This window comes from Microcaecilia unicolor, chromosome 3, assembly GCF_901765095.1.
Source record: "Microcaecilia unicolor chromosome 3, aMicUni1.1, whole genome shotgun sequence".
Taxonomy (NCBI): Eukaryota; Metazoa; Chordata; class Amphibia; order Gymnophiona; family Siphonopidae; genus Microcaecilia; species Microcaecilia unicolor.
This window is the reverse complement of record NC_044033.1, coordinates 396,731,435-396,803,523: the sequence shown is the minus strand read 5'-3', so window position 1 is coordinate 396,803,523 and position 72,089 is coordinate 396,731,435.

Sequence of the window (72,089 nt, the reverse complement as noted above, 5' to 3'; positions counted from 1 at the left end):
TCATGGAGGAAACAAAGGCTCACTGCCTAGTTTAATAGATGTTACGTCCTCATGGCCATGATACGTCTGTTCATGCAGTTCCATATTACGCCCCAGACATCAGAAAGCCAAGAAGGTAATCAAGTTTCTGTAGTGTAGCGCCTATAAAGTTTGCCTTACAGGCAATAGGTCCCTGGCCCGATCAACGGATGATGCCAGAGCGCTGGCAATTGGTTGTGCTCTGTGGCTGTCAGCGGGCTAGACAGAATGGGCTGGAAAGTATCCTTTTGTCATCATTTAGGCAAAGAACACAGATCTTACAAAGAGTCAGGGGGCAAATGGAGGCTCAGTGCTTAGTTGAATGACCTATTCACAGAGGAAATAAAAGCTACTCTTGCCATACTCTGGACAGATGACATAGAAGACATGGTGGGGAGGAGGAGGGTGGGGGAGTGGAAGGGAAGGGAAGGGAAGGGAGGGGAGGGGAGGGGAGGGGGAGACAGAGGGGGTTTTGACGTCGAGGGCGGTGGACCTATAAGAGGCGCGAGGGCGTGGCCGAGAGAGATGGTGACAGACTGACAAATCTGACAAACCTTACGAACCCTTCACTTCAATGAAGCCACGGAGTCAGCTTCACAACGTTGCAGGTGCGTTTTATTACACTACGCAGCTCCCTAATTTTTCACTTAAACATCGCAGGGTGGCTGGAGGGGGGGGGGGAAGATGGGGGCAACTACCCTGGAACTGGGAGGGAGGGAGAGAGGGGGGCAACAACCCTGGAACTGGGTATGAGGGAGAGAGGGCAGACCCTGGAACTTGGAGGGGGGGCCAAGCAGACCCTGAAACTGGGAGGGAGGGAGGGAAGGGGTGACCCTGAAACTGGGAGGGAGGGGGAGATGGGGGCAATGACTCTGGAACTTGGAGGGGGGCGGGCAGACCCTGAAACTGGGAGGGGGCCCCTAGCACACACTCTCATTCTCACACACACACACACACACACTCTCGCACACAGTCTCACTCTCTCTGTCACACACACTCACACATTCACTCTCTCTCTGTCACACACACTCACACATTCATTCTCTCTCTATCACACACTCACTTTCACACACACTCTGTAAAACACACACACTCCGAGCAAAACCTTGCTAGTGCCCGTTTCATTTGTGTAAGAAACGGGCCTTTTTTCCTAGTTATTATATAAGATGTGCTATCTTTGTTCCATGTCTGGTACACTCAGTTTAGTTGTTTGGGCTATGTAGCAAATACATTAAATTGTAGAAATGTAATCAATGACATTAGGGAACTGATTGATTTCTTACTGTAACTCTCAGTTTGTGTGATCACCTAGGCAATTGCCTACTATGTGCCCCAAGTGGTGGGAACTAGGTACATAAATAAATGCAATGACTGCTGGGAGCAGTGCTGGGATTGGAATAATCTAGGACAGAAGTGTACAGTCCTCAAGGGGTACAACTCTGTCTGTTTTTCAAAATTTCCACAATGAAAATGCATGGGATCTATTTGCCTGTACTGGTGTCATTATATGCGAACAGATTGCATGCATATTGTTTTAATTTCCCCCTCTTGGACCTCTTTCTGACTCCAGATCACACGGGGGACTAAAGATACCTATTTCACATAACAGGTTCTGTATGATTTCTCCCACCTTCATTGTCACCCAATCACAAGGAGGTCTGTTCTGGGTTTGCATTAGGGGCTGTAATCGAATTCTAATTCCCATAACTACTGCTTTCTGTCTTCCTGGATCTAGGTATACTCTGGGCCATTTATGTTCCCAGATAATGCCTAATAAAAATCTGTCTAAGTTTCTCCAGAGACTGAGTGTATGTGATGTGCCTTGTAAGCTAAATGTAAGGTAAAGAGAAGATAGAATAAAGACAGAGATAGGTTTAAATAGATAGATACATTTTATTTCTTACCCAAGGACAAGTCTTCAAGTTGGTACGAATACAGACATCAGACTTTAATCAGGTACAATCAGCAGACAGATTCTTGGTACAACCGGACAGAGCTTCGCCGTCTGACGGAAGCGTTGGGGAGGATTCCAAAGCTATGGCAATTTGTCCCCTCTTTTATACACAAACCTCTCCATAGAAGTCTATGGTGAGGTACCTAGCTCTCAATTTCTGAGATGATACTTTCCCACACAGTCTTATCAGCATGTTTTGGGAAGCGTTGAGATAACAGTTCCACATCTGTCTGTGTCGCAATACTTTTAAGAACTCTGTATAACCTCTGTAGCCTTCTATACAAAACTAATAGACTCCATTTTGTTCATCTGATTTAAAGTGACAGTTGTACCAGTTTGTGTCAGGACTCATTGTTCAGACCTGTTTTTTACAGATTCTGAAATATTAAATCATGTACTTGTTATTTGGCCTAGTCAGTACTTCTTCAGTTATTTTAGCTGTTAAAGGTATGTAAATTGACCCATCACTATTCCAGTGGATGGATCCCAAGCGGGGACACATATTAACTTACAGGAAAAGCAAGTCCTTGCTCAGCCAGTCATAGATTTTTAAACCTAGCTGGTATTTTTACAGCCTGAGTCCTAAAATCTGGCCTTCCACCCTTCCGGTGGGCATCTTGCTGTAGTATAATTATACATTCCCCACTTGTCACCCCCTCTGAGGAGGGGTGACACAAAACTCGTCAAGCGTGTCATCATCTATTCCAGAAAGTGGCAAGCTATTAAACGAGAGGGGGAGTTTTGCTCTTATGGGTTGCTAGCAGATATTATGCCAGACAGAAAACTTCATTTTTAGGTGGTATATTTCTGGGCATATGGAATTCCCTTTATATTACCCAACCCCTTGGGCCTTAATCTTGATGTTACCCCTCTTGAGGTGTACTCAAACCTGTAGTGAGAGAGGTTTTATGAATGGGACAAAACCATGAGTTCATCTATACGGGTAATAGCAATTTCAGGTGGATCATACTAATAAATACTTTCAGGTTTTGCTATGACTTCTATTGTATCTGTTGCATAGTACATGGGGAGATAATCTAATGTATCTTTCTCAGTGGTCTTGAGAAGGAATAGTGGTTTTGATTAAGCATTGTTATGGTGGCTCAACAAATATATGGTTAGTATTCAGATTGCAGGCTGTTTAAGGTTGTAGATATTCAGAATCCTCAAACAGGTCGGGATTCTTGGACCTTACTAGTACTTATCATTGGCATTCAATCATGAGCACTAATAAGTGGATAGCAAGTATGAGGTTGCCTCATACAGCAAAGAGGGTCAATCCCAGCACCAAAGGTCATGCATGGATCTTGACATATGCATAATGACCTGGAAGTATGGGAAGCAATTTATATATCCATTACCCCACTTGGAGCTTAGTCAAACCTACAGAAAGACATGCAACGTAAGTAAGCCTACACCAGAGTTAAACAATTGCATAGCTGGTTGATACTAACAGAGTTTACATCTACATTATGATATCTTAGCCCGTACTAGGGTTTGATGTTACCCTTGTATCTGAGCAAGATCAACTTCAATTTTAAATTACCTAAATAGAAATAATAGGGAAACTCTTAGAAAAACAATTAGAACAATAAAGAACAATAAAGAAAATAATAGGAAAATAAAATAAAACCTTTTCAATATCTAGACAGGATTACTGCTAAACTGAAAATAAAATAAAATATGAATCTATAATGTCCATAAACAGCAACAGTAATTCTCAAATGAAGTATCAGTTCTAAATTCTCTTTCATCGATCATGGTTGAGGCGGTGGAAGCGCTGAAGAATCTGGACGGAAGATCTGGAAGATCTAACAGGGCTGGGTTTTCAGGCTGGCTTGCTGAAGGAAGTTGTCGGTCTTGAGATGGTTAGGCTGGTAACATCTGGTTCTGCGGCTGAGTAAACACGTATATCTTTCACATGGACCCAAGACTTGTGGTCCAGTAGTTTGCAAGGTGTAAAGGTCATTGCCACAACCTTGGGGGATCTAACATCATTTGGGCCAGGATAGATTTTGAAGACGTACTTGTGGTGTACAAAGTGGGATCTTTTCATGTCTTTATTCTAGGCATACACTATCATAATCAGTCCATCAAGAATCAGGCTGGCAAAGGAATAAGCAAAATAACTGTATGCTTGAATGATACATTGCTATATCTTAGTGGGCATAATCAGTGTGAATTGAATAGACATGAAAGACAATGTAAACATGGAGAAAACAGTGCTAATTAAGTGCAAAAGCAAAGGGAAACCAGAAGGGTTCAATAATGAAAAGCCAATTTACATAAATAGCAATAGTATATATGAAATTATATCTACAAAAAAACAATTAGAATTTAGAGATGATGGTAAATGTTCAATTATTGATGTATGGAGGGCAAGGAATATGGTGAACAGAAATAGGCAAAAAGGCACGGATAATGCGTTGCAATGTATAGCCAGTAGGTATGGATTCTTCACCTGTAATGACTACCATTCACCAAGGGTTGAGCCCTCAGCTGCAGGAGGCCAGCAGGACTTACGAGTTAGATGATTCAGAAAGAAAGGTAGAGGCCAAATTTTCTTGCAACTCCAGTAAGTGGAGAGCCTGTCTCTTTTGTTCATGGACCAATTGATGCATCTGTTGAAACTCACGCTCAATAATGTCTCGTTTCTGAAACCAGGTAATGTTGGGGTCTGTGCATCTGTCTTTTAATTTAGCGATTCTTTGCTGCAACATAGCCTTCAGATCAGATACATTATCGGGTAGTTCTTCTTTGCTAGCAGTCATGTCCTCGGTGAGGAATGTCAGCGGAATTCGTGTATCCATCTGGAGAAAGGCAAAACTAAAACAGACCAGTAAATTTATTGAAGGAAGTCATAATGCTAGGAGGTGGGTTGTGGGTATAAATGGGGGCCAGGAAAGAGGCTTGGTAAGAAACAAAGCATCGAAAATGAAAAATTAAAAAAAATTAAAAAAGATTAAAATATTAAAAAAAAAGCACCCTGAAGGGTGTAAGATAAAAATAGGCTTAAAAAAAAATAAAAATAAAACAAAATATGATATATCTGAATTGTAACAAGGCATATTCAGATGGCAATGCAAGAAAAAGGTTTCTTGAAAAAGACAAATGAAAAAACATTCAAAAGTGCAGACACCAGTGATTGACCTCACATAGAGTTTAAGTAACCTTTTTCAATCAGTCAAAGAAGTAGGGAGAAGCATATCGTTTTAAGACAAAGCCACCACGTGGTAAGAGTTAGTTGAAGCAAGGTGTTAGTTAAATACACAAAGCATAAATTCCAGGATCGCTGCACACAAATAATGTACACCAGTTCTTCTCATAATCACTCACAGTGAAAGACAGAGAGATAAAAAGAGTAATAGTTGCTGTTTTGAATAGAAAGGAATCAGAAAGTGGAGTGTACTATAAAATCTATGATCAGCGCAAAATGCTCCCTCAAATGGCCAGTTCAAGGGAATATTTCTCGCATTCATTACATAGAATGGATAATGGCTATTAAATATTTCTTCTTTCTTAGACAAGGAAATAATGAAAAGCTTTCAGATGTCATACATATCATAGAGAGATTTCAAAAATGAAGGCTTTATATTCATGAAAAAACTAAAGAAGTGAATGTCACATCAATTTAAACAGCGCAACAGTTAAAGCAGAAAACATTTTAACCATGAGCAATACACAGCCTTTATTTATAAAGTAAAATGGCATAAATAAGTCAGGTAAGGTTATATAAAAATAGACATAAAATGAACATCCTCTGGGGGTCGCTCATCCCTGCAGTTGATAAGAACTCCCCAGGGAAGGTATGCATAAAAGCAAATAAATAAATAAATAACTTGCTGACTTAGTTAGGTCATTTGTATGGTACCATAAATATACACTTGCAATTAAACCTTCACCCGATACCACACACTGTGTGAGCCTTTGTTTGACAGTTGGACATTAGGTCCTAGCCGTACGGTTATACACACTCAGGTACTGTTTGGAGGCACCTTAGGCTTACAACTTGAACAAACAGACGACCTCCTAATAAGACCACAGACTGGTGACGTTGTAGATTTTTGGGTAATTACATACACCGTATTGGGCACTGCTGAGATTCCCATCCTGTTCATCAGAGAGGTTGGATTGGAACCCTTGGAAATATATGGTCTTTTCGAAATCCCAGATCCTACTGAAATAGGGGCTATTAGAATTTACCCCCCATACCCATACATCTCTCGCTAAAACACCAGGGATGTCACCTACCAACATGAAGTGCGTAGCCCTCCTGTTATGTGTGCTCACCACACCCATGCTACCTGGAACACAGTACCTAGCAAATTCTCTACCCCAATTTACAACCACCTATGAAATAACAATATTCATTACAGAAATCTTGAAAACCTGACTGGGTTGTGGCCCTTAAGGACCATGGTTGTCCACCTCTAATGTAGGAAGTCAAATAAGCAGTTCAGACATTTAGCAAACTCCACTCAATAATTCAGAGGGAGATTCTCAAAACCTAACACTGGGCATTAGAGGCAATTAGCACCAGACTAGCACCAGCATTAGGATGTGCAGTATCAGAGGAGCTCTAGCGCAGGAGAAACGCCAGTGGGGGAACATTATTGCAAATTGCATGCAAATTAGGATATTATCTATTCCCTCCCAATGCTGAGAGAAAAGCAAAAAATCAAAGCCACCTTACCGCCAAAAACCTAATGCTGGCTCTGATAAGGCCTTAGGATGTTTCAAAGGAGATTTCTCATCAGGGACTTGGCTCTGGGGAGGGAGCGGGGCTCAGAATCGCCAGAACACTGTTCAGTATTAATATGGAGACAGAAAGGAGAGCTTGTTGTACATGGCACACAGCTCTATATGGGAATTATATTTTCTCCTATTGCTTTTCAATAGCTACCTTTCATTGTAATGCAGGATCTGTTTTATAGCTGGCTAAATTCTTCCAATATTTCCCGCGCAATACCTGTACACACTTTCCTGCTGTCTGATGCTGCCTCCACTCCTCAGCGCAGGCTCCTGCTCTCTAGTTTGACTGGGCAAGCGCACAAGAGCTGTGCTTAACACACAACTGTTGTGCGCAAGTTCCAGGCAGGTTCCTCCCCCTTAACTTCCCAATGTCAACGCTGACAGCGGCCTATGTTTGCATACTATTAGCGTTGAGCATTGGGAAGGTATTTTTTGGCACTGTTCTGGCGGTATTTTTTGGCGCTGTTCCATTACAGTGCCGGAGTTTTGAGCATAAGGACCTCAGGTGGCGCCACATGTGTTGTTCTGAAGGGTTTACGAAGGTATTTTACAGTCACTTGTAAAGGCAGCAACAATTTACAATGTGTCAGAGACAACGAACAATAACTGTAGCAAAATTGTTTACAAGTCTCATTAGTACTTCACTCCTGTTAACAATAACACTTTACTCTCAGGGGGGGATGCACTAAAGTCCTCGTTAGAGCCTTTCCCTACCAAATTCCATAGCGAATTGGTAGGGAACGGCTATGCATGAAGGAAAGGGAATGCAAATGAGCTGCTCGTTGCAGCTCACTTGCATTCTCTAACCCTTCGTAAAACTGTCGGATAATCGGCCAGTAGAGCATGTGCAGGGCAGCCAAGCGTTATGCTGGCTGCTCTGCACATGCCAAAGACGTAAAAAAAACCCAAACACGTCCTTTATGGACGTCCTTTATTGACAGCCTTGCCCCCCCTGCCCGAGCTCACCGCCACTCCCTGCTCCCCCCTTCATTGAAATCAGAACTTTTACGCAGCCCCGCCCCCTCCCTCCCTCCCTTCCTTCCTCCTCCCTTCCTTGAAATGACAGCTTCCCCGCCATCCTCCGCCCCCGTGGCCCCGCTTCCGCTGCCCCCCTGAGGTCGCCGCCGCTCCCCCTCCCCCCGCCCCCCTCCGTCTGCCACTGGGTCCTCGCAGCACCTCTCACCTCCGTGTGAAGGCGCTGCACCAGCAACAACAGCTGATCGCCTCTTCGGACTTCCCTCCTTTGCTCCTGGCCCGCCCTCGTCTGACGTAAGTAACTTCTTTTAAAACTTATACCGAAACACAGATTAAAATAATAGTAATGCAATTACAGAAAACAGTAATCATGTTGTTTACAACCATTACCTCACTAATACGCTACAGAAAACGGAAGAGAAGAGAGAGAAAGAAAGAAAGAGAATGAGCAAAACAACTCAGATTTACTGATTTCAAAATTAAACGCACAAGACAAAATTAAATCCAGAGGAAAAGACTGAGAATCTCTGCAGTGGCCACGAGAGGTCAGTGTTCCTCCACAAATGAAAGAAATTGCAACTAGGATAGCCTTGAATTTGACTTCTGTTGGATTACAGTAGCATGGGCCTTGGGATTTGGGAGGGAGGGGGGGGTTTTCCTGATTTATATTTCCTCTCTTTCCTGTCAGCTCAGTGAAAGTCCTTGAATAACAGGGTGAAAAAAACATAGCTTCTTCCAAAACCTAAGACGGACAGGTGCTAACATGCATTAAGGCAATAATGCACAATTTTGGCTAAATAATGCATATTAAATAGCAATGTGGTGCATTATTTTCCCTTAATGCATGTTGTTTTATGCATATCCGATGGAGTCTCAAAAATTGACTTATAGGCAGACTTCTTTTTAATTTATATGGATGGAAACTTGAGAAATGCAAAAAAACTATTGCTTTCCACTGGTTTACAATATAACGTGGTATACAATCTGCCCTGTTTTTTCTGAACCCATAAATCCAAACATTCCATATGGGTACTGCTGTTCTTCAAAGTAAATTGGAGATGCGGAGCCAATGAATTAATCCAAGAACCAGATGGCTGTAACTCCTCTTCTGTACCCTGCCATAGAAAAAATATGTTATCCAAAAATCATTTCCAATAGGTCACTACCCGAAATTCAGTTGCTTGATATAATTTCACAGTCTCAAACCAGGAAACAAATACTGATGAAGCTACAGTAGCTCCCATGGCAACCCTCTGTAATTGTAGAAAAAAACCTTTGTACCAAAAACAATTTTTCTTGATGACAAACTCGGCTACTGAGAATAAAACTTCATTAGAAGTTCTAAATGAAGCAGCTCGGATACTTAAAGTCTCTGAAATGACTTCCAAGGCCCCATCTTGTGGTATTCTTGTGTATAACGAAGCCACGTCCAATATAGCAAAAAAAAAAAAAAAAAAAGGACTCTGGAATTTCTCCCAACTCATCCAGTAATCTCAAAATGTGTCGTCAAATAAGAGGGAACTTTAATAACTTCCTCACATAAAAACATCCAAAAATTGCAATAAAGGTTCCAGTATTGAACTTCTGGTAAATACAATCAGGTGACCTGGCGGAGATTTTAAATTCTTATGGACCTCAGGGACAAAGCAAAGCTTAGGTACTTTGGGATGTAATTCCATAAGATATTGAGCTGCTTTCATAGTCCACCTACCCCGTCTTTGTGCTGGAACAACTAATGATTTTATCAGGGCTGAATCCGCTTCTAACCGTTGATAAGTATTAGCATTAGACAATTGATCATGAGCCTCACAATTATAAAATTAACTTTAGCTTGCACAACTGTGGTGCCTCCCTTGCCAGTCTGCATCACAATTAAAGTAGAAGAATCCCTCAATTTTTGTAATCCTTCGTTTGGTTAAATTAGAGCAGGCCTTAGATGGATCTCTCGCCTCTACTACTCCAAAATCTCTGAGAACTAACGGATCCTTTTACAAAGGTGCGCTGAAAATTGGCTTGCTGTAGTGTAGGCACAGGTTTTGGGCACGCGCCGATCCATTTTTCAGCACGCCTATAAAAAAAGGGCTTTAAAAATATTTTGCTGAAAATGGACGTGCGGCAAAATCAAAATTGCTGTGCATCCATTTTGGGTCTGAGACCTCACCACCAGTTATTGACCTAGCGGTAAAGACTCATGCAGTAGCCGGGTGGTAATGGCCTAAACGCATCAAGTGCCACTTGGCGTGCATCTGATACGCATTTCCGAACAAAAATTATTTTTCAGACGCGCGTATCGGACGTGCACCAAAAATGAAATTACCGCAAGAGCCATGCAGCAGCCGTGCGGTAACTCCATTTTAGTGCACATTGGGCCCGTGTAGATGCTTACATGGCTTAGTAAAAGGGCCCCTAAATCTCTAAAAGTCAATATCATTGGGTCCATAGCCCCTGGTGGACACCATTTAGATGGTGGTTTCACAGCAGAAATGTCAATTGTAGAAGGTTTTTCCTGAAAGCATACTTTAAATTATAATTTTCTCATAAAGTGAAAAAACACTATCCTAAATTGAAACAGATCGTATTTCTCGTCTTCAGGATAAAGTCCAATCCAAGAGCAAGCACCGCTAGTTCTTCCTCTGAAAGAAACTCAGAGGAAATATTCACTAGTGCTATCACTGCTGGGTCGCTCTGGTTCTGACATTTGGTTTCATGGTCTGATCCATCCTCTTGCTCCTCCTTTGAGTTGACCTCGTCCTGAACCTCCCTCCATTGGGTCCTTGTCCCCTGAACTAGAATTTTATGTTTCAACTTTTTTATTGATGGAACAATCTGGTACTTACAACCAATTAACTTCAAAATCAATTATAAAATACAAGTACTATACATCGATACAAGGTGATTAACGTTTACCATCAAGATTTTGTTCCATTTTCTCCCCCCCATCTCCCCCCTCCCCTTCCCCTCCCTCATGTCCCAAATACAAGTTGGACTAGGCAATTTTTTATTTTTATTTTGAAAAGAGTCATCATGATATGCTTGCAATAATTCTCAGATCTCCTGACTCTTATTTTGGTCATATCCCTTGGTCCGTCTCTACATAGGACCACTTTTTGCTGGTAGGCATCCACTATCCCGAGAAGGAGCCCTTGTTCTTGTGGCCCCCTCACGGCAGATCCATCAATGCTGTTAAGCATTGCCTACATCAGTGGCGTAGCCAGACTGCCAATTTTGGGTGGGCCTGAACCCAAAGTGGGTGGGCACAAAATTTTCTCTCTACCCCCCCCCCCAGCAAAATGTAGTCACACTCAGATACATTTGTCACACAGGGTAAAGTGCTGCTTTTCAGTGCATCCGATTTCAGACAATTTATTTAATAACCTAATCCTTTTCAGTGAGCTTTCAGAGGCCAAAACCTCCTGCCTCAGGTCAGTATAATGCTGTTACGGTATCCTCTCCTGACCTAAGGAAGGAAGTATTGGTCTCTGAAACTTTATTAACACCATATTACTTTATCCTAAATTAAAAATAAAATTATTTTCTTTACCTTTGTTGTATGGCCATTTACTTTTTCTCATTGTGTTGCTCCCAGTCTCTAGATTCTGCTTTCCTTCGTTTTCGCTTGACTCTTCTGCCAGGCTTTCCTGGCCATTTGTTATTTTCTCTCCTTTTTCTTTGCTTTCTTCAATATTTTTCTGCCTCTCTCTGTGTCCAGATTTAATTCATTCTTACTATCCATTCTTTAATTTCCTTCATCTACTTATGGCTTTTCATCTTTTTCTCACCCTTGTTCTCCCCATGCCCCTTCCTCTTATTCTCCAATCTTTCACTACTCCCCCTTTCCATGCAGCAGCTCTCCTCTTTCTCTCCCCATCCTTCCAGTGTCTCCCCTCTCTCTCCCCATCCTTCCAATAGTCTCCCCTCTTTCTTTCTGCATCCTTCCATCCAGTGTCACCTCTTTCTCCCTACCCTTCCATCCAGCGTCTTCCCTCTTTCTCTCCCCATCCTTCCATTTTCCCTCTTTCTCCCCATCCTGCCATCTGTTTTCCCTCTTTCTCTCCCCATCCTTCCATTTTCCCTCTTTCTCCCCATCCTGCCATCTGTTTTCCCTCTTTCTCTCCCCATCCTTCCGTTTTCCCTCTTTTTCTGCCATCCTCCCATCTGTTTTCCCTCTTTCTCTCCCCATCCTTCTGTTTTCCCTCTTTCTCTCCCCATCCTGCCATCTGTTTTCCCTCTTTCTCTCCCCATCCTTCCGTTTTCCCTCTTTCTCTGCCATCCTCCCATCTGTTTTCCCTCTTTCTCTCCCCATCCTTCTGTTTTCCCTCTTTCTCTCCCCATCCTGCCATCTGTTTTCCCTCTTTCTCTCCCCATCCTTCTGTTTTCCCTCTTTCTCTCCCCATCCTTCTGTTTTCCCTCTTTCTCTCCCCATCCTGCCATGTTTTCCCTCTTTCTCTCCCCATCCTTCTGTTTTCCCTCTTTCTCCCCATCCTGCCATCTGTTTTCCCTCTTTCTCTCCCCATCCTTCCATTTTTCCCTCTTTCTCCCCATCCTGCCATCCATTTTCCCTCTCCCATTCAGGCCCACCAGCCCCAGCTCCCATTGCCGGCCACTGCTGCTTTTCCTGATGAACAGCAGGGCCGGCGCTACAAAAAGAAGAAGCGCTCAGCTGACTGAGCTGAGCGCCAACGCGTCGCTAACCCGACGAAGAAAAAATGTTTAAAAAAAAACGCGGCACTGCAGCAGCCTCGAAGCATTGGCTGCTGGCTCTGCAGGCTCCTTCCGTCTCTTACGTCACTGCCCCTGCTTCGCTACAGGGGCAGTGATGTAAGAGATGGGAGGAGCCTGCACAGAGCCAGCAGCCAATGCTTCGAGGCTGCGTGCAGTGCCGCGTTTTTTTTAAAACATTTTTTCTTGACCTTAGCGACGCGTTGGCGCTCAGCTCAGTCAGCTGAGCGCTTCTTCTTTTTGTAGCGCCGGGCGCCGGCCCTGCTGCTCATCAGGAAAAGCAGCAGTGGCCGGCAATGGGCGGGCCTGGGCTGGAATTGGGTGGGCCTGGGCCCACCCAGGCCCACCCGTAGCTACGCCCCTGGCCTACATGTCCACCAGATCTTAAATCTCAATGATACAATACATTTGGCATCGTGTGTATTAATTAGTCCCCTTTCTATAATGGTACAAGATCTCACCAATCCCTCCTCCCTCCCCCTTGCCAACCTTTGTTCAAGAGAAGATTTACTCGCTATTTAAATAACCGTAACTATGTCACAACATGTTGAGCAATAGACTTCTGCCCCTTGGGCTAAGCCCTTGTAGATAAAGTCCCCATATTTGCATGAAAAATTTTTTCCGTTTTGGGTTACCTTTTGCCTCTCTAGCTTCCCATATGGCCATCTCGTGTATTTGGTTTCGCCAGTGCCAATAGGCGGGTGGATCGGGAGATACCCATTTTTGCAATATAGTCTTACGTGCTATCAGGCAGACCTTATGGCACCAAAGCCTAGGCCCTTTCAACAATGCATTAAATGCTAGTTGCGTGTCTAGCACGTAGTGTTCCCATGCCTCCCTTACCGGTGTCTGTGTCATGGCAGTCAGAAAACATTGAATTCGTCTCCAAAAAGTACGGACTCCAAGGCAATCCCAAAAGGCATGAAATAATGTGGGAGCTTCGTGGTCACATTTGACACATTTCACATTCCTCATGGTGTTCATATGTCCCCATTGCTTTCCCGACACATATGCCCTCATTACCACTCTATAACCACTCTCCCTAAGCCTTTCGTCTATGGTATCGGAATGCGCCTCAGCGTGGCCCCTACATCCCACCTCTCTAATGACCCTCCTGATTCATGTTCCCATTTATGTTTAATATAATCCAAGATTTTTATAGGGGCGTTTTTCTCCAGTGCTCGGCTTATAGAAGATACTGTCATTCCTATTGCTTCCAGTGCCAGGAAGAAGGCTTGTATCTGACCTCCAATTTTCGATCGGAGTGCCAGCTGGTTAAGGCTAGAAATATAGTGTTTAGCTTGTACAAACGCAAAATAGTCACCCCATGTATTCCCTATCTTATTTTGCAGGTCCTCAAATTTCATGATATCTCCTTCCCTTCCTAACAGATGTTCCACTTTTGTGATTCCCTGTGCCTCCCATCGAAGGAAGCTGAGTTAGTTTGTCCGGGCTCAAAACTCGGATTCCCTCTAAATGTTAAGAGTTCTGATGTTCCTGGTATTCCCCCCAAGGTCCTAACCAGCTCCTTCCAAGCCTTACGCATGGATTGCAGCAGATGGCAACATTTGAACTGGGCCGGGATTTGTCCCTGTTCTAAGTGCAATAATGTGATAACATCATATGGAGCAAAATATTCCTGTTCCATTTTCAATGGTGTAAAGACATTTGACTGGCCTACCCAGTCTCCTATATGTCTGAGGAGACAAGCTTGGTTGTATAAGGCGAGATCTGGCATTCCTAATCCCCCTCTATTCCATCTGCCTTTCATCACTGTGGCCTTTATTTGGGGTTTCTTCCTCGCCCAACAGAACCTGCTAAAGGCCCTGTTGATGTTCATTAATTCTTTACGTGTCAGTTGAAGGGGGAGCGTCTGCAGGAGGTACAACCACTTTGGGAATATCACCATGCGTATTAAATTTATCCTGCCAGTTAATGATAACGGGAGGCCCTCCCAGCTATCCAGTCGACGTCTTGTCCCTTCTAACAGGGTATGCACGTTTAAGTCATGCAGTTTTTCTAACTCCATGGTCAATTGAATCCCCAAGTATTTAAAAGATCCTTCTGCCCAACTTAAAGGGAAACCCTGACCCCATAGGGCCTTCACTTCCTCTGAGGAGGCCAGTGCTTCTGACTTGGTCAAATTCAGGTTTAGGCCTGCATAGTCTCCATATTCTTTCAAGATCTCCATCAGAGCCGGGAACGATGACTAAGGTTTTGTTAGCATTACTAGGAGATCATCTGCAAAGGCTGCTATTTTGAATTCGGCCTGGCCTATACGCATACCCTGTATCGTCGGACTAGCCTCGATGTCTCTGATCAACGGGTCAAGCGATAAGACAAATAGCAATGGGGATAACGGGCATCCTTGTCGGGTTCCTCTATATATCTGAAACTCCTCCGATTCCAGCCCGTTGGCCCGCATCTTCACTTTAGGTCTATGATAGAGGGCCCGAATCCCTGACATAAAGCGGCCATCAAACCCATATTTATTTAATGTGGCGAACAGGAATGCCCAGTGCACTTTGTCGAACGCCTTTTCGGCGTCAAAACGTATTAGGAGTGATGGTGTATCTGTATGCTTCCTCCTTGCTAGAGCCCTTATGATTTTCCGTAGGTTCTTAGCTATTACCCTGCCTTCCACAAATCCAGTTTGGGCTTCATGTATTAATTTTGGCAGGACCTGTTTCATGCGATTGGCCAGGAATTTTGCTAGCAATTTAACTTCCACATTCAATAGGGAAATTGGACGGTATGACTCCACACATTGTGGGTCCCTACCAGGTTTGGGCAGCACCACTATATGTGCTAAAGATAGGCCTTCCGGGGGTTGTTCCTTGTCAACTATGTTGTTGAAATATTTAGTTAATGTCAGAGCAATGTGTTCCCCTAGAATCTTATAAAATTCTATACGGAGCCCATCAGGACCAGGTGCTTTAAGCAATTGTCCTTGTTTTATACCCAATATTACTTTGGCCTCCGTGATTGGTTCATTCAATTTATCTTTGTCCCGTTGGCTGAGAGCCGGTAGGTCTAAATTGTCTAAGTATAGTGACTCTGATAGCCCCCTGTCCTCCGGCGTCGTATATAGGTTACCATAGAATTTGGCAAAAGCCTCACATATCTTTTCCGCTGTACGTTCCATTTTCCCTTGTTCCCCTCTCACTTGTAGGACCTATCTCTTGCTCCCTCTCGGGTTGGCTAATCTTGCTAATAGGCGTCCTGTTTTATTCCCGAATCTGTGTAAGTGAAATTTATAATATGCTTGAGACTTCAAAGCCCGCTGGTGTAACAATGTGTTTAATGTGACTTGGGTTTCCAAAAGAGTAGCTCGATGTGATTCTGCATGTGTCCGGCCATAGGCCTGCCGAGCCTTACATATCAATTTACTTAGTCTTAAGATTTCCCTATTTCTAGCAGACCTAAGGTGGTGATGGTAACTAATTATTTCACCTCGCAGCACGGCTTTCGCTGCATCCCAAAATAAAATTGGGGTCTCTATGTGTTGCCGGTTCATTTCTGCATAATCTTCCCAACACTCCTTTAACTTGGCCTTAAATTTCTCGTCACTGGTCAGTTCTAGTGGAAACTGCCAGGAGCCCCCTTTATGTCTCCGTTCCTCCCAATCCCAGTCCATACTCACCCACGCATGATCTGAGATCGTATAAGGCCCTATATGCATATCCTTTACCTTTCCTAGCATGTTTTCAGTAATTAGTATATAATCTATTCTGGCTTGGGATGCGTGGGCTCTCGCGTGGTGGGTATAATCTCTTTCAGTGGGATGTAGCACCCTCCACACATCTATTAAGTGCAGCGTCTGTCCTAATCTTTTCAAGCCTTTATTAGACGCCGCCGAATCACTTCTTTTGCCCTGGGTGCTGTCTATCGAGGCATCCCATATCGTACTGAAGTCCCCCCCTACCAGCACATGCTCCCCTCGATATGAAAGTAAATGTTGTAGTATTTGGTTGTAAAAGTGCTTGTCAAATTGGTTAGGGGCGTAGATGTTGCCTATTAACAGCTTTTGTCCTGAAATCTCCAATTCCACGAGAACATAACGGCCTCTTGTGTCCATCACCATGGGGCGTACCGCTGTTGTCAGCCCTTTACGAATTAATACCGCTACCCCTCCTTTTTTCCCTTGAGCTCCCGCTGAGACGCATTCCTCCACCCACCATGTCCTGAGTTTTGCATGTTCCTCCTGGCTAAGGTGTGTTTCTTGCAACAATGCAATATCTATATTATTTCTCTGTAAATGTTGCAAGATTTTTGTTCTCTTTACGGGTGAGTGTATACCCCCCACGTTCCAGGTAACGAGCCTAACCATAATCTATAGGGCCTGCTATGCTCTGTGATGTATCTCTCATTTCATGTTGTCTTTTCAGGGAGGCACCCCAGCCTATGCCCCCCAATCCCACCATCAACATTTGTCCCGTCTTTGTCTCAGTAATCGTCCCCTCCCCCTAACACATTGGTTGGCTTTGTTCCCTTTTATCCCTCCCCCCCAAATCTCTGCTCCCTCCCCTACCCATCCCCCATCCCCTTTCTTCTTACCATTCCCCCCTTGTTCTGTGTTCCCCAATATAGGAACCAATCACATTTGTCGCCTCCCGACCTCCCTCCCCTTCATGCATCACATCCATTATATATTTTGTATTTATAAAGCCCATCTATTTCGTTTTCCGATCCCCTTAGTAATCGATCCCCGACAAACAATATATTCCTCTCATATAGGTTCCTTGTACCCCTCAAATTATATCCCCCCTCATATGAGAGTACATATTAAGATCATTTGTACCTTCAATCGGGCTTTGGTGTGGGCAGGCCCTAATCATCATAAATTTTCAAGTTCCACCTCCAATCATTGGTATTATACCATCTAGCTGTCTTAAATCTCTAGATTTGTCCATTGTATTACTGAGGCCAGTCCCTGTAATGTAGGTTATGCGGGTATAAGCCCCTCCAGTTATTCAGAGTCTTTATGCACTATGCAACTTAAATAAACATTAACCTCAACTGTTGAAACGATCTGCTATCTAGTCAAACCTGTCGAAACTGTGGCAGATGTCCATGAGATCTCTCTCTAGTTAAGAGACAAAACGGCGCCCTGTCTTCTCCTCTGATTCATGTCGGGGTGCCTCTCCCGTTGCTTCCCATGCCTTCTGCCTCGATCTGGGCCACAAATTTTTTCGCCTCCTCCACCGCGTCAAACATATGTGTTGATCCCTTATACTTGATCTTCAACTGCACTGGGTACATTAGGTTGAATCTAATCTTCTGGTTAAACAATGCTGTACACACCGGGGAGAAGGCGCAGCGTCTCCCCGCCACCCCCGCCGAATAATCCTGAAAACATAATATTCTTTCTGTTCATAGAGCAGCACATTGTCTTTCCTGGAGGCTTGCAAAATATATTGTTTGTGTTGAAAATTCAAAACCCGCAGAATGAGCACTCTGGGTTTATTGGTGTTGTCTGTACGAGGTCCCAGCCGGTGGGCCTTCTCTACTCTCAAAGGGCCCATGTGCGCAGGGAAGGCCACTCTTGCAGTAAGCCAACGTTCCAGCTCCATGATTAAGTCTTTGCCGTCCATGGCCTCTGGAAGCCTCACCAGACGCAGGTTGTTGTGTCTAGAACGATTCTCCAGTTCTTCCACTTTTTGTTCTAGCGCTTCAACACGTCCTCTGGTCGTTTTATGTTCGGCTTCCACCTCCTGCAACTTGTCCTCCACCACGCTCATTCGAGTTTGACAGGCCACGCACTCTCTCGCCAAATCCTCCAGTCGCGAGTGCAATTTCTCTAATTTGGAGTCGATTGGGGCTAATCTGCGTTCTAGTAGCTCCTCCATAACGGCGGACATCTCCGCCATTATCTCCGCCACCCATGCCGAAGATACTGTTGTGATAGATTTTTTCGGCGAGGACGCAATTTTGGGGTCTGGTTGTTTTTGCCGCAACTTCTCTTTTTGAGTAGTTTTTGCAGCCATCCCCGGCGTACGCTGTCTGGTACCCACTCACTGGAGTATATTCTATGCTCCGATGTGTTGTAGTAAACACTCTGGGTCCTGTGATTGTCCAGCCCGACAGGGAAGGAGGATCGGGGTCGGAGAGCTCTTCAGGTGCGTCTGCTCTCCGCCATGGCGTCACGTGATCTCCCCCCCTGAACTACAGTAGAATTTACAATTTGATCCACACCTTCATCACTACCACTATCCGATTCACCAGATGACCCCTCTTCTGCCTAATGACTGGTTGCTTCTCTCGGGACTACATGTGTACATGATCATTCATAGACTCTCTCATCCCGCCTAATAATCTTTGTTATTTGTTGTCTCATTTCAACCAGTCGTTTATCATAATCCTCTACTGCTTGTTTCTTATGAAGCTCCTCTTCCATTGCTTCTGCCTGAGCTTTCAACAGTTTCTGTAGTTGCAATGATTCAAAATGCTAACTCACTTATCCATAAACACTTCGTTGTTAATAAATGTCTTTGGTTCCTTAATGATCCTCTGTCCTCTTGGGATCATAGATCTCTTCAGATACTGAACCAGGGTGCTTCCATGAAGTTCTGATCTTATTCAATGTTTCTGGATGTTAAGTAACTCTGACCAGGAGTTCTGCATGGTGGAATCTCCCTCCTCATCTAACAAGCCCAGTCTTTGCATGATCAGCCTTGCTTGGTCTTCTGAATAACCTCTGAATTCTTCAATATCTTGTGCCATGATTGTTTCAGATAACTCTAGTAATAATGGCGAGACAACTTGTTAGATTCCAGTGATAAAATAACTACCTCTATCAAATACACTGGAATTTAAAATATATATCCTGAATAGATTTATCAAAACCTCAGCCATGCAACTCAATGGATCCACTCATACCATCAAGAATTAAGCACTCACTTGGTCATCGATCTTTTATATTTCTATTGCTTGTTTTATTAAATGCTATACATTGTCCTCTACAGACTTCTAGTATCTCAAAAATGTGAATGTAGAGCATTTATTTTTGTAAATTTGGGCAGAATTTCAAATCATAAAGCCTAAGTTAGGCCTAGCAATGTTGGTCTTGTGTGCGTCACTGCCACGGGATGGGGCACAACCCTGTGATACCACAGATCTTGCAGTGGGTAATGGAGAAGTTATGACAGTAGGAGGTTAAATGGTGAAATTTGTACATTACCGTCTAGCTACATGGGTGGTGAAAAAGTTTTATGATAATGTACTTGAAAAAAGTTAGGTTTGTAAACTTAATGTTTAGTAAATAAAGCTGCAGCCAATGCCATGCCAATTTGAGAAATATAATTGCCTCATACGTGTCATTGGATTTGCTGTGAAGTGGCGAATGAAACTTGCGAATGTCAATGTTAGAGGATTGGTGACTTGATAGTTCTGAACTAGGCAAGGCAAGAAAATTAGGGCCAGATTTCTACTCTGCTAGTTTTCCTCAGCAGTCAGAATCTCAGGTATAAGGGGGTCCATGTATGGAAGGGGGAGCCCTACATAAATCCTTGTTTTGGGTCACCAATGAATTAATGCTGTCTTGGTAACAGATGCAATGTGACCTTGCCACTTGATTTGAAAGTCCTGATCCCATATAAGCCATGATGGAGGTAGGTGAGTGATAGGCTTCCCTAGCCATTTCTTCAGAGTCTCCTTTTTCTGTTTTGGTGCACACATATTTGAACATGTGGCTCAGATTGTCTGCACACACAGAGCTTGGAGGGCAGCACTACAGTGCCAAAGACAGTACTTGCAGTGCAGAGGAAGATGGGTGTAGAAGCATTTTAATGTCAGAGTGGTGGGGGATGGTGGATATTCCCTCTAGGAGAAACCTGGCCCACCTATGCCTCTCACTTTTATTTATACAATATACTCAACAACTGTTACAATTATATTTATCTTTATTACATCAATTAATCTCATAAACCTAACAATTATTGTCTAAAATCCCCATATACCTATCATTCATTCATCCACTCACACAAATTCAAATCTATAAAAATAATATCAAAAAGTTATTATCAAACTCTATAACATTACAATACCCGGAATGATTGTATCACTTATAATCTTGTAACAAAATGTACTATTTTCAATAGCAACGTTGATGTGAAACTTGTTAATTACACTGTCAGTCAAAGCACCTTTTCTTCATTACGGTCTTCACTTGATCCATTCGTAACCTGATTTAAACTCTCTGTGGCCGTGTGAAGATCAATCCATTAATCATGTCAATTACCCACCACAGCAGGTTTAGATCAAAGTTTTATATTTCATCGTAAACCACAACTGATTTACTGTGTGCTATAATGCTGTATGACAGTCTAATATATAAACAATTCCATTCACCGTGACTCCAATCTTCACGGAACTAATGTTGAATCTTTTCCTTCAATTTCAAACTGCTTCTCTGAAGCTGTCCTCTCATTTGTTTACTGAGATAATTTTGCACAGACCCTACACGATCGTGTTTCGCAAAATTTGCGTCTTCAGGGGTCAGTAATCGGCTCTACAGGTGGCCAAACATTCAACAATCCTGGATGTGCCGGTGGCTACGCCTCAAAAGACGCCCACACATGCGCATCACTTTTATTTATGAGAGATTAAATAGTTTAAACATACTTAGCTTCCACTGGCAATTACTGTACAGCTGAATGAATGCTCCAGTGTCAGGCACTGATAAGTGCAGCTTTGCTTTTCATTTATTTTGTGTTTTCTTTTTTTTTTTTTTGGGGTGGGGGGACTTGTAAAAAATAATACAGGAATAAAAAGCAGCTCAAATAGTATTTTTCTTCTTTTTATGTAATTAAGACAACCATTGTTCCTGGTAGTCTGACTCTGACGGGGAAAAGCTAGCCAGAGGTCAGCAGGCTTTATAGAAGTAGATCCTTGAGAGATCGCCTGTCCATCACAGGATAAGCTGCCGTCCAGACCGGCAGTTAGTGGAAAGAGGCTCCTCTTTTTCTCCCTTTGAAGTCCGAGCTGTGAAGTTTTGCAGAGCTGTGTGTTTCTGCCAAAGTAATCAAGCTCCAGTTCGCCCCAAGTTCTTCCCTCCTCTGGAGCACGTAAAGTTGCGTGGGGCCATCCCAGAGCTTGAGTCACAGATGATGTCATGTGTTTTTGGTACCGATGAGGAGAAAGCTCTGGCTGATGGTGAGACAGTCTGCCTACCCTAGCCTGGCGCCAGGAACAACTGCGAACCTTCTTTTCACAGCCTCTGCATCTTATCAGGCAGAATGACATCTGCAGGATTGCTCTAGCCCTGCTGCAGTGGCAGGGATGGGGTGAGAGACACATCCAGACGGCTCCGCCATATATATATATATATGTAGATTTGCTCACACCTTTTCCAGTAGTATATACTCAAATGCCAGGCCACCCTTCAGGGGTGGGGTGATCACCGAGGGACCCATTCCAGAATAGCCAGGCCCCCTGCAACCAGTCACAGAACCTGTGACAAGGCAGAATTGTTGTGTAGAGCCTAAGCTCTTTCATCAAAACTTGGGGACTATGGGTCAATTTTAGCAGACAATGGAAAAGGTGCTGGTACTCACTACCAGTGGCGTAGGAAGGGGGGGTGGGAGGGGCGGTCCACCCCGGGTGCACGCCGCTGGGGGGTGTAGGCTCCGTTGGTTCCCTGCTCCCTCTGCCCCGGAACAAACCTGTTCCGGGGCAGAGAGAGCAGGGAACCAGCGAAGCCGACGCAGCTCCCAGCAGAGCCGACGCAGCTCCCAGTGGCGTGCACTTGGGGCGGACCGGCCCCCCCCTCTTCCTACGCCACTGGTGCGAAGAGCTCGTAAACTCAGGTACTCCGCCAAGGATAACTCCGCCTCCTCGGGGGAAGGAGAGCGAATAGGGAGATCACTTTGAGTTCCGGGAAAGGCGGATTGGCTGAAGTGGCTGTCTGTTTGGCTGTCGGAGGCGGGGCTTCGGGAGCTGGGAGTGCAGCTCTCGGCATCGCTCTTCGGGAGTACAGCGCTCTGCCAACTGTTTTGAGTGACAGTGTTGATGCGCCGAGGGGAGGGGGAGGGGGTGTCGATGCGCCGAGGGGAGGGGGGTGTCATGCTGCACCCGGGGGGGGGGGGTGCACAGCGGCGAACCGCCCCAGGTGGCAGCCACCCTTGCTACGCCACTGCTCACTACCCCCAAGTACCCCCTCAAAAAAGCCCTATATATATATATGATTTGTAAGAACATAAGCATTAGGACTTGGATGCCATTCTTTGGGAGTGACCTTTAAAAAGAAAGGAAATATATCATTAATCAGGAAGGAAATGGAAATTATAAGGAGAGATAGAAGAAAGATGCTTTGTTGTTTTAGGATTTCTTAAGACATACAATATAGCTAATAAAAATATGGAAAGCCTAGCATCATGTGGAGGGGCATTTTCGAATGGGGACGACCATCTCTAAGGGTGCCCAACTCTAAGGACGGTGCCACGAAGGGGCGGGGCAACGCATATTATTGAAACAAGATGGACGTCCATCTTTCATTTAGATAATACGGTCGGGGATGCCCAAATCTTGACATTTAGGTCGACCTTAGAGATGGTCGTCCTCGGTTTTCGGCGATAATGGAAACCAAAGACGTCTATCTCAAAAACGTCCAAATCCAAGCCCTTTGGTCGTGGGAGGAGCCAGCATTTGTAGTGCACTGGTCCCCCTCACATGTCAAGACACCAACCGGGCACCCTAGGAGGCTCTGCAGTGGACTTCAGAAATTGCTCCCAGGTGCATAGTTCCCTTACCTTGGGTGCTGAGCCCCCCGAACCCACCCCCCAGGTCCGCCTGCCTGAAGTACACTGCACCCACTACAACTGCTCCAGGGACCTGTATACTGCTGCGATGGACCTGAGTATGGCATTTGAGGCTGGCATAGAGGCTGGAAAAAAAGTAAACTTGTTTTTTATGGTGGGAGGGGGTTAGTGACCACTGGAGGAGTAATGGGAGGTCATCCCCAATTCCTTCCGGTGGTTATCTGGTCAGTTCGGACACCTTTTTGAGGCTTGGTCGTGAAAAAAAATGTACCAAGTAAAGTCAGCCAAGTGCTCGTCAGGGACGCCCTTCTTTTTTCTATTATCGGCCGAGGACGACCATCTCCTAATCACGCCCCAGTCTCACCTTTGCTACCCTGTCGACACGCCCCCATGAACTTTGGTCGTCCCCGCGACAGAAAGCAGTCGAGGGTGTCAAAAAATCGGCTTTCAATTATGCCGATTTGGACGACCTTGCGAGAAGGACGCCCATCTCCTGATTTGTGTCTAAAGATGGGAGTCCTTCTCTTTCGAAAATAAGCGTGCTAGTGAGATAGGAGAAAGTCATCCTGGATACTAATGGACATTATTTGTGAGAAAGCCAGTTAACAAAAGATTTAGAGTTAGGAGCACTTCCTTATTTTATTTTCCTTTTATTTCCCATGTAAATCTGCACAGTGACCCCCCCTTTCTCCCCCAGTGGTCACTGACCCCCTCCCACCCCCCACCCCCAAATGTCAATAAAAATAATACCATCCTCTATGACAGTCTCAGATTTTATAGCCAGTCCTATTAGAGCAGCAAGCAAGTACCTGGAGTAGCCTAGTGGTCGGTGCAGTGGACTGTAGATAAGGGGACCCAGGCCCATATCTCATTCTGCTTGTCACACTTGTGGTGTAAAGTGTGAGCCCTCCAAAATTGACCAAAAACCTACTGTACCCACTGATTCAGTCAATGAACACTCAGTTCTGCATCTACGCAGATGATGTGCAGCTACTCATACCCATTGAACCTGACTTACCCACAGCCTTGAATAAACTGATTACCTGTCTAACATCAATTCAAGAATAGGCTAAACACAACAAACTTTGCCTAGGCTGAACCCAAGTAAAACCGAGCTTCTCTGGGTCCCTAACACAAGCGGATACATGCCTGACATCAAAATCTCTTTTGGGAAGTACGAACTCCCCCTCAAATCACAAGTCAGGAACCTTGGAATACAATTAGATTCAACACTTACTCTGATTCCCCAAATTCAAACAACCTTCAAGAGCTGCTTCTACTATTTGCGACAGCTACGCTGTCTCTCTCCTTACAGCGAGAAGGTAAATCTTATCCCAGTTGTGCATGCCTTGATAACATCAAGACTGGATTATTGCAATCCACTATACAATGGTCTGACTACAAAAGGCCTGCACCAGCTTCAATTGATTCAGAACGCTGCAGCAAGACTCGTAGAAGGTTTCAAGCGACATGACCACATCACACTATTTTTACAAAAACTTCATTGGCTACCAGTACAATACAGGGCTAAATTTAAAACTCTATGTTTGATCCTCAAGGCCCTTAAAGGAAATGGCCCCAAGAACCTGAAGAATAGGATGATCCTCTACACACCACCAAGGACACTAAGGTCCTCTTAAGGATATCACTAACCACACCCTCTTCAAACGACATTACATGATGTGATACCCACAAGTGAGCCTTCTCCGGAGTAGCCCCCACAGTCTGGAATGCACTGCCTGAAAGGCTCCGCTTAATACAAGACTATCTGTACTTCAGGAAGCAGGTGAAAGCTTGGCTCTTCAACCAGGCCTTTAATGGAAGAAGTAACTAACTTGTTAGCCTTACTCACACACACACAAGGATTGACTCAGGCTGCACATACTGCAGCAGGACATGTTTATCCACTCCTACCCTAGCTGATATAATATTTATCCATCTAAATTGGCAATAATTTGGATTTGCACGTTAACCTTGCTATGCGCTATTCTTTAAAAATCTGCACGCACATCTTATAGCTCACAACTCAAAAGGTGGTGTGGCCATGGGATGGCCATGGGTGGGTCGCGGTGTTCACTAAAGATGCATGTAGTATTACTGAATACCGGGATCTGCACTTAACTTATGCACCAGGATTTATACCAGGTTTCAGTTGGTGTAACCTCATGCCTAAAGTTGGGCACAGATCGCAAGCTATGTGCTCTTCTATAATCCCGGAATATCTGTTATGGAATACTGTTAAGCACCAATTTTTTTGGGCACCGAATTTTGAGCGACATTCACTGAATCCATCCCTAAATGTTCTAGCTATTTGATATGTGAACTGATGATAGAATCAGTTGTCTTCATTCATTAGGCACCCACCAACAAGTTGCATTAAATGCTAGAATAACGTGTCAATCGGAATGTGTGGTGTATGTACTACAGTACCCATGCACCCTTTTATATGTAGGACAAATTTCTAGACTACTTAAGACTTGTCTCATAGAGCACAGGCACTGCATAAATTGTACTGTGGCTGAGCATGAATTTTGTGTTTTTCATTGCTTAGTTTTGGAGCACGTGCCATGCTTGGTTCGCCATGGTGATATTCATCATTTCCTATGACAGAGAGCAACAATGGATCCACAGACTTAATACAGTGGCACCTTCAGATCTCAATAACAGCATTGAATAGCCTGAATTTTATTGATTGTTTTTGATTGGTTACTTTCCTTCCTGGTAGTGACGTCAGATGGAGGGTGCATCTTGAAAGCAAGCTGGTTGGCATTTTGAGACTGGGTGAGATGGTATTTTGATTTGCACTCCACTGGGCCACCAGGGCTTTTGGGGGGAATGCAAGAGGGGTTGGGGGGCTGGGGACCCACTGTATCTCCAGCCGCCCCTGAACTTGTGTCTGGGGGGGTTGGGGGGACTGGAGGTCCACCAGACCTCCAGCCCCCTTGTTGCTGGCTGGGGGTTGGGGTTCTGCTTCTGCAGGGGGGTTTGTATTGGGGGGAATGGGGGGCCTGCTAGCATGCAAATGCATGCTGGACAGGGCTCCCAATTCCTCCCCAATGGTCTGCCAACCCTAATGCCAGCTTTGAGCTGGCGTAGAGTTTGGTGCGCTGCTCGCTGATCATTGGGAAGGAATATGTTTAGCATGCATTTGCATGTTACTTGCACTGAGCCCTGTTTAGCATGCATTTGCATGCCAGTTGCATTCAGAGCCCATGAGCATGTTGTTTCAGGCGCTTGGGGTTCTGATCATGGAGCGATAGCAAATGCAGGTGCTAGTATGGTGCTAATAGCATCTAGCGCCCGTGTTTGTTTCTGATCATCTGCCCATGGGTTAGGTTAGAAGCATATTGGGTCCTCCCAATTCCTATGGATTCACTAAGTTTCTTTGAAACACAAGAGAGGCAGGGTATATTGAAACAGCATCCTTTGATTTCTACTGTCTTGACAATTTGGAATGAAGTCTGCAAACAGCAGGGGTATCTCTACACTGTGCTACTTAGACACCCCTTCTGACACAACAATTCATAAGAAATGTGGGAAGGGCTCTTTTGTAAGCCTTAGAATGCTGCGAATCCTGTCCACTTTTGCACAGTTATTAAATGGTCATAACTTTTAGAAATGGAGTTTTTTGTCAGAGAGATATAACTTGTCCCTTAGTCTGTATAGATATTTTCAATTTTGACATTTTTCTTTGTAACCTCTTCATTTGGAAGGATTCCGTTAAGCTGCATTAGCCTTTGAAAAATTATTTTGGGGGAAGGTAATCTTAAGGGGTCAATTTCCAAATTATATCACTCTTTGTATTTGTTGCTCCCATTAACTTCACAGTCTTAACAGGATACATGGAAGGGAGATCTAGGACCTTTAGACAGGGAAAAATTTGGATTCCTTTATGGGAATCTTTGTTTAAATACTTAATCTCCACTGCTTTGATAACTACACAGGTATGACTTTTATTTAGGGATTATGTGGCTGTTTTACAAAGGCGCAGGTAATGCACGCCCAATCAGCACTACCGCTGGGGTAGTATGCGCGCCCAACAGTAATTCCAATTTTGGCATGTGCCAAATCCTGCAGTAGAAAATAATTTTCTATTTTCTACTGGGGGGGGGGGGGGGGGGGGGGGAGGGTGTTCCCAGTGGTAACCAGCAGCATACCCAGATTAGTGGGTACTGCACGGTTACCTCATGAGTAGTGAATTAGCCCTTACCTTTAGGTCAATGGGGGGCGGTAAAGGTTCAGGCTGTAAATAGGCATACACTAGTTTTAATATTAGTGCAGGCGCATTTCCTGGCCCATTAAAATATAGCCTTTTTCCCAGTCATGGTAAAAAATGGCCCAGCGTGTGCCTAAAAGATGCGCCCATACTACTGCAGGCCACTTTTTACTGCAGATTTGTAAAAGGACCCCTATATCACCCTTAACCTCCAGATTCTATAAATGGTGCACAAATTTACACACTAAAAGTTGTGCGTTATCCTGAGATGTACACACAATTAAATTGGCTAACAAGCCAATTAGTGCCAATAATTGAGCGCTATTAATCAATTATTGATGTTAATTGGCAACAATTTAGATTTGCGCATGCATCTTGCTATGCATTATTCCATAAAGCTCCGCGTGCAAATCTTATAGCATGCAACTCAAAGGGGCGTGGCCATGGGAGGGGCTTGGGCGGGTCAGGGGTATTCACTAAAGTTGCATGCAGTATTACTGAACACCGGCATGCACCAAGATTTACACCAGGTTTCAGCTGGTGTAAATCCTCATGCCCAAAATTTAGCATGGAAATCGGCTCTAAGGACTATTCTATAAACAGCATGCAACTTGGAGCACCGTCTATAGAATAGCAGTCCGCACGGATTATTTTGCTGAATCTAGTCCCTATATGTCTCAGTCACTAGGGCTTAGAAGATTCTGATCTTTCCTGGAGGAACTGTGGACAGGTTGGATCTTTCTTACATCTTTGTTGGGAACGTCCTACTCAAAATTTTTGGAAGCAATTTTTGTCCTTTTTACAATAAATTACAGGAATCCCTGTACCATTTAATTTGATCCTTATGTTACTGGGCATTAATATTCATACTACTTTCCCTCCTATATATAGACGTTTGATAAATGGTCTATTGTTAGCTGCTAGACCTGTTATAGCCAGGGCATAAATATGTTCTTTCCCGCCATCTATCGCAGAAAGGTTTGGATGATTTACAAGATGGGAAAATTAACATCTGGACTGAAAAATTATAAGGTAAAATTTGATGAGGACTGGAATTCCTTTCTACTTTGGGCAACAAACATGTAACTCTTGTTTTGGGTATGATTTGTGCCTTCTTTCCTTTTAGATATGATCTCATTTCCTGTTGTAATTGCTGTTAATGTTACATAATACTCTTGACTTGGAGAGTTGCACCTTCTAAAAGTATAAGAACAATTTGGAAACAAAAAAAAAAAAAATCACAGCGAGTAGCTAAGTAATTTCCAGATCCCTTCTGACGTATTCTCTCACTTCAGTTTAGGATTTTTTTCCTCCATGGAATGTCCAAAGTATGGGGCCGGCTTAATCATTAGGAAAATTTAAAGAACCATCAACATTTGCTTTTATCTGCTGGGAGAGTGGGTACCCAAAACTGTTCTCATTACTGATTTATTTACAAATCAAATTCCCCTCTTCCCCCAAAAGTATTTTAGTCAAGCGCTGTACGTGGACGCCGAGGCGCCATTTTTAAATGCTTTATGCTTCCATCAAAAGTATGTTTGACCGTGGGGTGATTTTTCTTGTGCAGTTGCCACATTGTGTAGATTTCTTTTTCCATTACTGTGACTGCAAAATCAGTTTCGTTTGTTTGAAGTCACCTTAGAAAGTGACTTCATTAAGACGAAAATAGAAAAAAGAAAAAAATATTTGAATATATTAAGAGAAACTCATGTTAAGAGAAATCTGTTTTGTTTAATAGCAACATTAAGGCATAAAATTTTGAGCCTGTTTAAAATGGAGTTTTTTGCCCAGTGATAAAACTGTAGCGTGTGTTATAAGTCAATGTGAATTACCATAACCAAGCACTAAACCCCAGGTAATTTACCTGCGGTTTCTGAGGGCTTTTTCTCCATTTTTTTTTGAATAAGCACCAGTCATTTTGCTGCTGGAGCTTTGTTTGGTAGTAAGGTAAGAGGCCCTAGGGCAGTGATGGCGAACCTTTCAGAGACCGAGTGCCCAAACAGCAACACAAAATCTAATTATTTATCGCAAAGTGCTGGTACTCATTATGGGTGGGGTCACAACATATGACTCCACCCCTATGATAGCCACACCCCTTACACCAGGCATGGCGCATATAAACAGACATCATTTAAAATATTATACTAGTATAGGAGAAAAAAATAACATGATTTTTTTTCATTATAAATAATTTCTGTAAGCTGTTACAGCTCCAGTATACCCAGTGCAAAATAAGACAGCAGATGTAAATTCTCAAATTGGACATATTCCAAACACTAAAATGAAAATAAAATTATTTTTTTTCTATCTTTGTTGTCTGATGATTTTGTTTTTCTATCCATATTGGTCCAGTCTCTGATTCTGCTGCTCTCTATCTGTTCTCTTAACTCCGTTTCCAGGGCTTCCTTTCCATTTATTTCTTTACTTTCCTCCTTTCTTCTTCATTTCTTGCCCTCCATCCATGTCCAGCAACCCTCCTCTCCCCTCCAGCCACCCATGTCCAGCCACCCTCCTCTCCCCCCTGCCCTCCCTCCCAGTACCAGGCCTCCCTCCCACCCAGCAGCACCCAGGGATAACAGATGCAGAATAACACTAGACAATATAGCACCACTTCAAACCAGAACCTCACATAGAAAAAACTCACTACCATGGTTTAACAAAGAATTGAAAGAACTAAAAACACAAGTCAGAAGATTAGAAAGAGCATGGAGCAAGAAAAAAGTCAAAAACACACACAAAGACTGGAAACAACTACAAAGAAAATACAAATACACTATCAGACAAACTAAAAGGACCTATTACAAAACCAAAATAGGACCAAATTACAAGGATACACACAAACTCTTCTCACTCATAAACAATCTTCTAAATACTACCAAGGTCACCTCCAACAACTCAGATACTCCATCAGCAACCAACCTTGCAAACTACTTCAATGAAAAAATCATAAAACTCTGACGCATGATACCCACTAACACAACAGATTACACAAATATCCTTGAATGTCTAGACCCAACACCCGGAGAATGCCCAGCAGACCGATCATGGACCAACTTTGACATGCTCTCAGCAAAAGAAATCTCATATTGACTCGGAAAATACGCCAAATCGCAGTGCAAACTAGACATCTGCCCTAACAGCCTAATAAGATCCGCACCCAAACAATTCAATACAGACCTCACGAAGCACATAAATTACAGGCTCCAAAATGGACTCTTTCCCACGGATAAAGGAAACATCTTACTCACTCCGTTACCGAAAGATGCTAAAAAAAGCACAATGGACCTAACCAACTATCGACCAGTAGCATCTATTCCACTCATGACCAAACTCATGGAAGGCATAGTGACGAAACAACTTACTGAATACCTAAATAAACACTCAATTCTACACAAGTCCCAATCAGGATTTCGGATGAATCACAGCACCAAAACTATACTAGTGTGCACAATGAACTCATTCAAACAGGCAATTGCAACTGGTAACAACATCCTCCTCCTGCAATTCGACATGTCCAGCGCCTTTGACATGGTTAACCATGATATACTAATACATATTCTAGAATACTTCGGAGTAGGAGGCACAGTTCTCAAATGGTTCAAAGGATTCCTGACCACAAGGTCATACCAAGTAACAACGAACGCGGACAGATCACCCACATGGATACCTGAGTGCGGAGTTCCCCAGGGATCCCCTCTCTCACCAACATTATTCAACCTAATGATGATACATCTAGCCAAACTACTAGCCAATCAAAACCTCAACCCCTACATTTATGCAGATGATGTCACAATTTACATCCCATTCAAACATGATCTAAATGAAATCACCAACGAGATCAACCAAAGCCTCCAAATAATGCATACTTGGGCAGATGCATTCCAACTAAAACTTAACGCAGAAAAAACACAATGTCTTGTACTCACCTCACAATATAACACAAAAACCTTCACCACCATAATCACACCATACTGTTCCCTTCCAGTCTCAGAAAACTTGAAAATTCTTGGAGTAACCATTGATCGAAATCTCACTCTTGATACCCACGTGAAAAACACGACGAAAAAGATGTTCTACACCATGTGGAAACTTAAAAGAGTAAAACCTTTCTTCCCGAGATACATCTTCCGTACCCTGGTACAATCAATGGTAATAAGTCATCTGGACTACTGCAATGCACTGTACGCTGGGTGCAAAGAACAGACAATCAGAAAACGCGAAACTGCCCAGAATACTGCCGCCAGACTCATATTTGGAAAAACTAAATGTGAAAGCGCAAAACCCCTAAGAGAGAAACTCCACTGGCTCCCACTTAAAGAACGCATTGCGTTCAAGATTTGTACGATTGTACACAAAATCATTCATGCAGACGCCCCAATCTACATGCTAAACCTCGTGGATCTACCTCCCAGAAATGCCACAAAATCATCCCGCAAATTTCTCAACCTGCACTACCCCAGCTGCAAAGGACTCAAATACAAGCTGATGCATGCCACTACCTTCTCTTACTTGAGCACGCAGTTATGGAATGTATTACCTACAGACTTAAAAGCAATCAACGAAACAACTATTTTTCGAAGATCTCTGAAAACATTCTTCTTCAACAAGGCCTACAACTGAGAACAGATAGCCTCACTAAGTCACCTCACCAACCACTCAATTATGAACACCCACCTTCTATAAATACCCTAATCACTCTCCTCCTTCTTCTCTCTTCCCTTCCTTGATTGTCACACATTACTAACTGTATCTGATATCATGAAATGACAATGTTAACAAATCTGTGTAAGCCACATTGAGCCTGCAAATAGGTGGGGGAATGTGGGATACAAATGCAATAAAATAAATAAATAAATAAATAAATAAATCAGGCCTCCCACCCAGCATCAGGCCTCCCTCCCTCCCACCCAGCACCAGCCCTCCCTCCCACCCAGCACCCAGCAGCAACCAGCACCAGGCCTCCCTCCCTCCCTCCCTCCCACCCAGCATCAGGCCTCCCTCCCACCCTCCCACCCAGCACCCAGCACCAAGCACCAGGCCTCTCTCCCACCCAGCACCAGGCATCAGGCATCCCTCCCACCCACCGAGCACCAGGCCTCCCTCCCACCCAGCACCCAGCAGCACCCAGCATCAGGCCTCTCTCTCTCCCACCCAGCACCCAGCATCAGGCCTCCCTCCCACCCAGCACCCAGCAGCACCCAGCACCAGGCCTCCCTCCCACCCAGCATCAGGCATGCCTCCCACCCACCCTCCCACCCAGCACCAAGCACCAGGCACCCTCCCACCCACCACCCAGCAGCACCCAGCATCAGGCCTCCCTCCCTCCCTCCCAGCACCAGGCCTCTCTCCCTCCCTCCAACCAAGCACCAGGCCGCCCCCCCTCCTCCTCCAAAATTTAAAAGGCGTACCTCGGGTTTAAGGCGGCGTCGGCAGCAGCAGCAGCAGCAGCGAAAAGTGTGTGCTTTGCTCGGTGCGCCTTCGGCCTTTCCTTCTGTCTCTCAAGCTCTGGTCCCGCCCTCATAGGCAGGACCAGAGCTTGAGGTACAGAAGGGAAGGCCGAATGCGCGCCGAGCAAAGCACACGCTTTTTGCTGCTGCCGCTGCCGACGCCGCCTTAACCCCGAGGTACGCCATTTACATTTCGGAGGAGGGGGGGCCCTGGTGCTGGGAGCGAGGGTGGGCGGCCGGGCGGTCTGATGCTTGGTTGGTTGGAAAAGGGAGGGAGGGAGGCCGGCCTGGTGCTCTCGGAGGGAGGGAGAGTGGGCGGACCAGCGACGGTGCGCGCGCCAAAGGAGAGGGTTCTGCGTTCCCTCTCTGGCACGCGTGCCATAGGTTCACCATCACTGCCCTAGGGCCTTACCTTAATTTAATTTAGTTTAATTTTGGAGTTTTTTGTAACATTATTTTTCGGGCCTTCCCTGAATATTTTAAAATTTTTATTTTTATGGTCGGGGGGTCCAGAGGGTCCCTTAAGGTGGGCTAGACCCTTTTAAAAAGGTAATATGTATTATTAGTAGTTCTTTGGGGAATTTTGGGTGCGGAGCGCCTTGTGCTGCTCCGGTTGCATATTTTTGAATTCCATCGATGGCGTATGTGAGCGCATATTTTGTTTAACAGGTGTGGAAATTTTGGTTAGGGTTCATTGAATTTTAATGGTGTTTTTGAGTCAAAATAGTGTAAATGGTGTCTTTACGAAGTTTTAAAAATTTAAAACATGGACTGGAATCTGTAAAATGTGATCTGGAAAATACTATATTTTTTAATTGTAATATTGTGTAATTTACACTGTGCTTTGCATTGAAATCCATTTTTCCCATTAATTTCTATGGGAAAGGTGGGTTTCAAAATGGAGCCTGTCACCATGTTCTTATCTGATAAAGTTTAGCAACATTCCGAGGGAAGCTGCCTGATTGGTGGTTACAGGGCATTTGACAAGCCGGGACTTCGTTGCCCCTGGGTAACAAGCTTTTTTTCAGTAGGCAGAGGAGCCCAGGACAGTGATGTGGCAGGTTGTGTGCTGTGGTAGCTGTGATGCTTGAGAGGGAGAGTGGCTAAGTTACTCTGAAATTTGGGTGAATAAGGACCAATAGTGAGCTGATATTAAAAAGTAAATACCTGTGAAAGCATGTGTTAATGTAGTTCAGAATAAATTTGCTTTAATTGTCATGAAAGGATACTGAATGGATTATGAGAGTGTGAAGACTGATGTGGGATTGTGAATAAAGAAAAAAATTTAGTTCACTCCCAACCGAGAGCGAGCCTGTACTAGCACGCTGGGGAAAGTTAAGCTTGTGAGCAAGAGCTGAGTCTGGGTGTGTGTGTAAAGACTGAGGCCTGGTTCCTTTAGAACAGGGATACAGTTAAAAATACTGCCAGGGAATAATTAATTATTTTTTATTTGTCTATAGTTAATTGGCCAGTGTGAAATCCCTGACCCAGAGTAAGGAATATTTGGTAAAATAGTCAAGGGGGATAGAGTATTTTTCCTATTCAGTTTTATTAAAGACAGGAAAGAAGCCGGAAAGACACACTTTGAACCAAGTCCAGAGGATTGAGTCCAGAAGATAAACTTCAGGCCCCCACGCAAGCAAGCTTTGAAGAAATGGACGCAGATAAGTGACTATAACATCATCTGCACACCTAAAAAAAAACTATACCTATGATCAGAACTCTGATAGTATTGAAAGAATAAGTATGTACTTACCTGAACTGGTTAAAGATCTTGGAAGTTAATTACCTGAAAGCAGGGCCGCCGAGAGGGGGGGACAGGGGGGACAAAAGTCCCTGGGCCCGGGCCTCCGGAGGGGGCCCGGCGCCACCGCAGTTCGGGCCTGCCCGCGTCTGTCGCTCCCGGAAGTAACTTGGAACTAACCTTAAACGCCTCCTTTCACCACCTTTGCAGCAAGCAGCAACAGGGTAGGCCACTCCTTCCTTCCGTGTCCTGCCCTCGCCTGACGTAACATCTGCGAGGGTGGGGCACAGAAGGAAGAAGAGGTCTGCCCTGCTGCTGCTTGCTGCGAAGGTGGTGAAAGGAGGCGTTTAAGGTTAGTTCAGGGCCTGGCCCGGTAGTGGGTGGAGGGGGGGTCCGGCGACCTTGGGTGGGGGGGCCCGGCGGCGATGATGATGACTTCGGGTGGGGTGGGGGGCCCGGGGGCGGCCTTGTCCCGGGCCCGGATCTGGCTCTCGGCGACCCTGCTTGAAAGATATAAGAGTAACCACAAAGAATCAATTCTTTTTTGTTTTTTTTGTAGAAAAAAGAATTTTATTTTTATTTTAAGATAAAGTAGTGTGGTAGCTGTGTTAATTTTTTTCTTTTTTTTTTCCCGTCTTAGTATTCTTTTGAAAAAGGAGAAAAAGAATAATTAAAACTTGACAACTTAAAAAACGTTAAATGTTTAGAAAATAGACACTTATCTGATTTACATCTGTGTTTCTGAATAAGTGCTGTCGAAGAGAGAATTGTTTGGTTCTGTTAGTTTAAAAAAAGAAAACGACTTTTTTTAGAAAGCATTCTGTTTCTAGTTCATTGCACTTCAACTATAGCACTTTTCACTGCATTTTATATAGTTATCGAATTGATTGGTGCAATGAAGCTATTTACTGAAACTTTGTGCTTTGCGTATTAATTGAAACTGTAAAGGGTCCAGGGAAAATTGTTCACCACATTAAACATTTTTTTTTCTGTGTCACCCCTCAGTGGTTGGATAAACAGGGAACCAACCATGACTTGAAAAATTATTTTCATAATAATTACATCTTACCACCACTGGGGGTGCTACATTTACTGCTACCGTGGAGGGACTTCCAGGACCCAGATCAGTGGTGGCGGTCATGTCCTGACCTTTCTAGGGACCAGGTAAGGAGTCTGGTGGCCCAAGAGATTTTTTGGTCCAGTTGGGCTGGCCTTTAAAGGGTTAATTTTTGGTGAATTTTAATGATAGTTTTGGGTTCCTGAAAACCTCTTTAGGTGGGCTAGTACTTTGTAGATTTTTGTGGTCAAATGAGGTTTTAGTTTAGACCAGTTCTCAGTTTTATTTATTTATTTTTTTGAGTAGGCATCACTTGGGGGTGTGCATGGGGCGATGCAGAATTTTATTAGAGTGGACTTCTCTGGATTTATGAGGGTTTTGAGAGTAATTTTTGACAAAAATTTGTGAACATCCTTAAATCTATGTTTAAAATGTATGAAAAAAGAACAGTATGTGTGGTTTGATGGCACTAATGGTTAAAGGACATTTTGAACAAATTTTAGAGTGATTTTTATGATATTTTTATTGAAAATTCAACTTTTCCATTATTCTCTATGGAGAAATTCTCTTTCAAAATGGAGATTGTGAAAGGTTTAGTTAGGGTCCATGCTTTAAAACATTCTGGGACCTGATTGGCTAGCGGAGGTCAGCTGCTCACCGTCTCCCTTAGCAACAGCTTGCCTGGGACTGGGAGTGGGGAGAAAGACTGAGGACACCGAAGAGTGAGGATGAGTGCGAGGGAGCTCTGAATGTGTGATAGGATTTTTGAGCCAGAAAGTGGTTGAAAGTTAGTTTTTCTCCAACTGTTTAAGTACTAAGCGAAGGTAAACTGAACTGGATGTGAAAGGTGTGGGATTTGCCTGAAGAATCCAAATTTAAGTAAATCTTTTGGTTAAAAGCTTAAGTTCTGGACTGGGCTGAAAATCACTAAAAACCTACCTCTTCAAAAAGGCCTACCCCAACGACCCCATGTAACCCTCTTCACCTACCAACACAGCATGACTATGATCGAACAGGACATCACGCAATCTTCATCCATTCCGACCCTCCACTTATACCTCATACGATCACTATACAACTTTGTATTTGTTATCCACCGACTGGGCAAACGCCTTTGATGGTACTATGTAAGCCACATTGAGCCTGAAAATAGGTGGGAAAATGTGGGGTACAAATGCAACAAACAAACAAACAAACAAACAAATAAATAAATAAATAAAGGAGAGTGCTGTGTGAGTGGATTACTGTGCCACTGGCCTTCTAGCTCAAACTTGTCCTGGCCTTGACTCCTACTACTACTACTTACTACTACTTAACATTTCTAGAGCGTAACTAGGGTTACGCAGCGCTGTACAAATTAACGAATAAGGACGGTCCCTGCTCAGAAGAGCTTACAATCTAAAAGACGAAATGCCAAGTGGGGGTAGATGAGATTTCCTGAGAAGAGATGAAGTGATTAGGTGCCGAAGGCGACATTGAAGAGGTGGGCTTTGAGCAATGATTTGAAGATGGGTAGGGAGGGGGCCCGGCGTATGGGCTCAGGGAGTTTGTTCCAAGCATGGGGTGAGGCGAGGCAGAAAGGGCGAAGCCTAGAGTTGGCGGTGGTGGAGAAAGGTACTGAAAGGAGGGATTTGTCTTGAGAGCGGAGGTTACGGGTAGGGACGTAAGGGGAGATGAGGGTAGAGAGGTAAGGAGGGGCTGCAGATCGAGTGCATTTTGTCAAATGTAATAAAAGTAAGCCACCCTAATGCTCACCAGGCAAGTAACGGTTACACCAGTAACCCTGCATAAAGAGAATTACAATAATCAAGTCTATTGATTACTATGATATGGATCAAAGTTCTCAGGTCATTCATAGCTAGAAATGAATGCACTGAATTTGCCTCAATATGTGGACCAAACATAAGCTGACAATCTGGGAGAACTCAAATACAGACCGCCTGTTTTATTGCAATAGATGCATTTGCTATCACTAAGGGGCCCTTTTACAAAGGCACAGTAGAGGTACCATGCGCCACATCTCAAAAAACTGGTCGCCACATCTCAAAAAAGATATAGTGGAATTAGAAAAGGTACACCCAAACCCACTTCTCCTCTCCTTCACTCTCTATCTCAGTTGATAACACCCTCATCGTCCCCGTCTCATCTGCCCGCAACCTCGGAGTCATCTTCGACTCCTCCCTCTCCTTCTCTGCGCATATCCAGCAGATAGCCAAGACCTGTCGCTTCTTCCTCTATAACATTAGCAAAATTCACCCTTTGTTCTCTGAGCACACCACCCGAACTCTCATCCACTCTCTCATTACCTCTCGCTTTGACTACTGCAACCTACTCCTCACTGGCCTCCCACTTTGCCATCTATCCCCCCTACAATCCGTTCAGAACTCTGCTGCACGTCTTATCTTCCACCTGGACCGATATACTCATATCACCCCTCTCCTCAAATCACTTCACTGGCTTCCAATCAGGTACCGCATACAGTTCAAGCTTCTCCTACTAACCTACAAATGCACTCGATCTGCAGCCCCTCCTTACCTCTCTACCCTCATCTCCCCTTACGTTTTTACCCGTAACCTCCGCTCTCAAGACAAATCCCTCCTTTCAGTACCCTTCTCCATCACCGCCAACTCCAGGCTCCGCCCTTTCTGCCTCGCCTCACCCCATGCTTGGAATAAACTCCCTGAGCCCATACGCCAGGCCCCCTCCCTGCCCATCTTCAAATCCTTGCTCAAAGCCCACCTCTTCAATGTCGCCTTTGGCACCTAACCACTATACCTCTATTCAAGAAATCTAGACTGCCCCAACTTGACATTTCGTCCTTTAGATTGTAAACTCCTTTGAGCAGGGACTGTCCTTCTTGTTAAACTGTACAGCGCTGCGTAACCCTAGTAGCGCTCTAGAAATGTTAAGTAGTAGTAGTAGTAGAGAAGGGCGACGAAAATGATAAAGGGAATGGGACGACTTCCCTATGATTATGAGGAAAGGCTGAAGCAGCTAGGGCTCTTCAGCTTGGAGAAAAGACGGCTGAGGGGAGGTATGATAGAGGTCTATAAAATAATGAGTGGAGTGGAATGGGTAGATGTGAATCGTTTGTTTACTCTTTCCAAAAGTACTAGGACTAGGGGGCATGCGATGAAGCTACAAAGTAGTAAATTTAATACAAATCGGAAAATTGTTCTTCACTCAACGTGTAATTAAACTCTGGAATTCATTGCCAGAGAATGTGGTAAAGGTGGTTAGCTCAGTGGGGTCTAAAAAGGGTCTGGACGGCTTCCTAAAGGAAAAGTCCATAGACCATTATTAAATGGACTTGGGGAAAATCCACTGCTTATTTCTGGGATACAAAAATCCAAGAACTATGGCACAGTTTGTCCAAAATAGATTGTAAAAATACACAACTGTAGCCGGACAAAACAGATTTATTGCAACATTAAAATGTTGACTGATGAGGATATCTCATAACATTAAAGACATCTGTGTGTACCATCTTATAATGCGGTTCACAGGTCTGTAAGGATTTGTAATCATAGATTTCCTCCAGCCAACCAGTAGTACCTTATGTTGTTCAAGTAACAAAGCCTAAATACCAAATTGTCTTTCATTAATTGATAGAAGTGTTGATTAACAGGCATGAAAAACACTAAGTGTACTACTGCTCAAAAAATAAACATTATTGCACTGAAATAGCAAATAATGCACAAAACAACTTAGCTTGAGGGCTCCAAACTTTATACGTCGTCTTCTTAGACTGGAGCTCATCTGATTACAACGGTGCAATAAGGCACCATACTAGCAACTCCGATAACGCTGTAAGCCCACAGGACCCTGTTTCGCAGGTCTCTTGCTTTATCAAGGGCATAAATTTCTGTAACATAGAAAATAAGTTTTGGTATTATAAACTCAATGATTGTAACATACTTGCTCTGTGAAACTGACGTCTGAACTCACAGCAACAGCACTAGATGTCGGTAAATCGCCGATCCAAAATGGCGTCGGCGTCTTAGTTATAGTGATTTCCGGCTCCACCCCTTAAGGCATAACGTCATAATCAGCTGTTGATTTTAAAAGAAACAGTTCCATTGGAGATGAGCATTCAAACCGTGAGGTTCTACTGTATTCAGACGAAAAATCCATTGAGTCTCTTTTTGAAGTAGTAGTCTGTTAATGTTACCACCACGGGTATTTGGCAAAATACAATCGATAACCATGCATTTTAATGATTCACTGGAATGTTGTTCCAAAATACAATGCTGAACAAGTGGAGCTCCAACAATTCGAGCTGATATTCTCGATCGATGTTCAACCATTCTGGCATTAAGTGATCTGTTGGTTTTGCCAATGTATACTTTGCCGCATGGACAGCTAACATAATAAATAATGTGAGTTGTACGGCAAGTAGTTTGATGTCTAAGTTGAACAGTCTGTCCGTTATGGTAGAAACTAGCTGTCTCTATGGTCAAAGGACATGTTTTGCACCCATTTTTATTACACTTTTTATGACTGCCTTGTATGTTAAATCCAGTAGCTGAAAAAACTGGCAGCTGATTATGACGTTATGCCTTAAGGGGTGGAGCCGGAAATCACTATAACTAAGACGCCGACGCCATTTTGGATCGGCGATTTACCGACATCTAGTGCTGTTGCTGTGAGTTCAGACGTCAGTTTCACAGAGCAAGTATGTTACAATCATTGAGTTTATAATACCAAAACTTATTTTCTATGTTACAGAAATTTATGCCCTTGATAAAGCAAGAGACCTGCGAAACAGGGTCCTGTGGGCTTACAGCGTTATCGGAGTTGCTAGTATGGTGCCTTATTGCACCGTTGTAATCAGATGAGCTCCAGTCTAAGAAGACGACGTATAAAGTTTGGAGCCCTCAAGCTAAGTTGTTTTGTGCATTATTTGCTATTTCAGTGCAATAATGTTTATTTTTTGAGCAGTAGTACACTTAGATGCATATTTTCAAAGCACTTTGGGAGGCTAAGTTCCATAGGTTTCTATGGAACTTTGGGAGGCTAAGTGCTTTGAAAATGAGCCCCTTAGTGTTTTTCATGCCTGTTAATCAACACTTCTATCAATTAATGAAAGACAATTTGATATTTAGGCTTTGTTACTTGAACAACATAAGGTACTACTGGTTGGCTGGAGGAAATCTATGATTACAAATCCTTACAGACCTGTGAACCGCATTATAAGATGGTACACACAGATGTCTTTAATGTTATGAGATATCCTCATCAGTCAACATTTTAATGTTGCAATATTTCTGGGATAAGCAGTATAAAATGTATAGAACTTTTTTCAGGATTTTGCCAGGTGTTTGTGACCTGGATTGGCCACTGTTGGAAACAGGATGCTGGGCTTGATGGACCTTTGGTCTGTCCCAGTGTGTCAATACTTACAGTGGGGGAAATAAGTATTTGATCCCTTGCTGATTTTGTAAGTTTGCCCACTGACAAAGACATGAGCAGCCCATAATTGAAGGGTAGGTTATTGGTAACAGTGAGAGATAGCACATCACAAATTAAATCCGGAAAATCACATTGTGGAAAGTATATGAATTTATTTGCATTCTGCAGAGGGAAATAAGTATTTAATCCCTCTGGCAAACAAGACCTAATACTTGGTGGCAAAACCCTTGTTGGCAAGCACAGCGGTCAGACGTCTTCTGTAGTTGATGATGAGGTTTGCACACATGTCAGGAGGAATTTTGGTCCACTCCTCTTTGCAGATCATCTCTAAATCATTAAGAGTTCTGGGCTGTCGCTTGGCAACTCGCAGCTTCAGCTCCCTCCATAAGTTTTCAATGGGATTAAGGTCTGGTGACTGGCTAGGCCACTCCATGACCCTAATGTGCTTCTTCCTGAGCCACTCCTTTGTTGCCTTGGCTGTATGTTTTGGGTCATTGTCGTGCTGGAAGACCCAGCCACGACCCATTTTTAAGGCCCTGGCGGAGGGAAGGAGGTTGTCACTCAGAATTGTACGGTACATGGCCCCATCCATTCTCCCATTGATGCGGTGAAGTAGTCCTGTGCCCTTAGCAGAGAAACACCCCCAAAACATAACATTTCCACCTCCATGCTTGACAGTGGGGACGGTGTTCTTTGGGTCATAGGCAGCATTTCTCTTCCTCCAAACACGGCGAGTTGAGTTCATGCCAAAGAGCTCAATTTTTGTCTCATCTGACCACAGCACCTTCTCCCAATCACTCTCGGCATCATCCAGGTGTTCACTGGCAAACTTCAGACGGGCCGTCACATGTGCCTTCCGGAGCAGGGGGACCTTGCGGGCACTGCAGGATTGCAATCCGTTATGTCGTAATGTGTTACCAATGGTTTTCGTGGTGACAGTGGTCCCAGCTGCCTTGAGATCATTGACAAGTTCCCCCCTTGTAGTTGTAGGCTGATTTCTAACCTTCCACATGATCAAGGATACCCCACGAGGTGAGATTTTGCGTGGAGCCCCAGATCTTTGTCGATTGACAGTCATTTTGTACTTCTTCCATTTTCTTACTATGGCACCAACAGTTGTCTCCTTCTCGCCCAGCGTCTTACTGATGGTTTTGTAGCCCATTCCAGCCTTGTGCAGGTGTATGATCTTGTCCCTGACATCCTTAGACAGCTCCTTGCTCTTGACCATTTTGTAGAGGTTAGAGTCTGACTGATTCACTGAGTCTGTGGACAGGTGTCTTTCATACAGGTGACCATTGCCGACAGCTGTCTGTCATGCAGGTAACGAGTTGATTTGGAGCATCTACCTGGTCTGTAGGGGCCAGATCTCTTACTGGTTGGTGGGGGATCAAATACTTATTTCCCTCTGCAGAATGCAAATAAATTCATATACTTTCCACAATGTGATTTTCCGGATTTAATTTGTGATGTGCTATCTCTCACTGTTACCAATAACCTACCCTTCAATTATGGGCTGCTCATGTCTTTGTCAGTGGGCAAACTTACAAAATCAGCAAGGGATCAAATACTTATTTCCCCCACTGTATGTACTTATGTAGTGCGTGGCAAAACAGCACTACCGCTGGGCGTGCCCAGGCACCTTGTGGTAGTTCTGCTTTTGCCGCTTGCTGTTTCCTACAGTAGAAAACAATTTTCTACGGGGGGCATTCCCAGCGGTAATGGGTAGCACGGCCAAATTGCCACACACTGCTGATTACTGCTGGGTTAGTGCTTGAGCCCTTACCGCTTTCTCAATAGGTGGCGGTAAGGGCTCAGGCAATAAATGGCCGCACATTAATTTTAATATTAGTGCACGGCAAATGCATTCCAACTAAAACTCAATACAGAAAAAACACACTGTCTCATCCTCTCATTCCAATACAATGCGGAAAACCCCACACCAGATTACACCCTCCCTATCTCAGACAGCCTGAAAATCCTCGGTGTTACATTGGACCATAACCTTACACTAGAGAGCCAAGTGAAATCCACAACTAAGAAAATGTTCCACTCAATGTGGAAACTCAAACGTGTGAAACCATTCTTGCCGAGGGAAACATTTTGCCACTTGATACAATCAATGGTACTAAGCCACGTAGATTACTGCAATGGAATTTATGCTGGATACAAAGAACAGATCTTAAAGATACTTCAGACTGCTCAAAACACGGCAGCCAGGCTTATATTTGGCAAAACACGATTTGAAATCGCAAAACTCCTAAGAGAAAAACTGCACTGGCTCCCAATCAAAGAACGTATTGCTTTCAAAATCTGCACCATGGTTCACAAAATTATCTATGGCAAAGCCCCAGGATACATGACAGACTTCATAGACCTACCAACCAGAAACACATCCGGATCAACACGAACATACCTAAATCTCTACTACCCAAGCTGCAAAGGACTTAAATACAAATCAACTTATGCATCCAGTTTTTCCTACTTGAGCACACAACTGTGGAATGCATTACCAAAAGCCGTGAAAGCAATGTACGATCACCTAAACTTCCGTAAATCACTAAAAACTAACCTGTTTAAAAAGGCATACCCTACCAAACCAACTTAAATGCCTGAACTCTGCAACACAACGAAGCCAAAGCACTATGTAAGCCACATTGAACCTGCAAATAGGTGGGAAAATGTGGGATACAAATGTAACAAATTAAATAAATAAAAGGCCTTTTTCCTGCCGCAGTAGAAAGTGGCCTAGCGTGTGGCAATTTCACATGCCAAAACTAGCACGGGCCACTTTTTACCACGGCTTTGTAAAAGGACCCCTAAGCCAATTAACTGTTGAGTATTCTTCCTAGAGAATGTACATGCCTCAGATTTAAATGGATTTAACTTAAGTTGATTCATAGACAGCTAAGCAGCAGTATCATTTAAAGTACTGTTATCCATTTCAACAGTTACCAGCAGCTGAATCTCATCAACATATAAATAAGAACTCACTCCATAGTCTGTCTCATATTGGAGCACGTTTGGCCCCTGGTGGGGGTGCTGTGCACTGGGGCGCGGCCCGTGTCAAGTCCATGTTGAAGGATTGACTATTGGGTTTCACAGTTGGGGGAGCTGTGTCCCGTTTTCGAGGACTCAGTGCTTTTTTTTGTGTTTTGGAAGTAGTATACGTATGCCATACTTTGTATTGTTATTTGAATATTTTGACTGCTGTAATTGTCTATTGCTTGTGTTTGATTTATTCTTACAATACATTGTCTTGAGTGAATTCCTTCAAAAAGGCAGTAAATAAATCCTAATAAATACGTAAATAAATAAATAGTCCTGAATTAATGTTGCTAAGGGTAAGAATAGATCCTCAAAGGACACCCACAATGCAAAGGAAAGGAAAACAAAACTTCCTATTCCAGAGAACCCTGGACCAAGGGAAATCAGTCTTTATGCTGAATACCTTCTCATCACAACATATTATATACATACAATTGTACTAATAGGCAGGTTTATGAAATATTGTGTTTGATTACCTCCCCTACATCTATTTTAGGGTGGTTTATAGTGCCATCTACTGCTGGGAGAGGCTATTTATACTTCTAACTAGTGTACATTAAGGGGTCTTTTTACTAAGCTGTGGTAGTTTTGTCACATGAAGTTGTCACATGCTAGGCCATTTTTTAACCATGGCGGGAAAAAAGCCTGTTTTAATGGAGCATTAAATGTCCGTGTGCTAATATTAATACTTTAGAAGGCGGTAAAGGCTCACGTGCTAACCCGGTGGCAATCAGGCAGCATGCGGTAATGTGGCCATGCTGCCGATTACTGCTAGGAGCGCCCCCCTCCCCCCCCCCCCCCCCCCGGTAGAAAATAGAAAATTATTTTCTATCATAGGAAACGGCGCCTGGGAGTAGTGCTGCTTTGGCGCATGCCACCTATGTGGTAGCCCTTCCATGCCTGCTTACAAGGGCCCCTAAATTAGCTCCATTGCCCTGCTGTCACTTTTGCAGCACCGCTCTTTTTCTACCTTCTGTTTTCATTGCTTTCCTATCCATCTGCTCTTCACTTTTTTTGTCTCCTTATTCCTCTGTGGCTGAAAAGTTTTATAGCCTAGAACTAGACCCATTGCAATAGTGTCAGTAATAGCTGGTGAAAAGTTTTGGAGCCAGTTAGTCCTTCTTTGCTTCTGGTTAGAAGACATCCATTCCCACCCTCTAATTCCTCCTCAGAAGGGAGAAAGAGGTCTGATATCCTAACCATGGACTCTCTGAACCCAGCTTGATTTGTCCCATCAAATCCATGGCAGTGGCGTAGCTATGGGTGGGCATAGGTGGGCACAGGCCTACCCAGTGGCGGAACCCACATCAACATCTATCCTTCTCCATGGCACCTCAGCATCTGCTCACCCGTCGTTGAACCCTGCCCCTCCTCGGTGTACCTTACAGGTTTCCCCAGTACCTGTAGTGATCCATTATTGCTGCCAGCGCCAGCCCTGCAGGCTTCCATCAGCCAGGTCCCACCCTAGTTGATGTCATTTCCTGCTTCCTATCTGGCGGGATCCAGCAGATGGAAGCCTGCGGGGCTGGCGCAGGCAGCAATAATGAATCACTGCTGTAAGGTACAATGGGGAGGGGTCTAGTGACTAGGAAAAGCCCTGTGACATTAGTTCAAGACTTCTTCTGCCACTGACTTTGTATCATTTAGGGTGAATAACTGTATCTCAATATGCCCTGGTGCCCATTTGAAAAGAAAGCATATGACTTAATCCAGCTCTTCCAGGCAACAGTTGTTTTAAAAATGTTCTATCCTGACAAAATAAAGCTCTGAATCTCTCTGCCTGACTCCGAGTTGACGTAAAAGCTGTCAAGTGATTTCACTGTCCAGATCTAAAATCCCTTATCAGTGACTCCCATACAGTGGAAATGAGATATTCCTGAGAACATTTTTTCCAGCAGCCAGCTTATCACACATGTGAAAAGAGCAGAAGGAGGGTGAGCAAAACAAGGACACCGCTCCCCTTGCCCTCCCAAAATGAAGAATCAAGACGCACCTGAACTGGCTGCTGTGGAGAGGTACATGGAAACAACATTGCTCTATGGTTTAAAAGACTGATATTCAAAATAAGTTAGACTTCTACCCTGTTTCCCCGAAAGTAAGACATTCCCTGAAAATAAGACCTAGTAGAGGTTTTCCTGACTTGGTAGATATAAGGCCTCCCCCGAAAGTAAGGCCTAGCAAATTTTTGTTTGAAAGCAGGGCCGCCGAGAGCCGGACAAGGCCGCCCCCCCCCACCCGAGGTCGATGGGCCCCCCCTCCACCCACCCTCCGTCGCTCCCGGAACTAACCTTAAACGCCTCCTTTCACCTTCGCAGCAAGCAGCAGCAGGGCAGACCTCTCCTTCCTTCCGTGCCCCGCCCTCGCGGACGTTACGTCAGGCGAGGGCGGGACACAGAAGGAAGGAGTGGCCTGCCCTGCTGCTGCGAAGGTGAAAGGAGGCGTTTAAGGTTAGTTCCGGGAGCGACGGAGGGCGGGCGGGCCAACCCCGATGTTTCCCCGAAAAATAAGACAGCCCCTGAAAAATAAGACCTAACACATTTTGGGGGGCAAAAATTAATATAAGACAGTGTCTTATTTTCGGGGAAACACGGTAAATTTGTGTCATATTTTAAACCAAACATAAGAGCCTATCCAGCTTATTTTCGAAAGAGAAAGACGCCCATATTTCGACCCAAATCGGGAGATGGGCGTCTTTCTCCTGTGGGCATCCAAATCGGTATAATCGAAAGCCGATTTTGGGCGTCTTCAATTGCAATCTGTTGCGGAAATGGCCAAAGTTGACGGGGGCGTGTCAGAGGCGTGGTGAAGGCGGGACTGGGGCGTGTTTATCGGCCGAGGGGTGATGGGCGTCCTCGGCCGATAATCGAAAAAAGAACGGCGTTTTTAGCGCTAATTTGGGTCATATTTTGGGCCCTTTTTCACAAACAAGTCCCAAAAAGTGCCCTAAATGACCAGATGACCACCGGAGGGAATCGGGGATGACCACCCCTGACTCCCCCAGTGGTCACTAACCCCCTCCCACCCAAAAAAATCAACTTTAAAAACTTTTTTTTCCAGCCTGTATGCCAGCCTCAAATGTCATACCCAGCTCCATCACAGCAGTATGCACGTCCCTGGAGCAGTTGTTAGTGGGTGCAGTGGACTTCAGGCAGGTGGACCCAGGCCCATCCCCCCTACCTGTTACACTTGTGGTGATAAATGGGAGCCCTCCAAACCGCCCCCAAAACCCACTGTACCCACATCTAGGTGCCCCCCTTCAGCCATAAGTGCTATGGTAATGGTGTAGAGTTCTGGGGAGTGGGTTTTGGGGGGTTTGGGGGGCTCAGCACCCAAGGGAAGGGAGCTATGGACTTCAGAGGTAAGTGCCCCCTAGGGTTCCCGGTTGGTGTCCTGGCATGTGAGGGGGACCAGTGCACTATGAATCCTGGCCCCTCCCACAAACCAATGCCTTGGATTTGGTCGTTTTTGAGCTGGGCGCCTTTGGTTTCCATTATCGCTGAAAAACGAAACCGCCCAGCTCAAATCCGCACAAATCCGATGCATTTGGCTGGCACAAACCGTATTATCGGAAAAAAGATGGATGCCCATTTTTTTGAAAATATGGTTTGTCCCGCCCCTTCACGTACCCGTTCTCAGAGATAGACACCCATGGAGATGGGCGTTCGCGTTCGATTATGCCCCTCCACGTGTTCAGCTCAACCTTCATCATAATTTAGGAGCTTAAAAGTTATGCTATAGTGCTATTTTAGAAGCACTATTTTGGTTTAGATGTGCATAAACTGTTTACTGTTTATTGAGAACTTGTTATACCACCTATTCCGACAAGCGGGTCTAGGCTGTTTTCAAATAAACAAACCTCAAATAACATACAAGAAAGGAAGCCAGTAAATATATAGGAAACAAACCATCATTCATATTAATAACTACATAATACCATTCACTCACAGGTCGACACAACTGGTTCCCTGAAATCAACAGTCACCACTAAAGGTCAAATTAAAAAAGTAAGTTTTTAGAGCCTTTTTAAAAGCTGGAAGGGATTGCTCAGTACGACCGCATAGGGGTAGGTCATTCAACAATTTTATGGCTAGATAAAAAAAAAGTTGAGGGGTATGTTTACTAAGGTGCGTTAGCATTTCTAATGCGCCTGTAAAATTAAGTCGCGTTACACGCTAACGCGCCTATACATTTTTATGGGCGCATTAGTGTTTAACACGCGTAAACCATTTTTGCGTGTTAAAACTGCTAATGTGCCCATAGCGCCCCTTCGTAAACATAGGTGTGAATGTCTTGTTTCATAATGTGCAAGCTTTGGACCTGGTAGGACTGGCTGATGTGCATCTAAGGACTGTATGATTCTAATGAGGGTATACAGAGTCATCAATGTGGAAAGATATAAGGGTTGCCCAATGTAATATGCTCTATGGGTCAGGCTGAGAATTTTGAAGAACACATGGTAATGGACAAGTAGCCAACGTAGTTTAACGAACGGTGGAGTAAGATGATCAAATTTCATGGCATGACACAGTATTATGGCATTTAGATAATTATTTATTTATTTAGTTGCATGATTTGATATGCATTGACACATAAACAATTATATTGTTATCTCATGACATAAACATGTATGTGCTGGCACATACATGTTTATGTGCCCATATTAACCTGTTGATATTTTATATGTTAATCATTCAAAAATGGGTGTTCCTGCTGCATATAGCAGATACATAAAAGTCCATATTAATACGGTGCTCATTTTCAAAGCAGATGGAAATCTCAAAATGGCCACAAAAAGTCCATCTGTCGTCAATGTCCGAATCGCGATTTTTGAAAGGCGAAATGCAGATGTTCTACTCTGCAGTTTGTCCAAATAGCAAGGTGGCGTGTTGGAGGCTGTGTTTTGGGTGGGACTAGAGTGGGCCCAAAATTAGGATGTCTTTCAGCGATAATGAAACAAGAGGAAACGTTCAAGGCAACAAAAAAGGATGTTTTTATCTAGATCTATTTCAATTGCATCCAGGGTACAAAAAAATGCCCTGATTAAGCAGCCGACCACTGGAGGGATGAAGGCATGACCCTTTCATAATCTCCCAGTGGTTACTGACCCCCTCCCACCTCCCTAAGAAGTGAAAGTGACAGTAGATACCAGGCGCTTACAAGAGCAGCAAACAAGTGTAAGGAGTAGCCTAGTGGTCAGTGCAGTGGACTTTGAACAATGGGACCCAGGTGTAACTCCCTCTTTAACTTTATTAATTCTGTACAAATGGTGTACCTTTAGGTACAGTAGGTTTTTATCTGTTTCTGACTGGCTCACAATCAAACATATAAATGGCAAGTGACCGACTCACCTGCAAATGCGCAGTAGAGTCGGAACGCTGAGAATGTAGAAGTCCAAGCCCCGCCTCCACCAGCAGTACAGCCCAATAGGGAGGAGGGCTTGGACATGGGCGTGGAAATCGGAGGAGGAGGGAGCAGGGAGGGAAGGAGGGGGCGGAACTGAGGGAAACAGACGCTGGGGGGAGGGCAGGGGAGAGAGCAGAGTTGGTGGACAGGGGGGGGAGGGGGGGAGGCCATAGGAAAACAAAAAACTAGCCCGTTGTTATGGGCTTAATGGCTAGTAACATATAAAGGAATTAGGGTGGGATTTGTACCTGGGTCCTATAATTTAAAGTCAACTGCACTAGGCTGCCCCTCTGATCTGCAGGGAACATCCTTGTGGCCATTTTTGTACAAATGCTGCCAGACAAACGTTTTTGTGCCTGATGTTTTTGGTGGTCATATTTTGGACTTTTCATTTTGGAAAATGGCTGTTCATTTTGGACATTTTCAGCACAAGGACATCCTTTTCATAGAAACATGACAGCAGATAAGGGCTGTATGGCTCATCCAGTCTGCCTATCCTCAATAACCACTAACTCCTTCTTTTCCTAAGAGATCCCACGTGTCTGTCCCACGCCTTCTTAAACTCTGACACAGTCTTCGTCTCCAGGACCTCCACCGGCAGGCCATTCCACACATCCACCGCCCTTTGCATGAAAGTGGAGGAGTGGCCTAGTGGTTAGTGTGGTGGACTGTGGTCCTGGGGAACTGGGTTTGATTTCCACTGCAGGCACAGGCAACTCCTTGTGACTCTGGGCAAGTCACTTAAACTTCCATTGTACCAGGTACAAATAAGTACCTAAGCCACATTGAGCCTGCCATGAGTGGGAAAAGTGCAGGGTATAAAAAAAAAGAGTATTTCCTCAGATTTATCCTCAGCCTATTTCCTCTTAACTTCATCTTATGCCCTCTCATTCCAGAGGTTTCCTTCATTTGAAAAAGGCTCACCTCCTGTACATTAACACCACTGAGGTATTTAAACATCTTTATCATATCCCCTCTCTCCCGTCTCTTTTCCAGCGTATACATGTTGAGGTTCATGAGCCTGTCTCTATATGTTTTATGATTGAGACTGCTGACCAGTTTTGTAGCTGCCCTCTGGACTGACTCCATCCTGCTTATATCGCTCTGTAAGTGCAGCCTCCAGAATTGCACACAATATTCTAAATGGGGCCTCACCAGAGATTTGTGCAAGGGCATTATCACTTCTTTTTTCCTGCTGGTCATCCCTCTCCTTATGCACCTGAGCATCCTTCTGGCTTTGAGCGTCACCTTTTGTACCTGTTTGGCCACCTTAAGGTCATCAGACCCAATCACCCCCAAGTCCCACTCTTCTTTCATACACAGACGCTCTTCACCCCCTATACTGTACCTTTCCCTCGGGTTCTTGCGACCTAAGTATATGACCCTGCATTTCTGAGCATTAAATCTTAGTTGCCAATTTTCAGACTATTCTTCAAGCTTTGCCAGATCCTGGAGTAGGCTAGTGGCCAGTGCAGTGTATTGTAGAGAGGGGGACCCAAGCCCATATCCCACTGTAACTGTTTCACTTGTGCTGGAAAGTGTGAGCCCTCCAAAACTCACCAAAACCCACTGTGCCTACATATAGGTGACACTTCCAGTCATAAGGGCTACTGTAGTGGTGTACAGTTGGATACACTAGATATTTGGTGGGTTTTGGAGAAGTGTACCTGGGAACTTTTATGTGAAGCCCACTGAAGTACCCCCTAGTAGGGCCACCGAAAGGGGGGGGCAAGGGGGACAAAATTCCCCAGGCCCGAGCCTCCAAGGGGGGACCGGCGCCAGAGTCTGTCTCCATCTCCTGCTTCCAGGCCACCGGTGCCGCAGTCCCCAGTCTCCACCTGGCTACCCTCAGCTCCCTCGACAGCCCCCTTCTGTCTGCAACTGGGCCCCCTGCATTTAAAAACAAAAAAATCTCTAAATCGGCAGCACAATGCCAGTGAGCAGCACTGTGTGAAAGTGGCAGATCACCTTGCCTCGGGTCTTCCCTCACTGTGTCCCGCCCTCGTCTTATGTAACTTCCTATTTCTGCGAGGGCGAGGCAGAGTAAGGGAAGGCCCGAGGCGATCTGCTGCTTTCACACAGACACGAGATGCTGCTCAGTGGCACTGAGCTGCCAATTTAGAAATATTTTTTTAATGCAGGGGGGCGAGGTGGCAGACATAAGGGGGCTGTTGAGGGAGCTGAGGGTAGGCAACTGGAGACTGGGGACTGCGATGCTGGTAGCCTGGGAGCAGGAGAGGGAGGTGACAGCAGTAGCGCTTGGGGTGGGGCGGCAGCGAGGGGCCTTGCCCCGTGCTCGGCTCAATCTCTCGGTGGCCCTGCCCCCTAGGGTGACCTTCTGCTTTGCTGGGATGACTGTGGCCAGTCTAGTAAGAATGATGGCTCCTCCTACATCCCAATGGCTTGAGTTTTTGCGTTTTTCACTTAAACGTTTATTTTTTTCCGAAAATGGTCCAAAAAGATAGACGCACCGAGCACAAAAACATACAGCAAGTGGCTATTTTTGAAACAAAAAGATAAAGGTTTTTCAGTTTTGAAAATCGCTATATTTACCACTCAAATTTGGGATGTTTTGAGCAAAATGTCCAAAATCGGATTTGAAAGTCAAATCGAAAATGCCCCTCTATGCAATTTTGTATGTCTATGTGCTTTGAAAATGAGCACCATAGTATTCAGGCTCTGATATTCCTTATTCCTTGTGAAGATAAATATTGTGGCATTTTAAAACTTTTTCCAGTGCATGTTGAAAAAATTCTCTTGTGTATTCTTTTGTTGTTGTTGTTTTTATTTTTATTAATATAAAGCTGACATTCTGCAAAAAATAGCGGTAAGACAAACAGGGTCAGCTTACTTGGACAAGCTCCTCTCTACATCTGTGATTCTACATTTTTCTACGAATTATGAGGTCTCACAAGTAGGTGCCTTCGCAAAAGAGCTCATGCAGTACTTGAGTGTGATACTTGTAGAGCTACAAAGTTTTTTTCTCTTTGGACTTAAACTTTCAGAGAGCCAGTGCCTACATGACAGGGAAGCATCCAAGCACAAGCATGTAGTCTCCAAGCGCAGATTTTAATGAATCCCCATGCTGTGAAAGAGATTTGCATCACCTAAGCACAACTTCACTTTTACACATTTGGTTGGCTCAGTCATAGCATGCATCATTTCATTCAGAAATTAATGTTACATTTATTTTGAATGATTATGTGAAATTTTATGGTACTTTATGAGTTTGTAGAATGCATGGATTGTATGCCAAACTAGGGTTAAAGAAGACCAATCAAATAATAGGATTCACTTCCAATAGAAATGCAGAATGTTTAGCCAATCACAATGCAGTTAGAAGCACAGTTCAGACTGTGTACATTTTGAGGGGAATTGCCAAAACGTTTGCTGCCTGTTGGTTGGTCTGTAGGGTGGTTCAGGGATTGAAATAGGTTTGAAATGCAGCCTGCATTTTTCTCGGGAAGACCTGGTTCTTGTGGTGGTTTTGCATGGGGAGGGGTATCAGATTGCTACAGGGATTGGATGTAGTCAGGGTATGCCTTGAGAATCATGCAGGAATGGCAGCATGAAGGATAAGAGGTCAACCAAAGGAGGGGGTTGTGTGTTTGCTGAGCAACAGGAAGCTCACCTCTCCTGGACTGCTCAGAGAATGGAGAGAGAGAGATGCTCAGTTGGTATTTGCATTTGAGCTATGAGGAGAGGGTGCTTGGAATTTGGACTGGGAGGTTATGGAGAGAGGATGGAACCTCTGCTGACAGTTGACCAGAAAAAGAGGCGTATGGCATGGGCAAAGAAATACTCCAGTTGGAGCCAGAGGGAATGAAAGCACTTTCTACATCCTTGCAAATCATGGCAAAACATTTGTGTAAAGGTTCATAGGAAAGAAATAAACCAGCGTGCCTGAATCCCTCACTTAAGCATCCAACAAAGATGGTGTTTTGAGAATTTATGGCATCAGATGCCACAGGAAATAACTAAGAGGTATCCAGCATACCAAGGTGAACCCAAACCTCTTGTTGCTGCTTAAAGCCATGTTACATTTGTACCCCACGCTTGCCCACTCATGGCAGGCTCAATGTGGCTTACATGGGGCAATGGAGGGTTAAGTGACTTGCCCAAAGTCACAAGGAGCTGCCTGTACCTGAAGTGGGAATTGAACTCAGTTCCTCAGGACCAAAGTCCACCATCTTAACCACTAGGCCACTCCTCATCACAAAGGGACTACTCCTAAGCTGGTGTACTCCATACCAGAGAGATGCCAACAGATAAAAATAAGAAGAAAGGCTAGCTAATTAAGTATTAAAAGCTAAAACTGTTTAAATGGCCCTTTTCAAGGCTACTATAAAAAATAAAAATTAGTGCCTTGAAAAGATTAACATCAGTATACCTGATAGCAGTTGCATTTAACTGTAGTTCCAATACATGCTTTGTATTGCACGGCACAGCAGTACAGACAATTCCTTCCTCCCCCCGCCCCGAGCAAATTTATTTATCGTCATTTTGAAAGAATTCACTCAAGGCGGTGTACAGTAATAACATCTCAGTTGACATTCTGATAGAATACACAATTGAATTTTGATAGTAAGCATGTGAATTGTCTTAGAATTCCGGAAAAGAATTTGCCATACTAGCACACAATCCTAAAAAATTTGTTTTGTGATGAGGTGATGCAAAACTTTTTCACATCACTTGTAAGAGGTTTGCAATTTGCTCACAGCAGTGTGCAAATTGTTGTGTTGTAATGTTCCTTTTATTTCCTGGTTGGACCAGAGTAAGGGTCCTCTAAGCAGGAAAAAAGGTCAGAGCCCTCTGTAATGTAAGTATTCAAGGGCTCTTTTACTAAAGGCTTGCTGCGAACCAATCTGGAACTACTGCCGGGCTACCGCAGGAGCCCAGTGGTAGTTCCAACCCCCAGCACATGCCATTTCCAGCGCTACAAAAATATTTCAATTTTTGTAGGCCCGGTACCAATCCGAGATTGGATAACAGAGCCGCGGAGCTGGTGATTGGGAGGCAGGGATAGTGCCGGGCAGACTTATACGGTCTGTGCCAGAGCCAATGGTGGGAGGCGGGGATAGTGCTGGGCAGACTTGTACGGTCTGTGCCCTGAAAAAGACAAGTACAAATCAAGGTAAGGTATACACAAAAAAGTGGCACATTTTTTGGGCAGACTGGATGGACCGTGCAGGTCTTTTTCTGCCGTCATCTACTATGTTACTTTGTTACCCGGTGGTAATCAGGCAGTGCCATGTACTGCCCGGTTACTGCCGGTTTAGCACAGGAGCCCTTACTGGGTGATGGTAAGTGCCCCCCCCCCAAAGTGCTCCCCCTGAAATGGTTGTGCAGCAAGTGGTTCACTTACCGCACGGCCATTTCTTTGCCAGCAAAAAACACAGCTTTTTACCCACTGCAGTAAAAGGGGGCCTCAGCAAGCTTCAAAAACCTGAGGTGACGCTAGCGCAGGCACCCTTTTAACGCAGCTTAGTAAAAGGACTCCTCAATGAGGTCATTACTTTCTGCTTCTTGGAAGGAACCCTACAAACACTGACCTAATTTGGGGATCCTTTTAATAAGCTGTGCTAAAAAATTAGCTCAATGTACCCTAGCATGCGCTAAGCCCATTTTTACTGTGGCAGAAAAATAAGATATTTTCAATTATTTCTTGTCCTGGCCATGTGCAAATGTCAGGGGCGTAGCCAGACCTTGATGGGAAGGGGGGACCAGAGCCCAAGGTGGGTGGGCACATTTTGGCCTCCTCCTCACCGCCGCCCTCCCAACGCCACTTCCACCCCCCCTGTGGCCGCCACCGCCTCCCCGCTGCCGCCCTCCTGCCACTGCTTCCCCCCACCACCAGGTAAAGTGTTTGTCCTGCGCTGGTCTCACATTGCATGGCGTCCTGTTCTGTTTTCAGTCGCTGTGCACGCTCATTTTAATGAAACTGCGCATGCGGGAGCATGTGCCAGCCAAACCGGGGGCCCCAGAGTGAATTTGGGGGGCAGGCCCCCGTAGCCCCCCCTGTAGCTACATCACTGGCAAATGTTAGTATTAGCGCACGGCCACACAAAAAAAAAAGAACACAGAGGCCCAGGTGCCTCCTAAATAGGAGGCAGTATGGGCTCTCACGTTAAGTCACTGTTATTCAGTTAACACGTGGTAAAGTCAGCAAGCTAGCAAAATAGTGCTTCCATGCCCATTCTCCACCCCTGACATACCCCCTCCCTAAAAATAAAAATAAATACCATGTGGGTGGAGGGGTATTTTTGATATATGACATTTAAGTCCGACTTTGGATGTTGTCCTCTAAATGTCCAAAAGTCGAATAGGAAATATGGCCATTTTTGAAAAAGAAAAACGTTTATCTTTTTGTTTCGAAAGTGCCCATTTGCTAGATGTTTTGTAATCAACACATTTATCTTTTTGGTGCATTAAAAAAAATGACCAGGTGAAAATGCACAAAATAATGTCATTGGGTGGAGGAGCCAGCATTTTTAGTAAACTGGTTACACAGTCATCCCAGCAGAGCAGTGGGGCACCCTAGGGGGCATTTCAGTGGAGTTCAGTTGAAAGCTCCCAGGTACACATCTCACTGTTATCCCATATATTATGTGGTGAGCCCTCCGAACCCCACCAAAATCCCACTGTCCCCAACTGTACACCACTACAATAGCCCTTATGACTGCAAATGTCACCTATATGTAGGTGCAGTAGGTTTCTGATGAGATTTGGAGGGCTCACACTTTCCACCACAAGTGCCACAAGTGGGATATGGGCCTGTGTCCCCTTCTCTACTGTACACTGCACCAACCAAGATGCTCTTGCATCGTTAGCGGCCCCTGTAGCTTCGCTTTCTGTGAGTTCTATGACGCCTCCTCTCTCCTGTGTAACCTTGCCTGACTTGCTGACACAGCATCTTGTTGCCCCACATGAATGGCTTCCAGTACAGTGTTTTCAGTCTGTGTGTGTGTGGGTTCCAGCAGTGTTTCTAGTCTCTGTGTGTGTGGGTTCCAGCAGTGTTTCCAGTCTGTGTGTGTGTGTTGGGGGGGGGGGGTCCAGCAGTGTTTCCAGTCTCTGTGTGTGGGGGTTCCAGCAGTACATCCAATCTGTGTGTGTGTGGGTTCCAGCAGTGTTTCCAGTCTCTGTGTATGTGGGTTCCAGCGGTACGAACAATCTGTGTGTGTGTGTGGGTTCCAGCAGTGTTTCCAGCTTCTGTGTGTGAGTGGGTTCCTGAGAAGCCGCCAGCTTCTGTGTGCGCGTGGGCTTCACTTCTCTCGACCTACTTTGGCTTTGTCCTGTTCCAGAGTTTGACCCTATTTGGGTATGTATGTTACGTATACTGCTTGCTAGGATTCCGTCTATCCTAGGTCTCCACAACAAACCAAGGGCTCACTATCCTGAAACATAACAGGGATTGAGTTGCTACTCGCCACTGGTGAAGACCTAAAGGATTTCCATGTTTCTATGTTAGCACCTGAGGTGAAGAAGAATCAGTGATTTGTAATAAAAGGAAAAATGTTTGCATATTTACTGTTGAAGCATAATTTATTTTATTTATTTATTTATTGCATTTGTATCCCACATTTTCCCACCTTTTTGCGGGCTCAGTGTGGCTTACAATATATTATGAATAGTGGAAATACAATTTGTTAAAAAAAAAAAAAATTCAGGTTATGGATTACATTAAGGAGAGTTGACGAAAAGAAATCATAAAGTTAATAGTGTAAAAAATGTTTCTAAACAAAAATGGTAGACTTTTTCTGCAATAATAGTTCAGAAAAATTATTGAACTAGCTTCCAGTGTTTGTCCACTAGATGACACTGTTGTTCAATTAAGTGCAGATGTGATAATGCAGTACAACATTACATGAACATTACCTCATTTAGGGCTCCTTTTACAAAGCTGTGCTAGCGATTGGAAGGGTTACCATATGGCTCCAGAAAAAAAGAGGACAGATTGAGCAGGCCTGGAATTTACTTCCATTGAAATCAATGGAAGTAAAACCTGGACTGGCTCATTCTATCTTCTTTTTTCGCAAGCCAAATGGTAACCTTATTAGCCGTGTGCCAAATGTGACACAGTCCATTCAATTCATGTGGGCTTCATTACATTCGGCTCGATGTAATCACTACTGTGACTTTGTAAAAGGAACCCTTAGTAAGCACATTTATGGTTGATAAAATTTGAACATTATGCTTAACTTTATGCTACCATTGGGTGGAGTGGAGTAGAGAGCCCGGGATTCAAGTTTATTAGAGATTGTTTAATTTTCCCTTAGGCTAGGATAGATAAGTGGACTTCAATGGAAACTGAAAATACTTTAGTAAGAGTAACGGTTTGTCCAGAAAGCAGCATATCAAATAAAATTCAAACTTGAAACTTGAATTTTCAATTTGATGTTGTCAGGAAGGCTGTGACCCAGGGGCCACATGGGGCAAATTATTAATGTAGTCTACCATTAGGACTTGTTATTTTACATGCTATGGAGGATAGCCTAATGGTTTATTTATTTATTTATTTATTTCATTTGATATACCACATTAGGCCTAAAAAGGCTTCAGAGCGGTTTACAACAAATCTAAAAGTGGCTTACAATACAATTATAAGCAGGTACCAACTCTGTCCCTAGAGGGCTCACAATCTTGGTTTTTTTGTACCTGAGGCAATGGAGGGTTAAGTGACTTGCCCAGGGTCACAAGTTTACACATAAGAGATCTGCATGAAACAAAATATTTATTTTTATTTTGACTTATAAAACCACCTGTCCCTGAAACATGTTCAAAACAGAATAATCAATTTGTGCATCTAAATGTAAACTTCTACAAAATAGATGCAGATGTGATTCCATGTGCTCCAATGAAAGCAGGGTTTAATTTTACTTCCATTTAATTTCAGTATATTCCATCTTTATAACACCAGGCTTCCCAAGGCAGATTACAATAACAGTTAAGATGAACCCATCAAGGAACAGGATATCCTCACTGAAATTTGGCCATCTGTATTGTATAGAACAGTGTGAGAAATGAGCACAAAATATAGAGTTTATAACTGCTGTTTCTCTGCCAGCTACAATAATTTTTAAAGCTGTTTTAGTGATAGTCATTTGTTATTTCATGATATTTATATTTACATAGTAACATAGTAGATGACGGCAGAAAAAGACTTGCACGGTCCATCCAGTCTGCCCAACAAGATAAATTCATATGTGCTACTTTTTGTGTATACCTGACCTTGATTTGTATCTGCCATTTTCAGGGCACAGACCATAGAAGTCTGCCCAGCACTAGCCCCGCCTCCCAACCACCAGCCCCGCCTCCCACTACCGGCTCTGCCACCCAATCTCGGCTAAGCTCCTGAGGATCCATTCCTTCTGAACAGGATTCCTTTATGTTTCTCCCACGCATGTTTGAATTTCGTTACCATTTTCATCTCCACCACCTCCCGTGGGAGGGCATTCCAAGCATCCACCACTCTCTCAGTGAAAAAATACTTCCTGACATTTTTCTTGAGTCTGCCCCCCTTCAATCTCATTTCATGTCCCCTAGTTCTACCGCATTCCCATCTCCGGAAAAGGTTCGTTTGCGGATTAATACCTTTCAAATATTTGTACATCTGTATCATATCACCCCTGTTTCTCCCTGTTACATATGGGAAGCTTTCAAATAAATTAAAAAGATGTCAAATAAGTACAAAAATAAAATATTTTGTCCTCCACCTTTTAAGGCACTGCCTCTCCAACTGGAACAGCTTTAGACTTTTTACAGTTGGACCATGCATAGGCAGTCCATGATTTCTAATCATCTTTTTACTATTGTTCTATAGTATTTGCTATCGTTTTGGGTGAACCAGTGTGATGGCACTCTCCACCTATGCTAGATTTAGCCCATGTACCTTTGCCAGCCAATCATGGCCCTTCACCAAGATTTTCTTCCGTGAACATAGAACAGAAGAAGTACTTGTTTAGCACGTTTGCTTTATCCTCATCATTCTCCTCATAGTGATTCACAGCATCTTTCAGTCTCACAATTCCATTTTTAGTCTTCCTCCTTTCACTAATATACCTGAAAAAATTATTGTTTCCCCTCCTTACATTTCTACCCATTTGTTCTTCCACTTGTGCTTTCACCAGACATATGTGTCTCTTGGCTTCTTTCAGTTTCTTCTGGTATTCCTCTCTGTGTTCCTCTTCTTGAGTTTTTCAGTATTTCATGAACGCCCACTCTTTAGCTTTTATTTTCTCAGCCACTTGCTTAGAAAAGCATATTGGTTTTCTTTTTCTCTTGCTTTTATTTATTCTCATCACATAAAAGTATACCTCCCATATGGTCAGGATTCCTGGTTTTCATCCATGTGGCCCGGGTTCAATTCCTGGTATGGGAAGTAAGAATTTTGGAGGGAGTAGCTTAATGGGCATTTGATTCCCACTGCAGCTCCTTGTGACCTTGGGCAAGTCACTTAACCTTCCGTTGCCCCAGGTACAAAAACTTAGATTGTGAGCCCTCTAGGGACATAGAAAGTACTTGCATATAAAGTGTATAGCAGTGCAAATGTCTAGTAGTGCTACAGAAATGATTAGTAGTGGTAAAGGTCAGAAGCCATATTTACAGCTCCTTTCAGCCTGGACCATTGTCTTTCCACTTCTTGTATATCTTCCCAGCCCATCATCTCTTTTTTTAGGTGCTCCCCCATCTTACAGAAGTCAGCATGTTTAAAACAGGGGCATAGTTATGTGGGGCCACGGGGGCATGGGCCCCCATAGATTTGGCCCTGCCCACCCCACCGCCAACCCCTTCGACCCCCCTCCCACCACCAACCCTCCCCCACCGCCGTCGGGTACATTTGCTGGTGGGGGTCCCCAATCCCCGCCAGCCGAAGTCCTCTTCTCCGGCGTGGCCGCGTTGCTGATCTGCAAAGGCAGGCTTCTGTTTCTGTGAGTCGACGTCCGACTCACAGAAACAGAAGCCTGCCCTTGCAGATCAGCAATGTGGCCGCACCGGAAAAGAGGACTTCGGCTGGCGGGGGTTGGGGACCCCCGCCAGCAAAGGTACCCGACAGCGGCAGCAGGGGAGGGTTGGCAGCGGGGGGAAGAGGGGGGTCGAAAGGGTTGATGCCATGGAGGTCAAAGGTGATGGCGGCAGCGGGGGGGGGGGGGGTTAAAAATGGCAGGGGGGGTTGGCAGCGCCAGGGGGGGGGGCCTAAAATGTGCCCCCTCACCTTGGGCTCTGGACTCGCCTCCCGCCGAAGTCTGGCTACGCCCCTGGTTTGAAATCCAGAACTTTGTGTTTTGAGAGGCTGCCTTCTGCTTTAGCTGTTATATCAAACCAAACCATTTGATGATCACTACTATCCAGGTGGGCACCCACTCGGACATTAGACACACCTTCCCCCATTTGTGAGCACCAGATCCAGCATTGCTCCTTCCCTCGTGGGTTCCATCACCATTTGTCTGAGCAGAGCACTTTGAAAGGCATCCAGGATCTCTCTACTCCTTTCCGATTGGGCAGATGGAACATTCCAATCCGCATTCAGTAGGTTGAAATCTCCCAGCAAAAGAACCTCCCCTTTCTTTCCCAACTTTTAGATATCTGTAACCAGATCTTTATCTAGTTGCTCTGATTGTGTTGAAAGTTGGTAGACAACACCCATGTAGACAGGCGTTCCATCTTCCCTTTTCAAGGCAATCAATATCACTTCTTCCTTTCCCCAGACCCCTTGCATTTCAGTTGCTTTGATACTGTTTCTCACATACCGAGCTACACCTTTTTGACCATCTCTATCCTTTCCTAAATACATTGTAGCCCTGTATGTTTGAGTCCCATTCATGGGAATCACTGACCCATGTCTCTGTGATAGCAACAATATCTAAGTCTGCCTCTAACATCAGGGCTTGCAGATTTTTTTCATTTCATTTACCACTTATATACTGCTCTTATCCAGAGCAGACTACAAAATAAACATACATAATAAAAATAAAACATATCAATTACTAACACACAAAAAGATATAGCAAAAGCAATATAGACAGATTCATCACTGCACTGCATCCTTGCTATACCAAAGTCATGAACTTTGCTGCTCAGACTGCGAGCATTTGTGGTCATTGCTTTCCAGCTACATTTCAGTGGCAGTCCCATCATCTGTTTAGTTTTTTGTTTAGTCTCGCTTCCTACTGTGTTGGTAAGAAGTGATTTGCTAACACTGTTGTTTACATTGCTTTCTTTACTACTGTCACACCTTGTCTTTTTCTGGGAGTGGCCACAATTTCTCACCAAGGATTCTTTTTCCTGCCAGAGTGAGATGCAGCCCATCATTACAATTTAGTCTTTTGTCTTCCATGTATTACCCCATCTTCCTATGTACTTAAAACCTTCTTGATGACGCCAAGCTTTGAGCCACCTATTGAAGTTCTCAGTATTTTGTAAACTTTTCTCTCCCTTTCTAAAAGTAGGTAGTACTTCAGAAAAAGCTACAGTTTATGCCAAAGGTTTTAATCCCTCCCCCAGTTCCCATAAAGACTCTGCACTACAAGTTGGGTACTATTTCCCAGGTCATTTGTTCCCAGGTGGATAACAACATCAGTGTGAGACTCCTTAGTTTCTTCTCTGATTATAGTCAGTATTTGCCTGGTACTTCCTGTAGCTGAGAGCAAGATGTGCTAAACAATCGTTAGAGCCCTTCCCTTATCGATTCCCTTAGCGAATTGGTAAGGAACGGGCATGCATTAAGGAAAGGGAATGCAAATGAGCTGCTCATTGTAGCTCATTTGCATTCTCTATTCCATCGTTAAACAGTTGGCCAATCGGCCGGTCAAGCATGCGCAGAGCAGCCAAGCGTTATGCTGGCTGCTCTGCAAATACGCCTCCTGTGCCGCCCAAAGATGCCGCGCCGCTCACCCCCTCCGATGCGGCTCGATCCAGAGGTCAATGCAGTTGAGGATGCCCATCCAAAAAAACCGTCCATTTTGGCTGTCACCCCCCCCCCCCCCCCCGCAATAATAAAAACGTCCTTTTTGGCCGTGCTTCACTCAGCTGAGAGACCTGGAAGTCTCTGAGCCAATCACAACGCGTTTAGCAATCATCCGGGTCCCGGCCAGCACACAGGAGCAGGAGTAGTAGACACAGAAGATAAGGGAGCGGGCAGCCTGAATGTTGGGGGGGACCACGATGACCCAGTTGGGGAGGCGGTCTTGCCCCAGGCCCAGATGTGTCTCTCGGCAGCCCAGCCTGTCCACCCTGGCAGAGTCCCTTCTCTGATCAGGCACTGGGAACAGATTGTCTTCCTATCCCAGGAGGAGCCTGGGCCAGGAGGAGGATGTCTGCTGCTCTATAATTAGGTTTTCTGCCTCTGGCAGCCATTTTGGGAATGCCGCTATGCCTGCCACATCAGCATGTATGGCACTTACAACTATGTGGAGATGCATGTGGATATCCATGTGCCCTACCGCAAATGGGCACATACCTTTGCTACCGTGTACATACCTATTCTGAAAAGTGCATGCCTACCTATAAAATGCAGGCATACATCTGGGTGTGGCCATATTTGGGCATACCTAAATATTTAGGCACTTTTATAGAATTGCACTTCACAGGATGGCCTATAAATGTACTGTGTACGGCCCTTTGACTATTGACCTGTAAATAGAAAGGGAAGAAGATACTTACAGGAGAGCAAGCCCTGGATGTGAAACTCCAAATCCCAGAGAGGCAAAGATGTAGAGACAGGTGGTTTCTTTCGTCACTGTGTTTGGCCTCTGCTGTTTTGCAGAACTTCCCGGATACCTCCATACGGATGTTTCCACCTCAATAGGAATTTTGTGGACTCCAGTTGTCAGTGCCTGAATTTTCTCTAATATCGGTAAACACAGAAAATGAGCAACATCCCTATTTCTATGCTGTTTATTTGTTTACAAACAAGAAAGGTGAAAGAAAAACAGGCTCAGAAATAAATGTTCATATAAGAAAAATAAAAGTGACAAAGTGTGTTTACAAATTGGCCCCCTTTTCCACAAATTAATATATGCATGTGTGTTGCATTTTGTGAGCAGAAACCTCCTAAATGTGTATTGATAGGTGCACAGTTTCTGAATGAAATCTAGCAGAGTTCAGAACGCTTTCATGAAAGAGTTAATCAATAGAAATAGAATAGAATAAAATAAAATAAAATATGGAACAGAAAATAAGATGATACCTTTTTTATTGGACTAACAGCACATTTTTTGATTAGCTTTCGAAGGTAGCCCTTCTTCGTCAGATCAGAAATAAAATCTCTCTACTCATGAAAGAGTTAAAAATCCAGGACTGGGGTCATGAAGACCTGCTGCCCTTCTATCACACTCCTGGTCACCCCTCTGGCAAATGGTAATGAAACCATTTCATTTACAAGTATGTTGCTACCCCTGCTGTTACAGCATAATAACAGAATGATTATGAGGTAATCTTGTGAACTGTTCTAGGATTCCGAGCTCTCCTTCATTGGAATGTTAATGGCTTTATCTCTAATGGGCCAATGTATATGATTATTCCTTGGCTGGCACTTTTGAAAGGAGATGGATGATGTGTTATATATAGCATGCATAAGTGTTCAGTGGGTTGTGTGGGGTGGATGTCTGAGGGTTGTAAAACACTACCAAATGACATGGTTAGTATCTGAAGCCCAACAGCAGGCTCCTCTCACCTTCTCAACATGTGGGAGGTAGGCACAAGGCACAGAGTGGAGGCTTCTTCTTACACAGATGTAATTTTGAGCAAATGACCTTTTTTTTTTTGGTACTAATCTATTGGTAGTGTATAAGGAGAGGGAGGTCATTGATGCACTGCTTTGCGTTATCTTCAGTGATTGCTCGTATAATGATACTATGGGAAAACAGACTTTTACCCAGCTGTCAGAGGTTAAATATCTAGGTAAAGTTGATGGGCTTCAGTGACAGTTCAAAAGCAATAGCAGCAGTTTAGTGTCTGGTATCAAAGCAGCATTTACTGTATGCATGTAGTTACACAAGCTATACATATATAACATTATTTTTATGTGATTTTATGTATGTAGTTTTGTGATTTTATGTATATTTACATTGTTTTTATGTGATTTTATGTATGTATTTTTGTTTACCACTCTAGATGAGCGGGTTACAAGTAATAAATCCAATTCAATCCAAGTGCTGAGATCATTGGGTCTTATGCACATATTTCCACAATGTGCTATTTTATAAACTACCACATGAGTGCATCAGCTTGTAACTGCTACAGGGTGTACAAATGAGCACAGGTGAGGCGCTGACCCAGGGCACTGGTGATAAAGGGCACCAAAATCCCAGTTTGGTCTACCTTCAGACTCCTAGAGGGACAGATGCTGGAATGGGATTTTGGCATCCTTTCTCACCAGTGCTCTAAGCTAGGCCTCACCTGGTCCAGCAGAAGGTGGTGACAAGTGAAAGGGGGAGATACTGGATCACAGATGGGGAGGGGAGAGTGGAGGGCAAGATATCAGATTCCAGGGGGGAGGGGGTGCAAAAGTTGGCTCAGGGTACCACAGTCCCTTGAGTCAGCTCTGTAAGAGCAGAGATTGTGAGGGGCATGGGATGTGTTTATACCTTATGGACTGAATTCAGTAAACGGCGCCCAAAATTTAGCACCAAAAAAATCAGCACTGAATGGTATTCTGTAATGGGCATTCCAGGATGGGCACCCTTTATAGAACAGTACATAGTGCCGGGATGTGTGCTCAACTTTGGGCGTGAGGATTTCCACCAATTGAAACCAGGTGCAAGGTGGGCGTGGATCTGCACTGTTCTATAATACTGCATGCATCTTAAGGGAATGCTCCTAACCCACTCCTGACCCACCCATGTCCCTCCCATCATTATGCCTCCCCCTTTGCAGGTCCACATGGAAACACTTAGACGCTATTCTATAAATTGGTATATAAGTATGTTTTCATGTGGATCTGCCATTTCTGCCCCATTTTAGTGCTTTGTATCCATTAGAATGCTTTTCCACACCGAATAACGTTAGGTTCCATATATAGAATTCTTTTAAGAGCTCCCATCCCCTTTATCAAGTGCCAATATTCAGCTCTTGACCAGCCATAATCACCACATAAAAGTGAGTCCTATCTTTATTTGGGGCCCCATAGCTGGTTAAATGCTAAATGTATCACCCCCCCTGTTTACAAAGCCACGTGGAGGGGCATAATTGAACGCAAACGCCCATCTCCATGGGCGTCTATGTCCGTGAATGGGTACGTGAAGGGGCGGTTTAAACCGTATTTTCAAAAAAGATGGGCGTCCATCTTTTGTTTCGAAAATACAGTTTGGACGGACCAAATGCCATGGATTTGGTCCTTTCTGAGATGGGCTTGGTTTTTTTTTGTTTTTGCGATAATGGAAACTAAAAACGCCTAGCTCAGAAACGTCCTAATTCAAGCCATTTGGTCATGGGAGGGACAACTGTACAACAGTACCATAGATCTTAGGGGTGAAGGGGGCAAGTACATGTGGGTACAGTGGGTTTTAGAGGCCTCCCATTTACCACCACAAGTGTTACAGGTGGGGGGGGGGGGGGGCCTGGGTCTGCCTGCCTGAAGTGCACTGCAGTACCCACTAAAAGTGCTCCAGGGACAGGACTTGTTGCTGCTGTATAACCTTGGCACAGCAGTCCACACCTGAAGACTAAACTAGCTGAAAACGTCCTTTATTTGAATAAGCACGTTTACTCACAGTTAAGTGCAGATCAGAGGTTGTGCCCACTGGCAAAGAGTCTCCCTGGTACTGAGATTAGCAGTAGGTCAGAGCTGGCAGAATGGTGTACAATGCCCACTTTCAGTAACGTGGGTAAAACGTGAAAGGGAGCTAAAACTGGCTTACAAAAATGGCCACTACCACATGGACTACTGGAAACACAACAGGGCACACTCTGACCCAGTAAGCAGGGGGAAAAGCACCATGGGAGTAAAGCCTACCAACTACCAACATCGTGAGCATTGAACAGAAGCTAGTGGAATCACGGAGCCCACTACCCTACACCCGCCACAATGCATTGCTGATGTGACTCTGCAGTGCGCATAACAGAAAAGGTGTCACACTCACCCAAGAGCCACATCAGAACCAGGGAAAGGCTGTTACAGGATAGAACACATTCTGCTGTCATGGAGGTGGGTACGGCATTTGAGGCTGGCACAGAGGCTGGAAAAGAAAGTTTGTAAAGTGGGGTTTTTTTTGGTGGGAGGGGGTTAGTGACCACTGGGGAGTCAGGGGAGGTGATCCCCGATTCCCTCCGGTGGTCATCTGGTCAGTTGGGGCACTTTTTTGGGACTTGGACCTGAAAAAAAAGGGTCCAAATAAAGCGGACCAAATTCTCGTCAAAAATGCCCTTCTTGTTTCGATTATCAGCTAAAGACGTCCATCTCTCCTTGGCCGATAACCACGCCCCAGTCCCGCCTTCGCCACGCTTACGACACCCCCCCCATAAACTTTGTTCATTCCTGCGACGGAATGCAGTTGAAGACGACCAAAATCGGCTTTCGATTATACCGATTTGGGCGCCCACGGGAGAAAGACGCCCATCTCCCGATTTGGGTCGAAATATGGGCGTCTTTCACTTTCGATTATGAGGTGGATGGTAATGCTGACCCAGCCCATTCAAAGTGAATGGGCTGTGTTGGCATTACTAAATCAACAGCCACTAGCACAGCTTTGTAAACAGGGGAGTTAACCAGCTATGGTGTAGACAGCTCTGAAAACCCAGAAATTCAATGCTGAAGCCCAGACATTGCCGAAGCCCAGCTCAACATTGAATTTCTGGGCATAATGCTGGCAGCGGAGTGCCACTGGCTGAATATCGATCCTGAGGTGACTACTAAGCATGATACCAAGAGGCTTGACAGACTCCTTTAGAGAGATGGAGCTTTAGTCAATTAACAGAGGGAATGAAGGGAGGGTGCTGTTCCTTCAGAATCATAGAGCCTATGACTTCCTTAGATTAAGATTTAACTTATTCTGTAAGAATCACTGAGCTACACTATTGAGACACTGATTCAGAATTCGCAGAGAATATTGGGAGACAGGCATGGGCGTAGACTGGGGGGTGACGGGGGGGCAATGCCCCCCCAAACGACGACGACATGACGACTGGCGCTAGTAGTAAAAAAAAAACAACAAGGAGGCACGCGCTCGTCTCTGTCTGCTTCACTTCCCTGCCCTCTCTGTCTGCGTCCCGCCCAAAAGGAAATGACATCAGAGGAAGGTGGTACGCAGACAGGGCAGGGAAGCGAAGCGGACGGAGACGAGCATGTCTGTCTACCCCCTCTCTTCCTCCCTCCCTCCGGCGCAGGCAGCAGTCTTCTTCAGCTTTTCTGTGTTCCTGGCAGCGATAGCGACGTACACGCTGCCTTTGGCTCTGCCCGAAGCCTTCTATTCAAGTTCCTGTTCCCGCATAGGTGGGAACAGGAACTTGAAGAGAAGGCTTCCGGGGCAGACCGAAGGCAGCGTGTATACGTTGCTACCGCTGCCAGGAGCACAGAAAGGTTGAAGAAGACTGTTGCCTGCGCCAGAGGGAGGGAGGAAGAGAGGGGTAATCGGAGTCACGATCCTGGACCTCACGGGGGGGGGGGGGGGGGCAGCAGAGGGAAGATGGATGGAACTGGGAGGGGTGGGGAGCAGAGGGAAAATGGATGGGACTGGGAGGGGTGGGGAGCAGAGGGAAGGAGCAAGAGATGGATGGGACTGGGAGGGGTGGGGAGCAGAGGGAAGATGGATGGGATTGGGAGGGGTGGGGAGCAGAGGGAAGGAGCAAGAGATGGATGGGACTGGGAGGGGTGGGGAGCAGAGGGAAGGACCAGGAGATGGATTGGACTGGGAGAGGAGGTGAGCAGAGGGAAGGAGCAGGAGATGGATGGGACTGGGAGGGGTGGGGAGCAGAGGGAAGGACCAGGAGATGAATGGGACTGGGAGGAGTGGGGAGCAGAGGGAAGGAGCAGGAGATGGATGGGACTGGGAGGGGTGGGGAGCAGAGGGAAGGAGCAGGAGATGGATGGGACTGGGAGGGTGGGGAGCAGAGGGAAGCCTACTGGAAAGAAGACACTGCATAAAACAGAAGACACTGCAACCAAAGCGAATAGAAAAACTAAATGATCAGACAACAAAGGTAGAAAAAAGTATTTTATTCAGAATTTATTAATTGAAATATGTCAGCTTTTTGAAATGTGCATCTGTGATATTTTGCCTGTAAATTTCAATTCCTTCCTTCATATTAGCATATTCATTTGCCTATGTATATATGCAAATGAATATGCTAATATGCTCCGCCCCATCCTTTGCCCCCCCAAATGAAACAGTCAAACTACGCCTATGGAGACAGGTAAGTTGAAAATTATACACACACAAATAAACACCCCAAAAGATTCAATTAATGTTACAAGGGAAATATTGAATAAGGGGGAGAAAGGATGGATCTTTGCAGTACCCCACAGTGTATGAATCATTTCATTCGACCCTAAAGGTACGGTTACTTAGGAAGGACCAATACCAGTCCAGGTTGTTCCTGAGTTGCTGATCTTGGCAAGCTTTGACAGAAGCATGGACATGATCTACTACATCTAATGCCATTGTTCAGAATGAAGAGGAGAGCATTCATCCCTCCATCAAATTGAGTGTGAATAGCCTTAGGGCCCTGTTTACCAAGCCGTGCTAGAGGTGCACTAGCGTTTTTAGTGTGCGCTAAACATTAGCGTATGCTAACCGTATAGATGTTCGTAATACTCCTATGGGTGTCTAAATGGTTAGTATGCTCTAAGTTTTAGCACACACTAAAAACACTAACACACCTTAGTAAACAGGGCCCTTAGTCTCAGTGATAAATGGTATCTCATTGCCGCAGCCAAATTTAAATTCTAATTGTTTTAGATGGAAGACATTGGTGTCCTCTAAAAAGTCAAGTTTCTCTGTGGCTTTCCTGCAAAAGGCTAAGTTTGATACAGGGCAATAATTCAAAGAACTAGGGTCAAGATCAGAATTTTTTCTTGCTTCCTTCCCAGTGTTGGCTTCCAGCCACTTTGTACAACAGTGTTGGCCATGGACAGAAAATAGGGTAAGAACTGCATGCTGGGATTAATATTATTATTATTATTTTTTTTTAATAAACTGAGAAGGTGTTAACCAAAGAAGAAGCTAGCAGCTTCTGTAGATTTTGTCAGGACAGGGATTTTAAGGCCTCTAAAATGGGTTTCACAATTGTTGAGTTCATAAGATCAATGCCGAAAACAAGTAGTTCCATTGAACTGGAGTGTTCTCACAGGGTTCTGAGTGAATATTAGGGTAGGAGGCAAATATACCTGTTTGGGTGATACCTGGGAAAGTAACAGATGTGGATGGTGAGTTGGAGAGAGTAAGTTTCCTCATAGTACTAAAAGTCTACAAGCATCATTATCCTGCGATTGGATCAGATGTGAAAAGAACTATCTCTTGACTTATCATTTAGTATTTTTATAGGTATGCTGGAATTGTTTTCATTAAAGAAGTTTGATTGTGGTTCTGTTTTTCTGCCATTGCCTCTCAGTTTGCCTTACTTGCTTTTTAAGGTGGCAGAGTTCAGAACACAATTAAAGATAATCACGATACATGCAGGCTACATATTCTGTTAGTGGGGCTACCTTATCTAAGGTGGAGCTGAAGGTGGCATCTCAGATTGCAGCCTATGAATCAACATTGAGGGACTCAACATTCTCAGAGGAAGCCCAACAACAGGTGGATAACTCCTCAACATCTGCAGAATGCAGCCTCCTAGAACATCATTTAAGGACTCAATCATCACAATAGGAAGAAGAACTGGGAAGAGAAAAAAAATACTAAGAAATGGTCAAATTAGGATAGTGGGAAGGATTTCATGTTGTTTGTTGCCACAAGCTTGTCATTTGTCTACGACAAGGTCCACTAGATGAAATGCAGAATGAGATGGAGAATGAGAGAGTAGGATAAGGCCAAGATCATGTAGCAAAGCTAAGATGCCTTCCAGACTAACCAGAGCAAGCCTGGGCAGGTAAAAGCCTCTGTGACGACAAAGATAATTCCTACATAGAATTTTATTTATTGGGATTTATTAACCCCCATTATGAAGAGATTCACCCATTCAACCAATAGAGAAAGAATGGTAAACTAATGAGTTTAACCAGAGAGGATGGACTGCCCTGTGCCAGTAGAGTTTCAGAAAATGAAGATAAGTAACCTGTTTCTCAATTAATTGTAGTATTTTAAGATAGATATTAGCAACACCCCCTCCTGTATAACCAGGAGGGCAAGCCTGACTTAGGTAAGAGGTCTTACTATCTTTTAGCCATGTTTCAGTCAGGCATAAGATCTTTAATTCATTTTCTAGGACTCCATCATGAATAAAGAGATGTTTGTTCCATAGTGACCTTACAATTAATAATCCTACCTGAAATTCAGAGGGAACAGCTGGGTACAGAAGACTAATTCTAGGCTGAACGAAGAGGAACCTTTAACAAGAGGTTATGGTGGATTGCCCTCTGAGTTTTCAGAGGGATAATCAGATTTCTTTTGGCCAGGATTGATGCCAAGGATATTAGGTGCCCTTGGCAAATCTTCATAAGTGTGCTCCCCCCCCCCCACACAGAGGCAGGCATACCATTTGCCAAAACACTGATCCATGTCGTCTTTTATATCTGATTATTGGCAATAAAGATTTTATGAACTCAGCTTTTGTTGTCCCGCCTGGATTGGTTCCCCCACGTCTGTTCCATACACCTTGGACAGCATCTTCCTTCGTAGGGAACGCTCTGGAGAGTTCAAGCGTTCACGATTTCTCTACGAGATGCGAGCAGCAAGGTATTAGACATCATATGTGTTTTTGCAGAGGCTAGTTAAGAACTCCATACATCCAGTAGAAGACTTCTGAGGAAGGCCTCTTTTGGCCGAAACATGACTTGTGTCGAGTCTCGGATGTTGCAATAAAGCTACAATACATTGAATATCGTCTACTGTTCAATCATTTGTCACCCTCTCTGTGTTTGACTTGTTTGTGTGACTGCAAGGGACAGGTTGATGTTCTTCTGTTTCTTTGCCGTGTTTGACATACACCATAATAGACACAACTTGATACAATGAATCATCTCAAGAAGCAACAGAGGGGATAAGTGCAGTTGGAACATACTGATAAAGGGCTGGATTATATAAATAGCGCTCAAAAATGAGTGCTGGAAAAGATCTGCACTAAGTGCTATTTACACCCTTTATAGAATAGAGCTTAGCGCCAATTTCTGCACCCTAACTTTGGGCTCCAGACTTAAGTTTGCTGAAACCTAGTGTAAATGATGGCGCAGAGACCCAAAATTCTGTAGCAACGCGCAAAACAGTTTGGAACGCCCCTGACATGCGCGTGCCCCTCCCATAGCCACACCCCCTTTTGAGTTGCATGCTATGGAATTTTGGTGCCCACTGTTATAGAATAGCGCACAGCCACATGCGCACGCAAATCCTAATTGGTGCTAATCAACGTCAATAATTGGTTGTTAGCAGAGCCGTAGCGAGGGGAGCTGACACCCGGGGCGGGTCACCACTGCGCACTCCCCCCCCGGGTGCAGCATGG